This window comes from Mytilus galloprovincialis, chromosome 10, assembly GCF_965363235.1.
Source record: "Mytilus galloprovincialis chromosome 10, xbMytGall1.hap1.1, whole genome shotgun sequence".
NCBI lineage: Eukaryota > Metazoa > Mollusca > Bivalvia > Mytilida > Mytilidae > Mytilus > Mytilus galloprovincialis.
In genome coordinates, this window is record NC_134847.1 from 28712069 (window position 1) to 28784157 (window position 72089).

The 72089-nt window shown below is 31.6% G+C and overlaps 3 protein-coding genes and 1 long non-coding RNA gene across 6 annotated transcripts in view; 2 read left to right on the forward strand and 2 right to left on the reverse strand.

Moving 5' to 3' along the window:
- Positions 1-998, forward strand: part of LOC143047332 (uncharacterized) — a 4053-nt gene extending 3055 nt beyond the window's left edge. The window contains exons 1-2 of the long non-coding RNA XR_012969500.1: positions 1-712; positions 932-998. The exon at positions 1-712 is cut by the window's left edge and continues 3055 nt beyond it. This is a non-coding gene — a long non-coding RNA (uncharacterized LOC143047332). The remainder of the gene's footprint in view (positions 713-931) is intronic.
- Positions 999-15652: 14654 nt separating this feature from the next.
- Positions 15653-24422, reverse strand: LOC143047331 (trafficking protein particle complex subunit 3-like). The gene is made up of 5 exons (XM_076220365.1): positions 24285-24422; positions 21896-21993; positions 20360-20459; positions 17546-17728; positions 15653-16606 (listed from the first exon to the last, which is right to left on the reverse strand). The coding sequence occupies exons 1-5, from the start codon at positions 24324-24326 to the stop codon at positions 16487-16489; spliced, it is 543 nt and encodes a 180-aa protein (XP_076076480.1). The 5' UTR covers positions 24327-24422; the 3' UTR covers positions 15653-16486.
- Positions 24423-24480: 58 nt separating this feature from the next.
- Positions 24481-49109, forward strand: LOC143047330 (RWD domain-containing protein 1-like). The gene is made up of 7 exons (XM_076220364.1): positions 24481-24670; positions 26796-26870; positions 32295-32422; positions 32999-33142; positions 36297-36423; positions 43997-44059; positions 48952-49109. Exons 1-7 carry the CDS (start codon positions 24598-24600, stop codon positions 49059-49061), a joined length of 720 nt encoding a protein of 239 aa, XP_076076479.1. The 5' UTR covers positions 24481-24597; the 3' UTR covers positions 49062-49109.
- Positions 49110-57863: 8754 nt separating this feature from the next.
- LOC143047329 (uncharacterized) lies at positions 57864-63656 on the reverse strand. Of its 3 annotated transcripts, none has more exons than XM_076220363.1 (2): positions 63499-63656; positions 57864-59825 (listed from the first exon to the last, which is right to left on the reverse strand). In XM_076220363.1, exon 2 carries the CDS (start codon positions 59805-59807, stop codon positions 58365-58367), a length of 1443 nt encoding a protein of 480 aa, XP_076076478.1. In that variant the 5' UTR covers positions 59808-59825; positions 63499-63656; the 3' UTR covers positions 57864-58364. The 3 variants fall into 3 exon arrangements, with proteins under 3 accessions (XP_076076478.1, XP_076076476.1, XP_076076477.1); XM_076220361.1 differs by having other exon boundaries at positions 63475-63654; XM_076220362.1 differs by lacking the exon at positions 63499-63656 and adding an exon at positions 60307-60407.
- Between the last annotated feature and the right edge of the window lie 8433 nt (positions 63657-72089).

The following is a 72089-nucleotide window of genomic DNA, read 5'->3' on the forward strand; positions in this document are numbered from 1 at the left end:
AGAATCCGCTAATCTTAACACCAGCTATGTTATTGACACAAAAGACCGATTACATCTTCACTTCAGATCAGCTTGGAGAATTCGACAAACGGGATCTATGTCTAGCCGAATGGAGACGTGTACAGGCTCTGGCCAGTGTTTTCTGGTCCCGTTGGAGGAAAGAGTACCTGCCGTTACTACAACAACGACGAAAATGGACCGAAGATCGCCGTGATGTCATCGAAGGAGACGTCATTCTTCTAAAGGACAAAAACCTTTGCCGTACCCAATGGCCCGTTGGAATTATAGTGAACTCATTTAAAAGTTCAGACGAACATGTCCGAAAAGCAGAAGTGCGAGTAATCGTTAACGGAAAAGCTACAACCTACACACGCCCTATCGTGGACATGATTCTTCTCGTAGAGAACAACCCTGTGTAATTATGTATATATATATATATATATATTGGATTTAGATAGGACATTCACATGTGTTATATTTTATGGAATAGTGATATCAGATAGATTTCAGACGGGGAGTATTCTGTTTCACATTCAATGTTTATTACATGTTTTCATATTTATCCGGAACAAATTGAACTGGACCGATTTCTCAAATCACCGTATTATCGACTACCTTTAATTTCTGTGACACCGTCCGCTTCAATATTTCAACACATGGAAAATGGACGACATTTGAACTTCCTACGGAAATCGAGACATACCACTGTCAAGTACGTTTGATTCAATCATAAACTGTGATAAATTAATCTGTTTTAACTCCGATATTTTTGGATAAGTGATTTATAAATACATACGAACTGTAACTTATCTATTTCCGAGAAATTGACTGTAAATTCTACTTTCGTTTTTGACTCGATTAATAATCTTGTATTTAACATTCACATTTAATTCGTACACATTGTAAAATATTGTATTTTTATTTCTTTCAGTTTACCAATCTACTGACTATTATGTAAACCTTTCTGGTGGAATTTATAATTACAATTTCAAACAAGTTGTGTTCGTTATATCTTCATCGAGATTGCGATTGCAGTCACCTGGTTAAACTAGTTGAGTCCGGCTCAGCATACTAACATTCCAATTTTCAATAACAGTTAACAGTAAATACATTATCACAATAACAGATAACAAAAAAACTAAAAGCCCAATAACACCTAACAATGAATAAGACAATAACAGCTAACAGCAAATATATTTTCAGAATAACAGATAACAAAGAATTAAATTGCCCCATAACAGCATAACAGTTAAACCCCTTGCCCCCCCCCCCCCCCCCCTCATTAAACTTAAAAATGTCCGACCGTCTGTTATATCATTTTTTACATTGACTTTGTAAGTTTCATATATTATTCTATTTAATATATAATTCATATTCTATTAATTTTTTCAACTTTGCCAAATGCGGTCATTATATGTATATCAAATTGAATGTCTAAATGAGCTCTCCAAAAAATGAAAATGTCAAAACCCCTTTTTCATCCCAGCGAGAAGGGTGGGGTCATTTAGTGCTCAGAATTCAAACTTCTCTGGTGGTTAGGTTGTCGCATATCAAATGAAAGTCCATAAAGCGTACATTACAAATATCAAATTGACGTCCCAAAAAAATGGGATGAGTGGGGTCATCGAGTGCAAAAAATAATTTTTCTTTTATGATAAGGTTGTTGTATATCAAATGAAAGGTCTTTACCTGTACATTTTAAATATCAAATTCCTGTCCTGAAGTTATGTTTGTCGTAAATCAAACGAAAGGTCGTAGAAAGAACATTGCGAAATCATCACTTTTACAGGAAATACCTTTCAATTGTTTTACAAACATTTGAGATACTAGTTGGACATGATTTTATGTTATACAGCATCAGTTATTTAATCTTTAATTTAACAGAATAACGATCAATAATTTTAATTTGTTACATAATGTTCTATATATTAAGTATTTGACTTTTTTTCAATAATATTGTGTGGGTATAACGTGTTTACTATTTATTTCAAAGTGCAAGTTTCCTTCCTCTTTGCAAAATCATAAACCGATTGTTCGAATTTTATACACAGTTATTTAGATTATAGTTGTATTCATTTTCTCATTCATTAAACTGTGGTAAGTGTTGCTTCTAATAAAGAGTCAAAATTTGGCTGCATGAAATAGTACAAAAAAATATTACTTTACTTGCAATAAAAGAAAAAAGATCTATGAATATTAATCAATAAGTATATATTTTTTTTCAAATCCAAATATTTACATAAGATGTATGTTTCATTATTACACGTTATCGTGATTGGCTAACATTGTGACAATCTCGGGTCATTCTGAAATCAACCTTCATTTCAAAATCAATTGTGACATGTACATGATGACACACGATCCCACAACAAAGTGCACACTCAAGTAAATTAAAGAAAACTTGATAAAAAAAAATGATAGTTATGTTTTTCATGATCATAGCGAAAAAAATGTAATAATAAGTATTGAATGCTTCTTTTAGTAAATTTCATAGGGTTGTCAACGCGTTGACCGTGCATACATTTTTAGAATGAAGCGGTTACCTATTTTAGAAAATTGTGGATTAAACCTGCTATTTTAGCTAGCTAAATGCTTACTCATATGACAGTCGCATAAAATTAGCAGGTAACGATTTGTAAATAGTATGTATATTATAAGAGGGTAGTAAGGGGGTACCTTCATGACGAATAACGGTACAGATTATTGCCAAATGACGTAAACGGTAATTTTGGGTCATGACGATAAAACGCACACTTTCTTTTAGACGACTGGTTTTGACGGGTCACGTTAATATTTTTCCATAAATGACACTGACGATAATTATTTGAGACCACTGACGAATCACGAAACGGATATTTTGACGATTCACGGTAAAATTTTAACGAATTTGACGCTAACAGTAACCGAAAATGACCGTTTGTCGCCTGACGGTATTCGGCATTACTACCCTCATATAACTTAAATCATGTTCAATATTTACCATACTGAATGTTTATTGAAGTTTTAGGATAATGGCAAATCATTGGAAGGTTTGTGGTATATGTGATTTTCGTCAGATTACTAAACCATCAGTAATATGGTGTTCCGAATGTGACGAAGGCCTATGAGTGCACCGAACATCACAGCATCTCCAAGGCAACCAAGGGACACTGTACATCCCCTGTCAAAGAATACAACAGACTTTCACCAACTATTCTAGAAATAACACAAACTTGCAAAGTCCACAACGAAAAGTTCCAAATATACTGTAACAAGCATGATTGTCCATGTTGTAAAAAATGCATTGTAGAGACCCACAACGAGTGCAAAGAATTTGTTGATATTGACGATGTCGTTAAAGATGCAAAATCTTCAAATGCGTTCGTTGAAGTCGAACACACCTTAGAAGAAATATTTGAAAATATAAAAAGAATTAAAAATGACCGCGAAGAAAATTTGATATCAATCAAGGAAACAAGAGAAGATATCGAGTCTCAAATCAAAATGACGAAACTTAAAATCGTGAACTATCTGGACATACTCCAAGAAGACATATTAAAAGAACTGAGCGACACAGCGGAAGCGGAGAGCAATCAAATACGGAAATTGTTAAAATCAGTACAACAAACAGAAAAAGATGTCACTGAATACCAAAATAACATGACGATCATTAAACAACATGCATCAGATCTTCAGGCATTCTTGTACCTTAAACAAATAGAACAGGATGTAGACGGAAAGGATAAATTGATTCAAACATTAGTCGAGAACAAAAATTTAAATTGTGCCACTCTTTCTTGGAATGTGAGCTCTAATGTGCAGAGTTTCCAGACCTGTATCTCAACGTTTGGAGAAATTGTTATTGAATCCAAATTTTAAGTAGCGTATTTATAGGAAGCAGAAAAAACAAACAAGCTCAAATCACGGTCGACAGTCTGGAACATAAATCAAAGAAGACTGAAAACTTGAGAGGCAGAAACATAACTGATTGTTCTGGTCCTGCATTTAAATGGTAGAATGATTAATCATCTCTACTATTTAACGAGGAGACCTCATTTTGTGTGTCGCTTCTCTTCCTTCCACAATAAATTAATCATCATGCCTCTGTGTCCTATAGGTACCATACATAGTCGCATTTGTCATCCTTGCTTTTGATTATTCCGTATGGGTTATTTTGGGAGGAAAACGAAAAAAAAAAAGGCATCCGGATATTGTTTCCGTCTTTGGACGAAATTCTAAGTCAGACTAGACATTCGGTTTGCGTTTTTCTGTATACTTTGAACACACATTCTATGAATAAAAAAAAGTGTATTTGCTATCTGCTATCATTTTCAAGTTTACTATCCACGGCGGTCACAGAGTTTATCAAATAGAGAGGGTTTGTAAAAAGTGTTAATTATTTCATATCGGTTAAGAATAAGCTTCTCCTATTGGATAAAAAGAGGTCACATGACATTCATTATTCTTCAGTTATACATTCAATCAGTCATTAACAGAACAAAACGGACCAGAAAACCGGTCGTTAACGAACTTTTGACATGATAATGACCGGTGGACGTGGTTTCCGTCTGATAATAACCGTTGGGGCGTGGTTTCTCTGCTAATGACCGGTGGGGCGTGGCGTCTCTGTTTAGGGAGATGTCCATTTTATAAAACATTTTCCTGTTTTCAATATTATATTTAAGTTGTTGAATTGTTTACTATATGTTTTCGTTAATTATAAAATTATAGAGAACTTGATTAAGTATTTATATACTGAAAAATATAGCACTAAAAGAATGGCAGTATTACTACGACTGGTATTCACTCTTGCCATAGAAATCGTATAACTACTCGAGTTTGCTTTAGGCATTTTGAATTTATGAGAATTTTCCAAAACATGGTTTCTCAATGAAATAAACACAAGAGTTCTTGAACAACTGGTCATTATCGTGATACAGGGACTGCCCGTAGGACAGTCCATATATCACGATAATGACCAGTTTTTCAAGAACTCATTATATAAATGTTCATAATACATGTAATATACAGATATGCGCTATAAATATTATTCATGTGTTATTTAAATAAATAGAAAACAAAATAATGGGAATTTTGGAAAAATAGAAGCCACTTTTTAGCCAGGCTAGAAAAATCTGAAATTATCCAGTCATAAAATCTTTTACAAAAATTCATCGGGTCACTAAGTATATTAAATAGAGAGGGGATACATGTATAATATATCAATGACCGCCGTGGATTGAATAATAAACTGAGAGTTGATAGTAAAAAGCAAAAACACAATTTATGTTCATTTTGAAATTTATACAAAACAACAAAAACAACAAAACAATGGGAATTTTGAAAAAAAAAAAGAGAAAAAGGGAAAAGGAGAGACACATCATTTAAACATAGCAGTTGCTTAGAAACATGCATAGGGTTTTTCATACTTTCGTACTATTTTCACCTCTTTCAAAGAAATCTGCCCCCTATCCAATATGACCGAACAATCCGTGAAGAGCCCTTTTATTAGCTATTGAAGTCTTCTACTGAAGAGTAAATTGCATGGGTAGTATGAGGCAAAATACGTTATCCTGTATCATAGGAAAAACACCATGGAGTCCGAACAGCGAAAAAGAATTCCTAAACCTGACATGAGTACATCCTTAAATAAAACTATTTCTGTGCAATAATTAAGTCGTTTGCCTTCTATCATTTTCGAATATAATCAATTTACAGCATTCACAACATAAACTATAAACACTCATAATGGTCAAAAAAAGGATAAATGGGTCAGTTGACGACAAATAGAGCAAAACAAAAAAAAAAAGAACAATCAGAGATACTGCGAGAAAAAATGACAAAATGATACCCCGGAAAAAATACTTAAAGATGCCTAATGATAATTATGGTATTCTATTGATGGATTCTTGAAACGTTCATTTAAGGAGAGACAAAAATAAATCACATGAACAAACAAACTCATCAGTCGAAAATATATTGACAAAATGAATGACATAGCAATTAATAAAAGAAAAGACCATAAGACAAAGAATGGTTTACAAAGCACATTAAGTCAACATAGAAAACTAAAAACTGAGAAAAACCGAACCCCGGAATAAAATAGGGGCCGGGGTGACCTGCAAAGGCTAGCAGTTCTTGCTCCAAATGTGGAATCCGTTGTGTTGATTATGTAGGTACAAACCCGAGGAACAGTTTAATTCTGTATTTGAATTAGGAATGAAGATTTAAGGGAAGATATGAATACACATTTGTACTATATATAGTGTTCAGATATAACTGTATAACGAAGTCCATGACACCATAAATTAAACATCAGAAAATGATTCGAACGAAGGAATAATAAATGAGGTGACAAAACATGTCATTAGTGAAGTACCATATGGAAGTTTCAGAACGGATTAGAGCCAAATGTGGATATAAAAAAGAAAAAACGTTAAGAAAGCTTGGTTAAAAAAAAAAACATACACAAAAAGTCAAATAAAAAAATAGATAATTATGTACTATGCTCTACAATAGTTTGAAAGTTTGTTCGAAACATGTATAGCAAAATTGTTCAATCACTGCTACTATTATATACGGATACTTTATTTAGGATGAAGCCGCTTTGATAAAATTGATGAAATTTGCAGTCAGAATGAACCTGCAATTAAAAATACATCAAACATTTGCCACTGGACATTTAACAAAAAATCTAGCATACATGAATATCCATGGGAATATAAAACTCTGTGTTATAATAGTTTGATTGTCAAAATGTCAATCAGTCTTATATAATTATTTAATTCGTTGTTACTCCTGATCCTGATTATGCATGTTATATTTTTCTAATAAAAGGTTTATCAAAAAGTAATTTGGTGGATGATTGTCTCATTGGCAATCATATCAAATTTCTTGTTTTTATTTCTTTCAATCTTCTGTTTACGAAGCAATGGGATTATAAAAACAGCTAGTGCCAAAAATTTCTGTATGAAAAAAATAATTAGCTCAAAGACAATCGTCTCAAGGTTTTTGTATCTGGAATAACTTTCAAATAAATAAATAAAATATATATTGGTAGAATAGGGAATGGAAGAGGGACGAAAGATACCAAAGGGACAGTCAAACTCATAAATCTAAAACAAACTGACAACGCCATGGCTAAAAATGAAAAAGACAAACAAACAAAAGCACACATGACACAACATAGTAAACTAAAGAATAAACAACACGAACCCCACCAAAAAACTAGGGGTGATCTCAGGTGCTCCGGAAGGGTAAGCAGATCCTGCTCCACATGTGGCACCCGTCGTGTTGCTTATGTGATAACAAATCCGGTAAATAGTCTAATTCGGTAGGTCACATCGAAACGTGGAATCTGTCAAATAGACAACAACATGATCACAGAGTGACTGCGCAATAGTCTTCAACACAGCGAGCATACTCGCATCGGGCGGAGGTTAGAAATTGAAATTGACGCATGCAACACTCCGAAACATACAAACGAACCAAATTTTAAAGAGAAGAGAATTTTTACACACAAAACAAACAAAGGTTACAGGTTCCTGACTTGAGATAGGCGCAAAACTGTGGCGGGTTTAATATAAAATTAGCATGGTTTTGTAGTTAACTTAACTACCCTATTTATATTTTACTAATAAAAAAAGCATTAATACAGAAATGTCTCTGTTTGGTGTCATCCTTTGTAGACCGAAGGAGTTTGACATCAAACTTAGTAGGACTAAACTCGCCGGTTACAGATTTAATTCATTCGGCGGTGGAAGGATTATATACATTATTATACATAGTAGCTTTAGAGAATGATAAATTTGCAAAATAACTTGAGAGAGAGAGAAAAAAGAAGAAAACATAGAAAGAAAATTAAAAAAAGATAACAATAGGGTGCTGATTTATAGAGAATAAAAAATAACATAGATAAAAGGGTTAAACAGGGGCAAGGAATGCAGGAATGAAAAAAGGACGACATCAAAAATATGTTGATAGTCGGTTATTCTTTCTGATACCATTTTCCATATGTTTATACCAACTCCTCTTGAATATTTTAAGACAGCCACCAAACTTATTATGAGTATTTTTTTACTGAAACTTTAAATTTGTATTCGGACTAAATTTCTTTTAAGCAAGTTCTAGAACAATTACGGGTCTGGACTTATTCTGTTGCATGCAATTGATTGAGGTTACATGTACGACGGTGTTTTTATAGAAGCTAAAACCACTTTGATGACAGTTTTTTTTTGGACGGACGGACGGACATAGAGATGAAGTGAGGTGCAGCCTTAGATGACGTATGAAAAGAGAGAGAGACTAGCAAAGGACAATATATATTCATATTTTACTTTGTAAAACCTACTATCATTTTACTTTATTTTATTTTAATAATACATTATAAAGCCCACTAGTCTTTGTTCAATTATTGGAAACTATGAAGTCCCCCTTTTTTCAAAATCTTGTATCTGCATTTGAGTATCGACCGGCTATGAAACAAAACTTAGGACAAAAGAAATTACGTTAATCATGTTAATGTGCAATTTTGTGAATTAAAGGGAGTGAAGATCCTTTTGCGGTGCACTCACGCATGTCAATTGCGAACTGACCCAATATATGTTCTCAGATATCATGATCAGGCTGATACTGACGTCGACATTATAAAGGAGTCCACATCAAAGAAAAATGCACAAATTGCCGATAAATAATTTACACATCCTGTTTCGTGTGTATCACTATCTCCTGTATTTTTTTTATCCGTCAATTTGGGAATCAGAACATGTTTTTAAGAAAAACGCTAGTCCAAATAATTATGACGTCTAGGATATTTTAAATTTTTGCTTTGACACCTTTCTGCGACGAATCAAAGCAAAAAAATACATTTTCCATCTGACTTTATCATTTCATTTTAGACCGAAAACTATATATGTAGGACATTCGTCGTGAACATGCATGAAATATTTACCACAGGACGTTAAGCAACCAACAACCAATCAATATATATACATATTAATAGGATTTGGTACCAAGATGAAAATTATGAAAAAGATTCTTGAATATGCAGTATATCAAAAGAATATTCGTTAAACTTTCACGCGGAGTATAAGTGTATAATGTAACAGTGTAATGCCACAACCCTGTTTTGATCTGTTCTAGCGTGATATCGCTGAATTGTACTTGCCATATTATTTAGCGCTAGACCTTTATTAATTGTTGCATAGTGGCTGAGGACACCTCTATTATCTATTATATATATCATTTATGAATTGACCCTTTTTTATTTGAGATCTTTCATTCAAATGTTATTGTCTGACTGTTTTGTGCATTTATATACATGTATAGATAAGGGCATAGCTCATCTGCTTCAATCTTTCTTTTGTGTAGTGGCGGATGCAAAAGAGGGGGGGTCCCGGGGGTTAGAACCCCTCCTTTTTTGGCCGATCAATGTCTTTGAATGGGAGCATATAGTTGGAACACCCCCTTTTTACTCTGGGTTGGGACCCCTCTTTTTTTAAAATGGTGGATCCGCGCCTGTTGTGTGTGCCTGGTCATCTGTAGTATATTGTATAAATTTGTGTAACAGAACAGAAATTGCAGACCGTATACACCCGTGTTCATTGTTTACCCTAAAAAAATGTTGTTTTCGTTCGAAATTTTAAAACCGTGTGAGGGGGTGTGTAATATCTTATAATGTTTTCGACTTATGGAATAAGGTTTGGATATGTTGATATCGGAAATTTAAAGGGTTTGCAAATTCTATAGGTAAATTAAATGTCTTTTTATGGTAAACAAAATAATCATTCTTTCTCAAAAGTATAGGATACCTTTTTATATTATTTTATTGTTTTGAAGAAAAAAAAAGTCCCCTAAAAAATATTGACCACTCAAAAATTAACAACCAAGAAAAAGAATTTTTCCAGATTTATAATTTAGTATAAATATATGCTATGGGAATTGAGAAATTCGAAAACGAGAAAAGAAAATTTTATTAAATGGTAAATTTTATTAAAATAAGAAACAAAATAAATTAAGTCAAGAAAAAAGTATTTTCAGGTTTTAATTTAGTTCTAATATATGTAACGGGGATTAAGAAATTCAAAAACAAGAAAAGAAAAATTTATTAAATGGAAAAAAATATTGATAAGAAACACATTAGATTAAAAAAACAAGAAAAAGTATTTTTAGATTACAATTTAGTATGATTAAATAATTCGAAAACTAGAAAAGAAATTTTATTAAATAGAAAATTTTATTGATGGACATGGCTTTTTTAAAAATAAGAAACCAAAATTAAATTAAAAAAAACTAGAAAAAGTATTTTAAATTTAGATTTTATTTTAGTTATGATATATGTTAAGGGGATTAAGAAATCCGAAAAAGAGAAAAGAAAATTTTATTGATGTGAAAAAAGGGACATGGCCATATTTTAATAAAGAAACAAAACACTGATGTACAACAATTGATAGATTCTTTTTGAATAATTTATCCCCGCTTTCTGGTGCCTTGAACTACTGCTTCCAAATCATTGGCCTGGTGTCACTGCATGGTTTGAATAATCACAATTATCACAATAATCACAATAATCACAATATATCCAATCTTTAATATGTAACATCGGCCGATAACAATAGAAATTTGGTCAAAATTCTGTTGTTTGTAACTAAGGATGCTCATAGGCGATCTCTAACAAGTAAACAACACGAAAGCTACCGTCGTGTTCCAACTGTTACGAACGCGTTCACAGTTGAAAACTTGTCAATCTCACCTGTAAATAACTATCGCTTAATAGCTCTTACATTCCGTGAAATTCCCTTTAAAATAAAGGGGGCAAATTTCTATCGCATCAACCAATGCCCAACACTATTACTGCAATCTTCACCACATGGCTCCACCATTCCTCTTCCTTCAACATCCATGACCAACAACCAGAAGGAGCGTGTTGTCCAAAAGCAGCTTACGGCGGGAATAATTGTCAAACGTTAACGTTGCTACCTTTATATTTTAAACGCGGACGTGATAGACAGCACCCACGACGGATGTAAACAAAAAATGGCTGATAATTACATTGTGTTTCTGTGTAACTTTTGAATGTTAAAAATTAACAAGTTATAGAACACGGAGTCCATCTTGAGAGTAATATTTGAAGAGACAATCTAAGGATAAACCTTGTATTTCAACAAAATTCAATACACATGCGGTATGTTTTAGCCCTCGCCCGGAAAATGAGCTTTTGAACATACTCAGCCCGATGGGGGTGCCAAACCACGAACGTAAAAATTGTTTAGAGTCTTGATGCAGACTGTGAAAAAAATTGACAAAAAAATAAATGAATAGTAAAAAAATCGGCAAAACAAATAAAGAATAGAAATTAATAGGGTGATATTGTACAAAGAATAACTGATTTTGATGGGTTTTGATGGCAGTGGAAAATATTTAAAAAAACAAAAACAAAAACATAAACGGCTACTTGCTGTACTAGTCCAAATATTTATGACGTCTTGAAAGACTAGTATTATAATTTTTTTTCTTTGACGCCTTACTTCGAAGTAAGGCATCAAAGAAAAAAAAATACAATAAAATTGAGAATGGAAATGGGGAATGTGTCAAAGAGACAACAACCCGACCAAATAAAAAACAACAGCAGAGGGTCACCAACAGGTCTTCAATGTAGCGAGAAATTCCCGCACCCGGAGGCGTCCTTCAGCTGGCCCCTAAACAAATATATACTAGTCCAGTGATAATGAACGCCATACTAATTTCCAAATTGTACACAAGAAACTAAAATTAAAATAATACAAGACTAACAAAGGCCAGAGGCTCCTGACTTGGGACAGGCTCAAAAATGCGGCGGGGTTAAACATGTTTGTGAGATCTCAACCCTCCCCCTATACCTCTAACCAATGTAGTAAAGTAAACGCATAACAATACGCACATTAAAATTCAGTTCAAGAGAAATCCGAGTCTGATGTCAGAAGATGTAACCAAAGAAAATAAACAAAATGACAATAATACATAAATAACAACAGACTACTAGCAGTTAACTGACATGCCAGCTCCAGACTTCAATTAAACTGACTGAAAGATTATGATTTCATCATATGAACATCAGGCACAATCCTTCCCGTTAGGGGTTTAGTATCATACCATCATAACATATATGAGAAGAACATAACCCGTGTCATGCCAACAACTGTTTTTAGAATAAATGTGTTTAGTTCCGATGCAAATAGCCTTTCAAGACGTCATAATTATTTGAACTACTAGCTGTATGTATGTGTTGTTATTTAACTTTTAATGGCAGTAGCTATCTTGCTGGCGTCGGCAAAATAGCAAATATGCTTTTTTCCGAATCTGATTAAAAGCCGGCAAAAAAGAATAATTCTATATCATTACCCCCTTTCTCCTCATCATCGGCTATTTTGCCAGAGCCGTCAATAAAATGACAACAAAAGATTTACTTGAAGTAAAGGCCGCCTACTAAAGAAGTTGACCAAGACTATTGATAATATTCCCCCAAAATGTTTTAATCACGATAGATTAAGAATATGTAATGTGATTCTAGTTCAAAAAAGATTTATTTTTTTATACTTGCTGAATAGGTTCTGGAAGGGGGTTACAGAATAGAGAATTTATATGGGTGAAAAGCTGCCCTAAAAAATTAAGAAAAGAACAAATTAAGCCCCAAAAAAATAGAGAAAAGAGAGAATTGGGCCCAAAAAGATAAAGTCACTATAATTTTGTTTAACATAAGTTTAAATTTGTCCCCAAACTTGGAACTTTCATGGGCTTAAATACTAAGTATTTAGTTGGCAATATTTTTTTTTCAAATAAAATCAATACATATAATAGCATCCTATTTTCATGAGTTTAAAGCAAGATACTAAGCAGAAATGATCAGAAATACATTTTTTTGTCACATGGGTCCTAGTACTCACATAAAAAATGTAAATCATGATAATTCTTGTATCTCATTTCTGAAATTTCTGTTGGATCAACATTTATATACCAAGAGTGCAAATGAACCATTGTTGCCCTTCAGCTGTTGTCTGCTCTGTTGTTGTATCTTTGACACATTCTCCATTTCAATTCTCCATTTCAATTCTCAATTTCAATTCTCAATTTCATTGTTTAGACACTTGAAAATTAGGGTGGGACAAATTCATGTGACCATGACTTTGTGAGAGTCTGAATTTGGAGGGTCAATTTCTGTTTTTGCCATTATTCCTTATGACTTTTCTGTTTTTGTTCAATATCATTTATTCTTTATATTTAAGTATCCTGTGTATCTTCATACATGTATGTTACCATCCTATGTATCTTCATACATGTATGTTACCATCCTATATATATCTTCATACATGTATGTTACCATCATGTATATATCTTCATACATGTATGTTACCATCCTGTATATATCTTCATACATGTATGTTACCATCCTGTATATATCTTCATACATGTATGTTACCATCCTGTATATATCTTCATACATGTATGTTACCATCCTGTATATATCTTCATATATGTATGTTACCATCCTGTATATCTTCATACATGTATGTTACCATCCTGTGTATCTTCATACATGTATGTTACCATCCTGTGTATCTTCATACATGTATGTTACCATCCTGTATATATCTTCATACATGTATGTTACCATCCTGTATATATCTTCATACATGTATTTTACCATCCTGTGTATCTTCATACATGTATGTTACCATCCTGTGTATCTTCATACATGTGTGTTACCTTCCTGTATATCTTCATACATGTATGTTACCATCCTGTGTATCTTCATACATGTATGTTACCATCCTGTGTATCTTCATACATGTATGTTACCATCCTGTATATATCTTCATACATGTATGTTACCATCCTGTTATTCTTCATATTTTAAGCACACTAATTTTTTTATATTTAAGAATCCTGTTTTTCTTCATGTTAGCACCCTGGCTGGTCTTTAATTTTTTTAGTATCATGTTACTATTCATATTTTAGCACCCTGCTATTCTTCATATTTCAGCATCCTGTTATTTTTCATATTTTAGCATCCTTTCATTCCTGTTTTTTAGGCATATTTTTCACCACTCTTTATTTTATTTTGGCATATCATTTTCTCTTCTATCTGTATATAAAAATAGAAGATGTGGTATGATTGCCAATGAGACAACTATCCACAAAAGACCAAAATGATAGACATTAACAACTATAGGTCACCATACGGCCTTCAACAATGAGCAAAGCCCATACCGCATAGTCAGAATAGCCCATCCAGACATTCATTATAACTGATTAACTTGCAGTAAATTATATTGAAAACATTGAAATAACATTTAACCATACCATTTTTTTCTGCAACAAGTGCACATTTCTACAAATACTTTTGTCTTTTAGCAAAGATAGATACCATGCAATGTATTTGTATATTATAATCTATAATAACAATCATCAAAAATTCAAAAACTAGTATTTGTCTATAGCTACTGATGCATGTTCCTGTCCAATTCAAGAGGCATGTAGTCCATTGTTTGTTGTTGTTAATTCAAAAAAGTGGTATGTTTGCCAATAAGACAACTCTCTCAAAGAGACCAAATGACACAAAAATTATCAGCAGCTGCTATAGTTTGCTGCTTGTTTTATGCTTTATTCTGTTCAATTTTGTCTGTGGTAATGTTCATTCACTTTTGCTAAAAGGATTGGTTTTGTCCATTGTTGAGGTCATACAGTAACATAGTAGTTGGTTATGAACTTTTAAATTGTGTTTGTTTGGTGGATAGTTTTCTATTTGAAAATCTTTGAAAATCTCCTTTTTTCATAATATTCATATCTTGTTCAAAATACAGAATAATATATAAAGATTTCCGATGGCTTGATACTGCAACTTAAATCTTAGCAAAGTATTTGCAGATTTTTTCATGAAATGTATAGGATAAAGCAATCACCACACTTTGAATGTCTCTGGTTGGATTCTGACATTATTATTTTAGCCACACTAGGGGCTCTGAGTGTGAAAAGAAAGCAAAATATAAATATTTTAAAACAAACAGAAATAAAAATAAAATTAAAAAATTAACATGCATTTTTTTAAGGGTATTTGAAGTACTGTAAATGTTTAGTAGGAGTGAGATATAAAGATGTGCTTTTAAAAAAAAAGAATACTGTAGAGAAAAAGTAAAATCGCAAAAGTAAAATCGCAAAAATTCAAAGTGAAAAGTCTCTAATCAAATTGCAAAATCAAAGCTCAAAACATGTCCAACAAATGGACAACAACTGTCATATTCCTGTCTTGGTGAATTAAACCAGGTTTAAGAGTTAGCTAAACAGTTTGACAGTTGCATAAAATTTCACATTCATTTTCTTATGTAGAAAATGGTGAATTAAACCAGGTTTAAGAGTTAGCTAAACAGTTTGACAGTTGCATAAAATTTCACATTCATTTTCTTATGTAGAAAATGGTGAATTAAACCAGGTTTAAGAGTTAGCTAAACAGTTTGACAGTTGCATAAAATTTCACATTCATTTTCTTATGTAGAAAATGGTGAATTAAACCAGGTTTAAGAGTTAGCTAAACAGTTTGACAGTTGCATAAAATTTCACATTCAAAATAAAAAAAAAATGAGGGTTCAAATAATTTATCAATTACCTGCTGGAAAACATTTAAAAAAAGTATAAAACAATGTCTATAGTATTGCACTTTATTATCATGGCCACAACAAAAAGAAATAGATGTTATTAATGTTAATTTTATATAAACAAATTAATTATTGTTCAACAGTATTAAGACTATAATAGTAATTAAATGTATTCATTTTAATATAAATACAGACATTTTTTGTAGATTTCAAAAATGGGTCACATATAACATGTATAAACAAAATATATATTTTTTTTATTTATTTATAAGTTGCATTTATACTCATTTACATTAAATTGTTTTTATTTTTGTGCATGAATTAACATGTACAAGTTTATAAACAACACCATCTTAAAATTACAAGATTAATGCGACTTCTATTCAATTTAAAGATTAAGATCAATAAGACTTTTCTTTGTTTTTTGTTAAAAGCTGAACACATACTATGGATTTTTTATTTTTTTGTGGGATTTTGTGGGTACAATGGTACAGGTGAACCACAAATTCAAATGATGAAAAAATAACAAAATTCCTACAGGCTTGTTTGAAGACTTTGCCAAAACCATAAAATTAATCATCCACGAACATGTACATTTTCCTTAATCCACAAAAATTTGTAACCATGAAAATAAATGAATCCACAGTATCTAAAATATTTCCATGTTTCTATATTTACTACTATGAATCCAAAATAAATGAAATTATGTTATGTAAATTTGGTAAATAAAATTATCCATGATATCATCACATAAATTCAATTCATTTACAAAATTCACCATTTGATATTTGACATCAGACACATGTCATAAACTTTGTAAGTGCACACTGGAATGTCCTTTACTAAATTGTCCAATTAAAACATTCTAAAATAATTATTTCTCAATCCTCTCCTACAGGTATAGCATCTTCTAAACGTCTTAAAAATTTAAGTCTTAATTCTGTTATATTATCTCCCTTTAATTGATCTTGAACAAACCGCACATCAACATCCATCTGTACCTGAAATGGAAAATTGCAAAACAAGTTAAAAGATGAATCAAATGTAATGCATTATTTTACATCCAATAATGCCAAAAGTATAAAAGAACCTGAAACTTTTTGCTCATTGTTGAAGGCCGTACGATGACCTATAGTTGTTATTGTCTGTGTCATTTTGGTCTCTTGTGGACAGTTGTCTCATTAGCAATCATAACACATCTTCTTTTTTATAATAATTACCCTCCAAAAAATCAAATAACTTTTAGTATACATGTACATGTATTATAGGATTTTCTGCATTGATACATATTTTTTGTAATGGCCTCATCAAAATTACATTTTTACCAAAACAGGATAAAACCATATGAAAAAAATCTACATGCAAGATAAGTCTATATACTTTAGCCATGTATTCAGATCAAAATTGTACTGCATTCAATAATATTTTTAATAAATGTTCATACATGTACATCAATATGATAAGACATTTCAGACAGTGCATCTGTACAATATGTGCAAGAGATTTTTTTCTTGCAAGCATTTAAATTAATTATAAGAAATGCTGGTTCTTATTCCTATAAACATGTCACAGCAAATGTACGAAAATCTTATAATACATGTCGTACTAAGGGACGACATCAAAAGATCGATGTAGGATAAAAAACTTAAATCAAATAGTTTGGGGGTGGGGGTGGGGGTTAAAATTTTGAAAGTTTTGTATATCTAAAATCAATTTTTACATATATCCCTATTGGTAAATCAATTTTTCCCAAATTAAGTTAAGAGGAGGGTGGGGGGGGGGGGGGGGGGGGTTCAGTGAAAAAACTATGTGAATTAAGTTTTTTATCCTACATTGAACTTTTGATGACGTCCCTAACAGGATAGGTTCCTATAAATGGAGCTATAAAAAGGGACTGCAGAAACTTTTGAAAAGAAAATAATCATGATAAATGAACATACCATTTCTAATGCACCTTTTAATACTCCACACAGAAGATTAGAAAAATTCAAATTATTATGTCCTGGTGGTAATTCTACAAAATCTGCTAATGGATTGTTTTCTATAAGTAAAGAGAACTCATCGCCAGCAGGACTCCAGTTACTGACCACAGGGGTTATACCAAGGTACATCTTAAACCCTACCTGAAATTTATAAAGAAAGTGATATTAGTTTCATACAGTAATAAAGCAAAAGTACAAAAATGTAACTACATCAGTTCTACGATATTATTTTGCAGTGGCAGATCCAGGTGGAAGGTTCCAGAGGTTGGAACCCCCCCTTTTTTTTTAATGATTAATGCATTTGAATAGGAACATATAGTTGGAAACCCCCCCCCCCCCCTTTTTATCCTCGGTTAGGAACCTCCCTTTTTAAAATGGCTGGATACGCCCCTGTTCTGAATATCAATGTTTAATGATATGTTTCTTTTGAATTAGGGCTATTCCATTAAAATGTATGTGGGAGGTCATGAGGGGAAGTTTAATTACTGCATGTGGGTCATGTGTCTTCTTTCAGTATGCATCTATAACAATTATGCAAAATTCTCTAAAAATGGTTCTTGATTGTAGGGATATTTTGATAATCCCTTCCTACCTTCCCACATAAGTAACATGTTGAGAGGAAAACTGGTGATTTTCTTGTTTGACTTTTAATGTAACAGGGAGATAACTTTGTAAAAATCAGAAAATATTTTAATCACATTTAATTAAGCTTCTCAATGATCAAAATCAATGAAATTAGTGCTTGTCAAACTGCTATTTACCAATGAATTTTTTGCCATTAAGTGTGAGGTTTAAGTTTTATGATTTTTTTAAAATATTTTTTTACAAAGGGTGGTAAATATTTTGGCAAAATTTTACGAAAATTGAACAAGTTAAATTAATTTTAGTCAAGGTGTTTGGTACCAAATTGAAACATGTGGTACACAAAATTCTGTTAAAAGATCCTTACTTGTTAGTGATAACAATATTTTATTTTGAAAATTATAATGTAAACATTACAAAATGATAGTTTTATCAGGATTGAAAAACAAGTGAGTGTTCACTTTTACAAATTCCTCTCCCTGAACTAGTTACTGTGGATTCATTATTATTCGTTGGATACCAAATTTCGTGGTTTCTATGGGTACATGTGAACCACGAATTTAAATGTTTAATGAATTACAAATTTTCAATCAGGTTGTATGCAGACTTTGGCAAAAACACAAAATTACATATCCATGAAAAGGCAAGTTTTCCCCAATCCGAAAATTGGTACTTATGAAAAAAAATGAATCCACAGTATTCAAGATTTATCACACAAAAAAAACCTTTTAAGCCTAAACTTGGTAGATAAAAAGATAATTTAGTGTAGAAAGTCAAATTTAGCCCATTTATGAAGGATCTCTAATATTGTCATGTAACATGTGGACAAAGAGCAATAACTCTCACACAAATTATTCCATCCAGAAATTTAAAAAAATAATATCTTTTCAAAAGTGCATCTTTTTGAAGAATTTTTATTCAAACATTAATAAAGATAGCTGGTCATGGTAAAAAGATGGGTTTTTTTTCAGTTTAGGTGAAATAAACTCTGTTATAATGATATGAAGGAAATTATTGAACCAATGCATGCACATTTTTCTATATATATATATCTAATACAAATCCATAAGTTATTTTTGACACAGCAATGTTTATTGATTTTTTTGTTTGTTATATATCTATTATGCATTCAGATTTGATAATATTGATGATTCAGTTCGTTATTAAATGATTAATGGTATCAAATTTTTTTTCAGCATCACTCATTATCTTACCTAGTACATTTCTAGGAATGTGATTGGTTAAAAGCGCCCTTGTGGAGACTGTGTATATTGGATATTAGGTTAGTAGGGAGGCTGGGCTTATCTCATACACGGTTAGAAGTGGTGTTTTACATCCCTTTATATTCCATATAAGGTAGAAGGGAGGCGGGGCTTATTTCATACATGGGTAGTAGAGGTGTTACGTCACTTTATAAAAACAAAACGGTACTGAGAAAAAATTATAAAGGTTTCAACACACGAAGAAATTGATAATTAAGATTGAAATAAATTCATAAAACACATTTAAACCTAACAAGTTGTTATTGTTGGTATCTCTTTTTTTAGGATCAATGGAAGTAGTTTCTTAAAGCTATTCTTAAAGTATTGAAGACTTGCTCATTTTGATAGGTCTAAATTTCACAAGTTAAGATAGTCGGTAAGATAAATTCTTTACATAGTGTGTTAGTGACCTAATACAGTATATATGGGGCCAGTAAATTCCATATATACCATATTAGGTCACTAGCACACTATGTAACTAATAATACTTGCATCACAGTTTTTTTAATTCAAAATCATGATAATTGATATGTGCATTTATCAAATGTCTAAGGACATGGTTAAAGTACCTGCATACTGTAAAAACATTTCAGGAAATTAGTCAGGAAGACAATAATTCAATAGCTGTATTTTTCTGAAGATTTTTATAAAAATAAAGGATATTCTTTTAAAAGAAAGCCTATGTTCATGTGTTTTCAACTTAGCCATTCAAATATACAAAAATATATTCATCTTATTTGTTAATTTTAAAGCATCATATGACTTTAAAGACTAATATAGGTCAAAGCTTTTGGAAATATATTTCAAAATCTGTAACATTACTAATTCATTATTCCTTGATCAATAACATTCTCTTGTGAACCATTGTCTCATTGGCAATCATACCACAGCTTCTTTTTATATATAATTGTAAATTACTTAAACATACTTTTGAAATTATATCTGCAGTTTCTCTGAAATCATTACATCTGCTAGAGTTATTTCTTGCCAAGAAATCTTCTATCAGTCTAACACCAATATTATATCCCCTGAAACATAAAAAAAACCTTGGTCTCATAAAACAATATTACTCAAGAGAAGATTTGAATAAATGTGGGCCAGATATCAAATGCTATCATAATTTTTTGTCTTCTGTATAAATTAGACAAAATTGAAATTGTGAAAAATAATCAGATTGTCTCCCTTTGAGCATGTGAAAATGTTACTTGTTAATGAGTTATTTAAGGAATGACTGTAATATTTTTTCTGTCTATGAAGAAAAAACATAAAAAATGTGGTGCACACTGAATAACGTGTGTAGCGGGTTATTTAACAGTGTGCACCACATTTTTTTATGTTATTTCGAATAGACAGAAAAAATATTACAGTCATTTCTTTTAATTTAATTCTAAATTCCATTTTAAACAGTAGAAAACCATGAAAAAACGTTGAAGATGTCACGGTCACATGACTAAATTATGTCTATGGGCTGATAACAAAATAACGTCAGCCAATCAGAAGACGCGTTACATCCAAAATTAAATTATTAATTAAAGGTAGTGGTTGATGAACTACAATATACTATTGACCAGTGCGCCATTGCACAAGATACATGTATTGACATGATTGATAAATGTAACAATCAAGTTGAATCTTATTTGTGTATTATCCAAGCAGATAACGATTTAGTAATTGTTCCCGTCATACTTTGAAGCACACAATTATTTTATTTATTATTATTACTTTTACTGTTAAGTCTGTTTTTTTCGTTATATCTACTTTCCGTGACTCTGCATTTATGTATGTTGTCATACTTTGAACGACAAAATTCTTTTATGTCTACCTGTGCGAATTTCAAACACGCAATTTTACACCAGTACTGAAAACCTTCCATCCTTTACGGGTAGACTATACATGTGTTTGTTTTGGATAAGATAAGCAAAATGAGGATGTTAAATTTGATGTATGCCTTTTTGTGCTTCTTCGTTACATTTGTTGTATTTATAGTGATTAAGATGATAACACAATGTTGATTGCTGTACCCCTATTTTTGACATTTTTACTCTTTGAGTATGTTTGTTTTGTTGACAATGTAATGGAATTTGATGCGACTGTCATACAAGTGAGAGGTTTAGCTAGCTATAAAACCAGGTTCAATCCACCATTTTCTACATGTACATTAGAAAATGCCTGTACCAAGTCAGGAATATGACAGTTGTTATCCATTCGTTTGATGTGTTTGGACTTTTGATTTTTGCCTTTTGATTTTGGACTTTCCTTTTTGAATTTTCCTCGGAGGTCAGTATTTTTGTGTTTTTACTTTTTAGTTGTAACTTGCAGTGACTTGTGCAACAATTTTTTTTTTTGATACACAAGAAAAATTCTTTTGCTTAACTGAGAGATATTTCAAAATGATCTTGACTTTAAACTATTTATATATCATGATGCATAAACTTTTTAAATTAACAAATGTCATTAATCTTACATTTTTTCCAGTTGTTTATTGACCTCATCGTCATCCTCGTAATCTCTTAATAACTGTGCCACCAGTGCTCCATATGTCAAAGTAAATAGCTCGCCATTCTGAAAAAAAAATAAGAGGTTTTGCTTTCATTAAAATTGTACTTAACGTACATGTAGCATGCATAGAATACAAAAATGAAGGACCACCCCACTCCCATCTAGGCCTTTATAGCAGGCCACATTGACGAACAAATATTTTCAAATTACTGTATTAAAAGGTACATGTACAATGTTAGTGTATATGTATTTACATTTCTATCATTTCTATGCAATTCATTGTCAGTGATTTATACTGAAAAGTTCAAACAAAATATTGCATCACAATTCAAAACCTTTGGCTTCATAATTTCAGTGATTGCTGCATCAGGTCATGGACTCATGATGGTCAGGCAGTGTATCTCAAATTCTCAAAACTCTGTCAAACTGACAAAAACATGCAAAATGTCATTCGGTCAGCATGGTCAGATAGAACTTTTAAGATTTTAAGTTGAACATGTTGAATATTAATAGAAAAGTTCAAATTTTTATTTCGTTCAGACAAACCCTAAAACAGTTTGGCAAAGACTGGTCAGGATGTTATTTGTGGAAGACTAAGGTCAGAGACAATTCTGATTTTGGGATAATTACCCAAAAGTGTAAATCTGTTTACTGAAATTTTAAGCAGGAATCCAGGTCTGTTTACCCAAAATTACGTTTGCTTTCATTCTCATTTGTCTCCTTTCACCATGATCACATTCATATCTAGAAAACATCTATTAATTGTAACAGTAATTGAATAAATTAGGGTGCAAATACACCACAAGGTGAATGCCCCTCACTTTTTGCCTCCTGGGTCTGTTTGCTGTATGCATCCTTAGTAAATTTAACATGTTTATCATGTTTATGGTGAGAACGTTTAGGGTCAGAATGTGTTTTGGGAGCAAACTGTCCTGATACCATTTAGCAGACTTCTATTATTAGCTTGGCGAGTTGACTGGCCAAAATTAAGCAGGATTTATTGTCAGATCATGATATTATATCTTTTCATATGTAAAATGAATTTATACTATGCAGGCCTTTTTTAATAAACATTGTGACATCACAATGCAATTTAAATAGCTTGAAAACCAATATTTTTATTATACTAGGGTAATGCTGCGCACACCTTAAGGGCATACGATACAGTATTGAACCTGTATTTACAAGTTGATGAAAATTTGCATATAGGCTATTTTTTACCTCATTAAATCAAATATGTAATAAAAAATATACCTTCATGTGCTACTTTTTGAGTAAAATGAGTTCGAAATTTTGTATATTTGCCCAAAATTCAGATTTGTGTCCGTATTTTCTTTTTCGAAAGAAAGACATAACTTTTTTGTTTTAAAAGATAAACTCCAAATGGTTTTTGTTAAATAATCGGTAATTTCTGTATTTTATAAGTATCATTAAAAATTATGCAATTTTTATTCCGAAATAACTCTATATTTATCAAATGTTCATGAATAGAGGAAAAAACGTCATTTTTTGCTGCATGTTTATCAAAATTAAAAAAATTGCGCTATTTACAGTTTTATAAAATTTTGGTCACATAATCTCCTTGCAAAATGAAACAAATTGCTGTTTTAAAAAATAGGGGTCCATGCACTCGTTTTCAAATTAAATCAGTTTGAATGATAAAAATCAGTCGAAAAATGCATCTTTTCCCGATATGTCAGAGTTTGACGTCGCGAAAATAACATTTTACGTTAGCAACGTCATTACATTCCCTGTAACTGTATCGTATGCCCTTAATAAGTATTTTTTGATAAGTTGTATATTATTTATAAATATATTATTACATTTGTATTACATGTATTATGAGATGAGAAATCACATTACAAAAATCCAAGATGAGGGACAGTAGAAACCTTTGGATTATGTAAGAGGGGGGATAGGACCTTTATCGGGACTCCAGGATCGGGTGTTTTTAAGCTCGGGATTTCGGGATTGAACATTTCAGGATCCGGGAAATTCTTTTTTCGATTTGGGGACCTCGGGAATTCGTGTTTTTAAGCCCTGGATTTTGGGATCAGGACCCCTCCTACCCCCCCTCATGTAACGACCAGAAGATAAAGGTATAAAGGTATATTTTGGGTGAGAAAGTTTGTAGCGATTAGGCATTGGGTTGAATTGTCATACTTCCTATCATAAATTGCATCAAAAATTTCCTTGACATCAAAATAACCCAAATCTCTTTTTATATGACATTAATGGGGATTATACATATTTATGATGATGATCCTCCCCAAATCTTTTTTTCATAATCATAAATGGCATAATAAAGGTCTCTGTCATGTCTGTTTACTTTTCTATTTGATAAATATTCTTACAACTTTACGAGGATCAACTCCTCGTGTCCCTTGCCGAGACATAGCTTTGAATTTGATAATCAGATCTGGTAAATAGAAGAAGAATATCGTTGCTTCGAATAAATAGATTTTCGGTAAACACCTCTACCGGAAGTAAATTTTATTTGTAAATCACAAGGGCGTTTTAAATAAAAGGAAAATAAGACTCTGATCAAAATCAAAATCTACATTGAATTTACATGTGTTGGAAAAATTTGGGATCGAAAAAAACTGACAACATCTGAAACTACAGCATAAATAAACATTTCTTTTTGAAGATGAATAAACTTCCATAATGACAGATCACAAGGAAGATCAAGTTAATGAAATAGAGGCTCTCGAGTCAATATACCCAGATGAAATTGAAGGTTTATATCATGTTTTTAACTTTTATTGTCTTAAAAAAAAAAGCAAATATTCTTCATCAACATTTTTCAAAAAGAGCTCTGTCATTTGGTCTTAAACTTGCCATCACTTTATGATCGTGGTGTGATTGTGGTAAGAGGATACTATAAATTAATTGATATCGCAGGAGAAACATGGTTATATTGTGTTGCAATCGGATAAATCGTGTTATGTCGTAGTGTGAATGGATTGAGGGTAGAACTTGATAATTGTAGTGAGGTCGCAGAATAACTTTTAAGCATAGTGAGAAAGTGGTATAATCGTAGTGGGATAGTTAAGTTTAATGAGGACAAAAATAAATAATTTGTAGCGAATTCATCATGATCTGAATTCATTTTCTATCGAGATGAATGTGGTGCTATCATGGTCTACTGTAGTCCAAATAATTATGACGTCTGGCAAGGCTATTTTAATTTTTTTCTGGGACGCTTCCTACGACGTCATAACGCTGAAGCCATTTCTTACGTCTGGAGTTTGAGAGCAAATTTTTGGGGGAACTTTAAAATCTAATTTTGACAAGAAATTTTCTTTGCCGGTTAGAAATTTTTACGTAGTTACAAAGTCCTACCTTTTTTGTGCTTATTGATGTAAAATATTTCCAGAAATATCCTAAAATAAGGGTTAAATAACAGTCAGAGCTCAGACATAAACAAGTCTATTTTTGTTTTTGACTTAAAGAAGTCAAAACATGTATTTATCATAAAAATGTGTTTTCAATTTTAGACTTATCTAAGTCATAAATTGACAGACTTGTTTAGGTCTATTTATGTTGATGAAAAAACTTAATTTCACTTGGTGGCCAAACTACACAACCTATGACAGCAAAAACCTGTCTGAGAGTTCACAAGGACTTGAGCTAGCTATATGTAATTGTCTAATTGAACATCCTTACTAAACACAGATGTTTTTCCTCATTAAGTGTAGTTCCAGGTGGTTGCATTGTAAGGTTAATTAACATTATCTCCGATTTTTTAGACTCTTGTTCATATTTTTCTTTAGAAGACAAAGCATTATCTTTCAATGTTTTCATTATTTGATTTAGATGCATGACCTCCTTATAAATATGCGTGGGTCTTGAAGTTAACCAATTTTGATCACTTATCAACTTGTAGGAGTCGATATTTTGCAACTTTTTGATTCTGGTCAATTATTTCTTGTTTAACAATATTTGACTTATGAAAGTCGTAATTTGTCTTGCATTAAAGGGAGACTAATCCTAAAACTTACAAATTTAGACCTCTATATATGAGCCAAAAGCAAATTCAGACTTATTTATGTCTGAGCTCTGACTGAATAAGATACGATTCCATTTGAAGTGGAGAAATATATAAAATTTAAAATATTAAAATCTGTATATTTTAATGGATCTGAATTTCCGGAACGTTCGATTTACATTATTTCCGGAAATTCAGGTCTGTCAAATTTGACCGGATTTTAAATTTTATATTCATCGGAAGTGACGTTTCGTTGGTAATTGTGGGAAATCATTTCCAAACAAAATAAATATTTCCCCACTTCAAATGGAATCGTCTAGACTAGGTCTACTGTGACGGGGGTTTAAACAGTTTAAAATATTTTTTTAGAGTTAGTTCTTGGAAGCAGTAATATATTTGTAGGTGGCCAAATGAACCCAAACCCAATAGATCTTGGAGTCAACATGGTCAATCCCTTTCATGCCTTTTGGGATTCCCAGTCTGAGAAATGTTTTGTTTTGCCATTCAAATAGCTCTTGAATGAAAACTACCCCCAAACAGGCATGGCAGGATTAAAAATTGAAGTTTGATGAACAAAGTTAAATTAATTTATCAATTTTGCAATTTCAGGAAAGAATTGAGGTATGTTATTGAAAGCAACTCGGACGACTATCATCATGATTGATAATCACCTTTCCAATGTCTCACTCGGTAGTCAGGAAAATGGTTTACTACAATGGATCATGTCAGACTAAACTAATTAATTATCATGTTTATTATTGCATGAAAATTGCACTGAAACTGTTCAATTTTCCCTCTTTCAGATAACAATAAATACATGAAATATATATAAAAAATGTTATTTGATCACATTTATTTATTATGATTTTTTCAGTACTGGAAACAGATCCATTTCACATATTTAACGTCATAATCAAACCTACAGAATTTGAAGAAACAGATGAGTCAGGTTAGTGATATGAATTAAGAAAATGTCGAGTTACAAAATGTCACTGCACAATGTATACTGTATAAAATGCTGAAATTACTGCAATATTTTAATGAATGCGAATAATATGACAATGTAAGTAAAAAAAATGTATGTATCACACTAATAAGATATCTTACATGTATATACATATCTGTACACAGATTTTTTTCTAACATCACAAAAATTAATTTTGCATTACAGTCAATTTTTCAAAAATTGAAATAATAAATGCACCCAATAATTTCTGAATTAACAGTATATATACATTTGTACAATGTATGTCATAAGAAAATGTCAAGTTAGTACTTAGTAGTCAATACAGATTGCAACCCTCTCATATAACATGCATAATTATACCCCACGCAACGAAGTTGCGGAGGGTATAATGTTTTTGACCCGTCCGTCCGTCAGTCCTGTTTCTTGTCATCGCAACTCCTCTCAAACCACACAACAGAATTTCACGAAACCTTTTCAGATAATAAGGACATACTATGTAGTTGTGCATATCGACGGGAAATTGCGATTCAATTTTTTTTCTAGGAGTTACGCCCCTTTGAACTTATTTACTTTAATGTACTACTGCAACAGCTTGTCATCGCAACTCCTCTCAAACCACACAACAGAATTTCACGAAACCTTTTCAGATAATAAGGACATACTATGTAGTTGTGTATATCGACGGGAAATTGCGATTCAATTTTTTTTCTAGGAGTTACGCCCCTTTGAACTTATTTACTTTAATGTACTACTGCAACAGTTTGTCATCGCAACTCCTCTCAAACCACACAACAGAATTTCACGAAACCTTTTCAGATAATAAGGACATACTATGTAGTTGTGCATATCGACGGGAAATTGCGATTCAATTTTTTTTCTAGGAGTTACGCCCCTTTGAACTTATTTACTTTAATGTACTACTGCAACAGCTTGTCATCGCAACTCCTCTCAAACCACACAACAGAATTTCACGAAACCTTTTCAGATAATAAGGACATACTATGTAGTTGTGTATATCGACGGGAAATTGCGATTCAATTTTTTTTCTAGGAGTTACGCCCCTTTGAACTTATTTACTTCAATGTACTACTGCAACAGTTTGTCATCGCAACTCCTCTCAAACCACTAAACAGAATTTCACGAAACCTTTTCAGATAATAAGGACATACTATGTAGTTGTGCATATCGACGGGAAATTGCGATTAAATTTTTTTTCTAGGAGTTACGCCCCTTTGAACTTATTTACTTTAATGTACTACTGCAACAGCTTGTCATCGCAACTCCTCTCAAACCACACAACAGAATTTCACGAAACCTTTTCAGATAATAAGGACATACTATGTAGTTGTGCATATCGACAGGAAATTGCGATTCAATTTTTTTCTAGGAGTTACGCCCCTTTGAACTTATTTACTTTAATGTACTACTGCAACAGTTTGTCATCGCAACTCCTCTCAAACCACACAACAGAATTTCACGAAACCTTTTCAGATAATAAGGACATACTATGTAGTTGTGCATATCGACGGGAAATTGCGATTCAATTTTTTTTCTAGGAGTTACGCCCCTTTGAACTTATTTACTTTAATGTACTACTGCAACAGCTTGTCATCGCAACTCCTCTCAAACCACACAACAGAATTTCACGAAACCTTTTCAGATAATAAGGACATACTATGTAGTTGTGTATATCGACGGGAAATTGCGATTCAATTTTTTTTCTAGGAGTTACGCCCCTTTGAACTTATCTACTTTAATGTACTACTGCAACAGTTTGTCATCGCAACTCCTCTCAAACCACACAACAGAATTTCACGAAACCTTTTCAGATAATAAGGACATACTATGTAGTTGTGAATATTGACGGGAAATTGCGATTTAATTTTTTTTCTAGGAGTTACGCCCCTTTGAACTTATTTACTTTAATATACTACTGCAACAGTTTGTCATCACAACTCCTCTCAAACCACACAACAGAATTTCACGAAACCTTTTCAGATAATAAGGACATACTATGTAGTTGTGCATATCGACGGGAAATTGTGATTCAATTTTTTTTCTGGGAGTTACGCCCCTTTGAACTTATTTACTTTAATGTACTACTGCAACAGTTTGTCATCGCAACTCCTCTCAAACCACACAACAGAATTTCACGAAACTTTGTAGATAATAAGGACATACTATGTAGATGTGCATATCAACAGGAAATTACGGTTCAATTTTTTTTCTAGGAGTTAAGCCCCTTTGAACTTATTTGCTTCAATGTACTTCTGCAACAGTTTGTCATCTCAACTACTCTGAAAACAGTTCAAAACACACAACAGAATTTCATGAAATTTTGTAGATAATAAGGACATACTATGTATATTGACAGGAAATTATTATTCAATATTTTTTCTTATACAATTTTTTTTTCTTATACTTATTTAATTTCTCCAATGACAATGTGGGGACGTGGGGTATGTGAGCGTGCTCACTAAGGTTCTTTAATTATTTCACAATGACTTCAAATTATTAGAAATACTTATTTTTTTTGTAAATAATCCCAGCTCTTAAGAACTCTTGTGAAGAACAGTTTAGATACCGTACTAGAAATACTTCATGGAAAGGTGTGAAAAGTTATCAAAATAGAAAGAGAGAATGGCTTCAAGAACAGAAAACAATTGAAAAAATAAAGAAAACAGAATTATTGGGTGCTGAAATATAAAGAATAGATAACAAATGTAAAAGAGGCTAAAAATAATGAGAGCAGAGAATTGTTAAAAAAACTTAGGAATTCAATACAGAGATGAGGGGTCTTATCCATGTTATTCAGACAGTCAACTATAGCTATGTCTTTATGATCAGTCATTATTTGTAAAGCATAAACAAAAAAAGGGATAAAATTTAAAGAGATTTTTCTACAGTGCTATTTATATTTTATGTACATTCCAGACATGTCAGAGTCTAAGCTAGCTAGCTAGAAACTCATTTTTTAGTAAACAGTAATCTGTTGAAACTATACATGTATATACACTGTAAAAGTAGAAATTTTCATGGAGGATTTAATTTTGTTCATTTGTGGAAAGAATTTATCCACAAAATTAGAACTCTCATGAAAATTTAACCTACATATAACATGTAAAATGTCACTTCCATTTATTTGAAACCACGAAATTAAATCCCTATGAAATCTTATATAGAGACGAAACCACGAAATTTTAACCCCACTAAAATTAATCATTGATGTTTTTATACGACCGCAAAAATTTTAATTTTTTAGTCGTATATTGCTATCACGTTGGCGTCGTCGTCCTGCGTCGTCGTCGTCGTTGTCCGAATACTTTTAGTTTTCGCACTCTAACTTTAGTAAAAGTGAATAGAAATCAATGAAATTTTAACACAAGGTTTCTGACCACAAAAGGAAGGTTGGGATTGATTTAGGGAGTTTTGGTTCCAACAGTTTAGGAATTAAGGGCCAAAAAAGGGCCCAAATAAGCATTATTCTTGGTTTTCGCACAATAACTTTAGTATAAGTAAATAGAAATCAATGAAATTTTAACACAAGGTTTATGACCACAAAAGGAAGGTTGGGATTGATTTTGGGAGTTTTGGTCCTAACAGTTTAGGAATGAGGGGCCCAAAGGATCCAAAATTGAACTTTGTGTGATTTCATCAAAAATTGAATAATTGGGGTTCTTTGATATGCCGAATCTAACTATGTATGTAGATTCTTAATTTTTGGTCCCGTTTTCAAATTGGTCTACATTAAGGTCCAAAGGGTCCAAAATTAAACTTAGTTTGATTTTAACAAAAAATGAATCCTTGGGGTTCTTTGATATGCTGAATTTAAAAATGTACTTAGATTTTTAATTATTGGCCTAGTTTTCAAGTTGGTCCAAATGGGGGTCCAAAATTAAACTTTGTTTGATTTCATCAAAAATTGAATAAATGGGTTCTTTGATATGCCAAATCTAACTGTGTATGTAGATTCTTAATTTTTGGTCCAGTTTTCAAATTGGTCTACATTAAGGTCCAAAGGGTCCAAAATTAAACTAAGTTTGATTTTAACAAATATTAAATTCTTGGGCTTATTTGATATGCTTTATCTAAATATGTACTTTGATTTTTGATTATGGGCCCAGTTTTCAAGTTGGTCCAAATCAGGATTCCATATCAAGTATTGTGCAATAGCAAGAAATTTTCAATTGCACAGTATTGCACAATAGCAAGAAATATCTAATTGCACAATATTGTGCAATAGCAATTAATTTTCAATTGGAGTTATCTTTCTTTGTATAGAATAGTAGTTGATAATATATGTTGGAAATTTGCCAGACATGACTATGATGTCATTTTCTATTTTTATTTGCCAATAACTTTATGTAAATAACTTCATTGGAAATTTGCCAATATAAAATGTTGCTGATGAAGCTTTTTTTCCTTATCTTATCTAAAATGTTTTTAGATAATGTATGTTGGACATTTGCCAGACATGACTATGATGTTATTTTCTATTTTTATTTGCCAATAACTTTATGTAAATAACTTCATTGGAAATTTGCCAATATAAAATGTTGCTGATGAAGTTTTTTTTATTGTTTTATACAATAAACAATGTATATTCACTTTTACTACCAACCAATCTTTACCATTCAGTGATAACAAGCACTTTATTTTACATTTTAATATTTTATGATGTATTTAAAGGAGTAGTTATTGTTGCAAACTCCATTAGAAATTTGAATTGATATCAGTTTTGGAAAAAGGGAAACGGGGATGTGAAAAAAAAGGTGGGGGGGTTTAAATTTTTCTCATTTCAGATTTCATAAATAAAAAGAAAATTTCTTCAAACATTTTTTTGAGAGGATTAATATTCAACAGCATAGTGAATTGCTCAAAGGCAAAAAAAAAACTTTTAAGTTCATTAGACCACATTCATTCTGTGTCAGAAACCTATGCTGTGTCAACTATTTAGTTTTAGATTTAAAAAGTTTGAAGAAGAAATCTTTAATTGATTTGTTAAATCTTGACATTTGTTTTGTGTAAAAAAAAACCCATGTAATGTCAAAAATTTGATCACAATCCAAATTCAGAGCTGTATCACGCTTGAATGTTTTGTCCATACTTGCCCCAACTGTTCAGGGTTCGACCGCTGCGGTCGTATAAAGCTGCACCCTGCGGAGCACCTGGTTACAATATATTAAAAGAGAGTCAAAAGATACCAGAGGGACATTCAAACTCATAAGTTGAAAATAAATGGTTAATTAATCATAGATATTGGTTTTTTTTTTTTTTTTAATGTAAAAAAGTTGTCGTTTTTTTTATTCATGGAGCAGTACTGTTATTTACATATACATGATATAAATTACTTTCATTTGAACAATAGATTAAATGTAATATTTTTATCTATCATGTCTATTACAGCAAGTTGTACTGTGAAGTTTCAGTATGTTCAGAATTATCCAGATGAAGCCCCTGTGTTTGAGATCACAGATCTGGAAAACTTGGATGAAGAATATGAAGATATTCTAAATGATTTTATAAATGAACAGGTAAAGTGCATTAAATTTGGTGCAGGAAAGAACCTGCTAAGAAAGTCTGTAGATTATTTGAAAAGATATATATGATCCAGTACAGCCTGGACAGTGTACCTGTAATTCCTTTAAAAAAAGGAGGGTAGCTATAGTCAAAAGGCACTTTAATTAAAATTTGATGGGTGAAGAAAACATTTAAAGGAAATATCAAATTAAAATTTATTCATGGTGGGGTAAAAAAAAAAGTGCCTTCTAACCCCCATACATTTATTTTTGGAACAGCCCTCAGTCAGATGAATCACTGCAGCTTCTCTGACCAAATGTCCCTGTCTTTTTCATCATGTTCATGAAGTCTGCTTGACCAATAAAAGTAACATTCATGACATTAAACATGTATGTCACATAATAATGTGCACTAAAAAGAGAAGATAGTTCCTGTTACAAGATATAAAGTTAATTTAAGAATAGATTTAAATAAAGTTAATTTAAGAATGTATTGAAATAAAGTTAATTTAAGAATGTATTGAAATAAAGTTAATTTAAGAATGGATTAAAATCTTTTAATCTTATACGATATGTATACCATGTATATAGATTTCAGAGAATCTTGGAATGGCAATGGTTTTTACAATTGTATCAGCACTTCAGGAAAAAATAGCTGTGATTATTGAAGATAGAAAGAGACAAGAAGAGGAAGAAAAAGAAAGAGTATTTAGAGAAAAAGAAGAAGCTGAACAGGTAATTTGTATATCTGGATTAATTGATTGTTGGTGTTGTATATCCCTTTATCAGCACCATTTGTTATATCATAAGATTGAGAATAGAAATGGGGAATGTGTCAAAGAGACAACAACCCAACCATAGAGCAGACAACAGCTGAAGGCCACATGCATGTATTGCAGCCTGATTTTATAAGAGAAGGAACACATAGCTCCCTGAGAGAACCACAACTATTGACATGAAAACTGGCAATCCTAGTTAATTTAGAGCAGAGAAAAAAAGCACCTTGCCACAAGCTGGATTTTAAATCCACACCTTTAAAAGGACAAAATTTGAAGTATAATTTTATGTTTTGAAATTTAATAAAAGCAGAAAATTGAAATTGAATTTAGCAGCCAGTTTGGTTAAGTTTTAAAAAAAATCTGCTCAAAAACATGACTGACATACTGATGTATAATTGTCTTGGAAGACTATAAATCAACCTAATTTTGGTCTGTAAGCATGCAACTTTTAATTTGACCCTTAGTTGGTTATGAGTTGCACATGTTCTCAGCTTGTTCAGTATTTGAAAGAAAAAAATGAATCATTCTGATGACTGTATCAATCCATAAACATGATAAAAGATTACCAAGTATTCGTATACAGATAGAAAATATAAATTAGAAAAACAATGGATATGGAGTATCCATCCATGACACAAAATCAGTATGTGCACAGCAATAAAACCCAAAGAAACAGTGCTTTTATTGCTGTTTTTCATCTTAAAGTCACAATAAGATTTTTTACAAGTTTAAACAAATGTACACACATCATCTTTATAGTGCCTGGTCGTACTGTTGCAACAAATGGAAGTTTTTAACGACCTTGACTGGCTATACAGCCCTTGCACGGTCGGTAATACTGTTGCATGTGTTTGTCTGCCTATTTATATTAATGCTTATTTTTATGTTGGGTCACATGACCATAGGCTGTCTTCGGAGGTTACTCAATGGTTATTGTGAAAGTCTTTAGTCCAGTCCTAAGATGGGCAGGAAACGCTGATACTTTATAACGATCCCATGTATTGTTTATCACCTTCTATGGAACTTTTATAATTCTTGCAAATAATTTAGTATGTTCTTAATCAAAATAAGAGTTTGAGTCAAATCAGTGGTAATGTATTTGACAGCTTATTCCTTATGTTCCTCTTTTAGGGAGCTACCATTTGATTTTTATTTATGAAAAATTTTGTCCTGCATTGTTTTTTAGTTGCAATCTCTGTCCTGCCTTTTTTTAGCTCACCTGTCCCGAAGGGACAAGTGAGCTTATGCCATCACTTGGCGTCCGTCGTCGTCTGTCGTCTGTCGTCTGTCGTCGTCTGTCGTCGTCGTAAACTATTTCAAGAATCTTCTCCTCTGAAACTACTGGGCCAAATACTTTCAAACTTTAACTGAATGTTCCTTAGGGTATCTAATTTATAAATTGTATCCGAAGTTTTGATCTATCAACAAACATGGTCGCCATTGCTAAAAATAGAACATAGGGGTCAAATGCAGTTTTTGGCTTATAACTCAAAAACCAAAGCATTTAGAGCAAATCTGACATGGGGTAATATTGTTTATCAGGTCAAGATCTATCTACGCTGAAATTTTCAGATGAATCAGACAACCCGTTGTTGGGTTGCTGCCCCTGAATTGGTAATTTTAAGGAAATTTTGCTGTTTTTGGTTATTATCTTGAATATTATTATAGATAGAGATAAACTGTAAACAGGAATAATGTTCAGCAAAGTAAGATTTACAAATAAGTCAACATGACGGAAATGGTCGGTTGACCCCTTTAGGAGTTATTGCCCTTTATAGTCAATTTTTAACCATTTTTCGTCAATCTTAGTAATCTTTTACAAAAATCTTCTCCTCTGAAACTACTGGGCCAAATACTTCCAAACTTTAATTGAATGTTCCTTAGGGTATCTAGTTTGTAAATTGTATCTGAAGTTATGATCTATCAACAAACATGGTCGCCATTGCTAAAAATAGAACATAGGGGTCAAATGCAGTTTTTGGCTTATAACTCAAAAACCAAAGCATTTAGAGCAAATCTGACGTTGGGTAATATTGTTTATCAGGTCAATTTCTATTTGCCCTGAAATTTTCAGATGAATCAGACAACCTGTTGTTGGGTTGCTGCCTCTGAATTGATAATTTTAAGGAAATTTTGCTGTTTTTGTTTATTATCTTGAATATAATTATAGATAGAAATAAACTGTAAACAGCAATAATGTTCAGCAAAGTAAGATCTTCAATTTAGTCAATTTGACCAAAATTGTCCATTGACCCCTTATAAAGGAGTTATTGCCCTTTAAAGACTTTTTTCACAATTTGTTCATCATTTTGACTTACTTTAAAAAATCTTCTCCTTTGAAACTGCTGTATCAATTTCAGCCAAACTTAGGCTAAATGAGTTTCAGAGTATCTAGTATAAATTTTATATTTTATTTCCTTCTATGTCAAGAAACATAGCTCCTATGGCTAAAATAGAACATAGGAGAAAATGATTATTTTTTTTGGCTTTTGAAGAAAATAGGACGATCCAAAAAACATTTAAATAAATTGAAAAGCCAAAATAATCATTGATGAGAGATTTAACCAAAAGAATTAAGGTGAGCGATTCAGGCTCTTGAGGGCCTCTTGTTTTAGTTTCTCCTGACTTTTTTTTACCTAAATTGTCATCCTGACCTTTTTTTTGCAAGTGTCTCATCCTGCCTTTTTTTTTAACTCAAAACTTCTGTCCTGCCTATTTTTTTCAAATTTCATCCTAGCCCCATCCCCCAACCACACCCCCATCATAAATATAACATGGTAGCTCCCTTATTGTGTTTAAGATATTTTAATGATCTTAAATCTTTAATCTGGTAATTTCAATGATGATTTTGAATGAAACATTTTTACTTCATTGTTTAAAGGAAATAGTTATGTACTGCTATATATGAAACATTTCATTATGGACTACAAAAATGTATTTAACACAATCAACTTTCTTCCCCAAACTTGTAAATGATCATTTGATGATGTCATGACCAATCAGAACATCCAAATAAGATTTTCCCATTATACACCATGAAAAATCACCATGTCTTGAATATGGTCCATTGTAATCTGTATATACTTTAACTGTTATTTTTCTACTTTCAGAAAAAGTTTGAAGGCACAAAAGTTTCTGTTGAAACATTTTTAGCATGGAAGTTGAAGTTTGAAGCTGAGGTCAATGAACTGAAAGCACAGCGATTAAAAGATAACCCAGAACCAAAAGGATTATCTGGTAATTTTATTCTAGATAGTATATACATGAAATTAAAGTCAAACCTGAATATAAAAGTCACCCTCAGGAGAAGAGAAAAATTACCATTATGAATGAGGTGGCATGGAGTTAGGTTCAAAATGATAAGGTATTACCACAGTGAGACAGAGAGAGGTTGCCCTTGCTAGACAGTCCTTAGCTTAATTGAGGCTTAGGTTACCTTAATTGCAAGTTTGACAACATGAATTAAATAATGTTATATCGATATAGCAATATGATGAAACTTTTACGTGTTTAAAAAAAAATGAAATTTGTATTAAATCGCAAAAGATCTATTTATTTCATTTTATGCAGAACTTTAAAATATGTTATTCTTTTGACATAAATATTACCTTATATTTTAATATCTATCTTCAACAGGTTGCTTTTGCTTTTTGTCAAAACACAAAAAAAAGGAATTACCAATGTGTGTTAAAGCATAAGGCTTTTACTTTTATTTACTACAGTGTGACAAGGGAGACAAATCTTTTTCGACAAATTGAGTTTTTCAAAAGTGAATAAAATTTTGGAAAGATTCCTGAATAAATCTTTCAAATACATTATTGTTATTGTTTTAAAAAAACTACAGGTGATTTACTTGATATAATTATCATCTAATATTGTATATATTTATTAATATTTAAATTTTAATGCCCATCTACGATAGTAGAGGGACATTATGTTTTCTGGTCTCTGCGTCTGTTCGTTGTCCGTCTGTCCCACTTATGGTTAAAGTTTTTGGTCAAGGTAGTTTTTGATGAAGTTGTAGTCCAATCAACTTGAAACTTAGTACACATGTTCCCTATAATATGATCTTTCTAATTTTAATGCCAAATTAGAGTTTTTACCCCAATTTCAAAGTTCACTGAACATAGCAAATGATAGTGCAAATTTCAGGTTAAAGTTTTTGGTCAAGGTAGTTTTTGATGAAGTTGAAGTCCAATCAACTTTAAACTTAGTATACATGTTCCCTATGATATGATCTTTTTAATTTAAATGCCAAATTAGAGATTTTATCCTAATTTCACTGTCTACTAAACATAGAAAATGATAGTGTGAGTGGGGCATCCGTGTACTATGGACACATTCTTGTTACAAATGTTTTAAAATAGAAACATGAAAGAAGATGCATATTATTTTCAATTTTTCAAACCTATCATGTATTGCCATGCAAAACTCCTCTAAATGCTTTATTTAACAAACAAAAAAAATACATGATGAACAAGGACTTAAAAGTCATACAATAGATTGACAACTTAGGGTTAAATTGGTTTTTTTTAACCAAAGGGAGACAACTGAAGGTTAAACTGGTATTTTTTAACCAAAGGGAGACAACTAAAGAAATTGGTATTTTTTAAGCAAAGGGAGACAACATAAGCTTAAATTGGTATTTTGAACTAAAGGGAGACAACTTTAAGGATAAATAGGTATTTTTTAACCAAAGGGAGATAATTAGGTAGAAATAATTAGAAGGTGAAGATTAACCCTTATCCTTTAGAAGAAATTGGTTCTCTCGATGACCATTTCGATGTTTGTTTAAAAATCAAGACATAGCAATCCTACATTTCGCAGTAAGCAGTGACATCCACAAATATTCTTATAAATGGACTTAGTTTTCCACCAGTTAACAAAATAATAACATTACATTCACTCTGACTCTGTGGTTAAAGTTATTGAAATTTTAATAACTTTCTTAAACTATCCAGAATTTCTACCAAACTTGGACAGAAGCTTGTTTAATTATGATCATAAGATAGTATACAGAAATAAATTTTGCAAAAAAAGAAATCCTGTCTATCTGTATTTTACTTATAAATGGACTCAGTTTTCCACCAGTTAACATTGCATTCACTCTGTGGTTAAAGTTTTTGAAATTTGAATAACTTTCTTAAAATATCCTGGATTTCTACCAAACTAGGACAGAAGCTTGTTTATGATTATATGATAGTATTCAGAAATAAATTTTGTGAAAAAAGAAATCCTGTTTATCCATATTTTACTTATAAATGGACTTAGTTTTCTGCCAGTTAACATTACATTCACTCTGTGGTTGAAGTTTTTGTAATTTTAATAACGCAGTTTTCCACCATTTAACATTGCATTCACTCTGTGGTTAAAGTTTTTGAAATTTGAATAACTTTCTTAAAATATCCTGGATTTCTACCGAACTAGGACAGAAGCTTGTTTATGATTATATGATAGTATTCAGAAATAAATTTTGTGAAAAAAGAAATCCTGTTTATCCATATTTTACTTATAAATGGACTTAGTTTTCTGCCAGTTAACATTACATTCACTCTGTGGTTGAAGTTTTTGTAATTTTAATAACTCAGTTTTCCACCAGTTAACATTGCATTCACTCTGTGGTTAAAGTTTTTGAAATTTGAATAACTTTCTTAAAATATCCTGGATTTCTTCCAAGCTTGGACAGATGCTTGGTTATGATCAAAAGCTGGTCCCATACAGAAAAAATGATCACTAGGCCAACTGCATTGCTCAACTGGCCGCCAGTTGAGCTAACAGTTGAGGGCCAGTTGAGGGCTAGCTGGCCATCAGTTGAGCAAATAGTTGAGGGCCAGTTGAGGGCTAGCTGGATTTTTGCCATGCAAATTAGGTAGCCCTCAACTATCAATGCTCAACTTTATGCAAATTAGTTGAGCAATGTTGAGAAAATATCATAGTTGAGGGCTAGGTGTCCAACAGTTGAGCAATTAGAGTTGAGGGCTACCTGGCCAACAGTTGAGCACAAGGTCATTAAAAGTTGAGGGCTAGGTGGCCAATAGATGAGGGCCAGGTCATTAAAAGTTGAGGGCTAGGTCTTAAAAAGTTGAGCATTATGTGGTAATTGAAAACTGATGACTACACATTGTAGAAAAAATAAATTTAAATTGTGTATTTTTATAGCCAAAATACTGCTGAAAGATCTTAACTCACAACATACTACATGAATGTTTTATCCTTGCTTTTAAGAAGTTATCTAGCAAATAAGAATAGATCTCTAGTTTTATACCAAATTCATTGATATTAGAATATTCTTATTTTAAACAAATTGTCTTAATAATAAAATAAACATGTCTCCTGTCTTACACATTTTGAGAATATATAAATTAATGCATAAATATATTGTCTCATTTTTTCTCTTCACTCTTTAAAGTTTATAAAGAAAACACTTTAAATATCACTATTTTGAACTAAAAGAGCATAATTATACACTTATTCAAAATGGTGGAAATCAAATCTAATCCAATGTCCTTACCAAAAGATGTTTCCAGAAATATGTGTTAAACACCAATCTTCCTAAATCCAAGAGTCATGTCATCAGGAGAATACACTGCACTTTTCAATGTCAATACAGTTATTTGTAACTTTTTTTATCTACATTCATTGTAAAATTCATATTTTATTCATGATAGCTAGAAGACATCTTTACTTGCCATGTGCATGCTCAAACCCAGTTCAAATTTTAAATGTTTGAGGTTCTTTTGGGTATTGTGACAGTGTGATCACTTTGAGATTTGCCCCTAATAATAACTGTTAATTACCTAAATCTTGAATATTTGATATACATGTATCTTATAATAAAAGAAATACTGTTTATTTTTTATCTTTATGTCAATGATTTAGTTAAGTTAAAATACAGAAAAATGTATAAAATTGAAAACATGTGCTTCCCTTAATTTTACCTCAAACTTTGTGTACATTTATAATAATACTTCCTGTCCATTTGCACTGAAGACAGATAAAACAGATGGCACATAACATTTATATCACTAGGTCATTTTCTAATTGCTCAACTTTTGCTCAGCTATTAAAAAAAATCAAAGTCTGAACGCTCAACTTTTCCTCAACTACAAAAATTTCAAAGTCTGAATGCTCAACTTTTCCTCAACTACAAAAATTTCAAAGTCTGAATGCTCAACTTTTGCTCAACTACAAAAATTTCAAAGTCTGAAAGCTCAACTTTTGCTCAACTATATGAAAATCAAAAGATCAATTGCTCAACTTTTCCTCAACTTATTGGCCAGGTTCAGTTGAGGGCCAGTTGAGCGACATCTATCCAACATACACTGCTTGGCCAGGTTCGAGTTGAGCTAAGATGCTCAACACCTAGCCCTCAACTATTTTGCTTAAAACAGCTAGCCCTCAACTGTCCGCCACATGGCCATTAACTGGCCCTCAACTTTTTAGCTCACCTGGCCCGAAGGGCCAAGTGAGCTTTTCCCATCACTTTGCGTCCGGCGTCCGTCGTCTGTCGTCCGTCGTCGTTAACTTTTACAAAAATCTTCTCCTCTGAAACTACTGGGCCAAATTGAACCAAACTTGGCCACAATCATCATTGGGGTATCTAGTTTAAAAAATGTGTGGCGTGACCCGGTCAATCAACCAAAATGGCCGCCACGGCTAAAAATAGAACATAGGGGTAAAATGCAGTTTTTGGCTTATAACTCAAAAACCAAAGCATTTAGAGGAAATCTGACAGGGTAAAATATGTTTATCAGGTCAAGATCTATCTGCCCTGAAATTTTCAGATGAATCGGTCAACCCGTTGTTGGGTTGCTGCCCCTGAATTGGTCATTTTGAGGAAATTTTGCTGTTTTTGGTTATTATCTTGAATATTATTATAGATAGAGATAAACTGTAAACAGCAATAATGTTCGGCAAAGTTAGATTTACAAATAAGTCAACATGACTGAAATGGTCAGTTGACCCGTTTAGGAGTTATTGCCCTTTATAGTCAATTTTTTACCATTTTTCATAAATCTAAGTAATCTTTTACAAAAATCTTCTCCTCTGAAACTACTGGGCCAAATTAATCCAAACTTGGCCACAATCATCTTTGGGGTATTTAGTTTAAAAAATGTGTGGCGTGACCCGGTCAACCAACCAAGATGGCCGCCACGGCTAAAAATAGAACATAGGGGTAAAATGCAGTTTTTGGCTTATAACTCAAAAACCAAAGCATTTAGAGGAAATCTGATGTGGGGTAAAAATGTTTATCAGGTCAAGATCTATCTGCCCTGAAATTTTCAGATGAATCGGTCAACCTGTTGTTGGGTTGCTGCCCCTGAATTGGTAATTTTGAGGAAATTTTGCCGTTTTTGGTTATTATCTTGAATATTATTATAGATAGAGATAAACTGTAAACAGCAATAATGTTCAGCAAAGTTAGATTTACAAATAAGTCAACATGACCGAAATGGTCAGTTGACCCCTTAAGGAGTTATTGCCCTTTATAGTCAATTTTTAACCATTTTTCATAAATCTAAGTTATCTTTTACAAAAATCTTCATCTCTGAAACTAATGGGCCAAACTAATCCAAAGTTGGCCACAATCATCTTTGGGGTATCTAGTTTAAAAAATGTGTGGCGTGACCCGGTCAACCAACCAAGATGGCCGCCACGGCTAAAAATAGAACATAGGGGTAAAATGCAGTTTTTGGCTTATAACTCAAAAACCAAAACATTTAGAGGAAATCTGACGGAGTAAAAATGTTTATCAGGTCAAGATCTATCTGCCCTGAAATTTTCAGATGAATCGGTCAACCTGTTGTTGGGTTGCTGCCCCTGAATTGGTAATTTTGAGGAAATTTTGCTGTTTTTGGTTATTATCTTGAATATTATTATAGATAGAGATAAACTGTAAACAGCAATAATGTTCATCAAAGTAAGGTAGCACTCCACAGTTAGAAAATAAAATTAAAAATGAGCCACAAAATGTTTTATCATCTCCTATTTCTGGATTTCTAAAACATAAACCTAACTGTTTGTGTTGTACATGTGCATATGTATGTAATCAGTATATTCCATAGATTTGATTTTCAAAAGTTAAAAGAGTGAAAATTAATTCCTTTGATGTGTATCCATGGCAACATTCTGCATTTATTTACCATAAAATATTGCAAAAAGGGGGGTGGACATGTCACATATCCCCCCAAAATTTGGATCAAACTAGAATTTCAATGCCTTTGAGTGATACCTTTTTAGAAACTGTTTTCATAAATCTTCCTAATGATCAAATAAAAAATGGGTGTCTTTCGCCTCATTTTTTCGTAAAATCCAATCACAAAGTTCGTGCGATAAAAAGTTGGAAAAAAACATTACAATAATTGCCGGACCAATGTATGGTAGGGACATGCAAATACGGACTGTCATACAGAAAACAGCCTATATTACATACATTACATAATCTTGATGTTCATATAAACCCAATACAAAGGCTATTTTAGTACTCAGCTATCCAAAAATGAATTTTATTGCACACTAGCTCTCATTTTTAAAAAATCCACAGGGGCCAAAATGCGAAACTACACACCTAACTGTGGAGTGCTACCTAAGATTTACAAATAAGTCATCATAACCGAAATGGTCAGTTGACCCCTTTAGGAGTTATTGCCCTTTATAGTCAATTTTTAACCATTTTTCATAAATCTTAGTTATCTTTTACAAAAATCTTCTCCTCTGAAACTACTGGGCCAAATTAATTCAAACTTGGCCACAATCATCTTTGAGGTACCTTGTTTGAAAAATGTGTCCGATGACCTGGTCATCCAACCAAGATGGCCACCACGGCTAAAAATAGAACAGGGGTAAAATGTAGTTTTTTGCTTATAACTCTGAAACCAAATCATTTAGAGGAAATCTGACAAGGAGTTAAATTGTTAATCAAGTCAATATATATCTGCCCTGAAATATTCAAATGAATTGGACAACCGGTTGTTGGGTTGCTGCCCTCCAATTGGTAATTTTTAAAGAAATTTTGCTGTTTTTGGTTATTATCTTGAATACTATTATAGATAGCGATAAACTGTAAACAGCGATAATGTTCATCAAAGTAAGATCTACAAATAAGTCCACATGACCTAAATGGTCAATTGACCCCTTAAGGAGTTATTGCCCTTTATAGTCAATTTTTAACAATTTTCATTAATTTGGTAAATTTATGTAAATTTTTACCAAATATTTTTCTCTGTTACTAATGGGCAAAGTTCATTATAGATATAATTGTAAGAAGCAAGAATGTTCAGTAAAGTAAGAACTTCAAACACATCACACCATCACCAAAATACAATTTTGTCATGAATCCATTTGTGTCCTTTGTTTAATATGCACATAGACCAAGGTGAGCGACACAGGCTCTTTAGAGCCTCTAGTTTTTCTGTAGGGGGTATCTAGAAGGAAATTTTTTGAAAATATATTTCCTACTTTTCCGTATGTTACTTATATATTGAAGTAGTTTTTCTTCCAGTTAATATTACATACAATCTGCAGTTAAAGTTCTTAAAACATTTATTAGCTTCATAAAGTAGGCGAGACACTGGGTTCTGCGGAACCGTTACAAATATTTTTAGAATAACAGTGACACATATATATGTGAAGTATTTTTTGTCAGAAGAGAGCAGAAAAGGTACTGTCATATGTGTGTCACTCCTTGAAATTGTTCAAACAAAACACATATTACTATAAGTCATAACGAATAAAAGATTGGCAAAAAGGGGTAACATTTTCTAATTAGGAGTTCAGTTTATTGAAGTAAAATTATTTTTTTTGTATGCAGGCAAAGAAATGTTCATGCAGGATGACAAGTTGGATGAATCAGATATGATATTTTTACAGTCAGGTATGTTCACCTATCAAATTTCTTTATTATGTCGTGCTATAGTGGAGGGGGTTTTAAATTTTTCCCTTCTTTGTCTGTACATATGTCCTAAAACTAGGTTCCGTTCTCTAATTTAGTTTCCCTCAACCAAATGTTATGAAACTTGTTATTCACAATGCTTATTTCCACAAAACTAGGATCAACTTTTATAGTTCTTGAGTTATGTCCTTACATAACATTTATCTTACCTCCTATAGATTTATAGGGATATGATTGGTTAAAGGACTACACATGGTGACTATGTTTAATTGATATTGGGTGTCCTTAAAAATATAGGGTTAGTTACCATAAATGGTTAGTTACCATATAGGGAAAGTAAGAAGTTACTTCCCTTTGAAAACAAAAACGATGGCATGACCCTTTATAAAAACAACACAGTGTTGAGGAAAAATCTGAAAGGTCTCAACTGACGAAGAATTTTATATTAAATTTATAATTTAAAAGATCAGCTAAGCGCTTGAGCGAGATAAGACCAAATACCGGAGAGAATATCCAATTATGTAAACCCATCAGGTAAGTGTAACTCCGTTCACAAAATTCAAATTTGTGAACCAAATTATATAAATTGTTAATAAAAGATTGAATTAAATTCCTCAAACATAATAAAAGCTAACAATTTGTTATTGTTGGCATTAAGGAGCCAGAGGCGTAGCCAGAATGAAACGATGTGCAAGTAACTACTGCGGATCGAGGCAAAATAAATTTGGTATCCTTTTTTGCCAAAAAATTTTTTTTTTTCAATTTTTGGTCATAGGACGGTTAAAAGAGGAGCTATATGAAGATAGGACTTATAAAAAATTTATGAACGTAAAACTATTAATAAATCTTCTGAATAGAGTAATACATAAAGTACACATATTTGTGATACAGAATTTACTAAAAAATTGTCCAAAATCTGCTCTTCGGGTCTAGGCAGAAATAAACTTCTCTATTACTTTGTCAATATTCACACTGAAATCCCGATGAATATGCAGTTATGCTAGTAACTGTCGTTGGTCATTGTTGATCATACATTTGTTTTCAACATACGTAGTAAACTGATAGATATCCATGGTAGCACTCGCGAGATGTTATAAATCAGCGTACGAGTTCGGCATCGAGCGACCTCCCAATTGAATTTGTCAAAATTACATGACAGGTCAGTTTTGTATGTCTGATATTGTTTGCCTTAAATAAGTAGAGAATAAAGGCTTTTTTACCAGGAGAAGAATCCCAATTTGAAAAAAAAATGGCTTAAAATTATTCCCAAAAAGACAACTTCTTTCCCAAACGGTGCAGTCTTAGTAGTAATTGTGCATGAATACAAACTTAAAGAGACTAATTTATACATTTGTCATGCCTAAAATTACTATATGTGCAAATTTGAGAGTCTATTTATGTACCATCACTGGCAAAATGGGGTCTTATTTCAAAGCAGGCTTTGACTCTTGAAAGGGGGTCTGTAAATTGAAGTTGCAGTCAAATTCATGGTTTATTCTAAATTTCCCAATTTGATGAAAATTGCGCATATTTTCCCAATAAAAAAGGGTAGAGATGGTTTTGAAAAAAGCTAACAATATCACTGTATGTCCCAGACAATGTCATGTTGAGATTTGTTTGTTTGTGATATTTCCTACAACACGATGAGACAGATACAGCGCAAAGAAGCCATTTTCTGATAATACTAGATGCGACTGCACTCTCCAGTTCCCTTATCATATCGGCCTAGCCAAGATCAGATGTGCATTTTGTGTTTCACATGAAGTCAAAAATGAGTATCACCTCAGGGAAAAACTCTTTTGATATTTTGGTTCAAAAATGGTTTAAATTATGAAAAATTGCCATCGTTAGGCTAACACTGTAAGCATTTATATAATTACATGCAGTTTTTGGAAGAAATATTTAATATTTTTATTAAATAAATGGTGTTTAAAAACTGTATAATTTTCATTAATGGTTAGCTTCAAAACATGGTCACCAGTGTCAGATTTTTGAACAATGACAAAGACAACAAAATATATTTAGAATTATTGAATATCAAACTTTTTAATTGAAAAAAAAATGACAAGAACATGTTTAACTCACAGTTATTTAAAACAACAGTAGCTTTCTTTGATCATTAATCTTATGTGATAAAACTGTATCTAAAATTATCTATAAATAACAAAACTTCAAAAAAAAAAACCTTTCTTTTGGTGTATAGAACATTAAAATAACTTGATGCATATTCTTACAATAAACAATCAAACTTAGCAATACAATTGATATGTTTTGTCTACGGACAAGACATTGTATTCATATTTAATGAAATGTATTATTAAAACCTAATTTTGATATAGCTGAAAGTGTTCTCTTGAAAAAAAAACATACATTTTATCAGGTTTATCTATCAAATAATGCTTAACTTCGAGGAAAATGGAAACAAATACATTTTGATAATGTCTACGGACAAGACATTTTATTGATATTCAATGAAATGCTTTCAAAGATGATTGTTAAAGTTAGTATTAAAAGTTACTAATTAAATTTTAAGCTGTGTTTTTTAAATTTTGGAAAATATAAAAATGTACCCATAATTCTTTACATATCTCAATAATTTATTGATTAAGCCAAAATGAAGACACATTCTTTTAACTGAAATCCATATATCTGACTGTTTAAAACAATCAAACTATTATTAAAACCCAATTTTGACATATTTGAATGTGTTCTCTTAAAAAAATAACATACATTTTACCCATCAAATTAGGCTGAACTCAAGGAAATTGGATACAAATATATTGTGGTAATGTCTACGGACAAGACAATTTCAGTTAAAAAAAAAATCTGTTAGAATTAATTGTGACTATATTCATGTTGAAAATACTGAGTTTTAATTTGAATAGATAACTTTCATCACCTATAAATAAGATTTAAGTTCCATAGCAGACAAATAATCGAATTTAATACTTGTTATGTACAAGTGTCTTGTCCGTAGACACTTCCTCATCTGCTGTTAATACTGAAATGCAAAAGATAAAGTTAGAGAGAGAGAAATACTTTTTCTTCATTTGATTTAGTTAATCTTTTAAAGTAAGCATCATCTGGAATAAACAATATTGAAGTAAAATAAGGTATGCTTTTTATGACTGATAATCTGACACTTTTTAAAATCCACTCCTGTAAAGTAATTTTACAAAAATTGAGAACACTTAAATTACCATTTATTTATTAAAAATAAGATATTTCTAAGTTTAAACAACACATAGGACTAATTAAGACCCATAAAGCCAAGCAATATTGATAAAAAGACATGTCTACGGACAAGACATGTGTCTACGGACAAGACATTCTGACATATTTTTGAATTTTTTCCTCTATTAATAGATGGTAAAAAAAAATGTTAGTAGTGTTTTCATATCTACAAAAGAACAGGAACTTAGCAATGCAACATTAATGTAATTATGCTTCCAGTTTACTAGGGAATGCATGTCTAGGACAAGACATTTTTTCACTTTATTTGTATATCCAACTTTGATGGCATATATCTCCAGCTAGGGTACTGCAAATTTGATAAATGAGGTAGTTTTTGATAATGTATATACTAGAAGAGAAAACAAAACACATAATAGCATACATTTGATTTATTTTTCTCTTTTATCACTACACTGAGCAAGCTAAAAACAAAAGTACAAAATTTCATAACAAGCGCATAGTATTCAACTTTTTATCATAACTTTGTAACCACTGAAGATTTTTTGTTGCAACAACCAGTTAAAGAAAGAAGAATAAATTGTCTATAACAGTGAACCAATAATGTAGTTCAAATTAAGTTCACTTATTAACTATCAATTGATAAAAACAGGTAAATTTTAAATGAAACAACATAACGTGAAATTTTGCCCATTTTCAGCGTGTATTTTAGTGTTTTTTTCAAAACGGTAACACCTATAGATACATGATATTTGATATTCATTGTGAAACCCTACATTCTCTTCTTCAGTTCAAAGATGTATGACTTATGTAAAGTTTATCTCCTTGTCTTTACAAGCCTATAACATAGACCCAATATGAAATGCACATCTGATCTTGGCTAGGCCGTATGGTCTATGAACGCAAAAAATAATGAGACTTTCCAATACTGTTTTGGCGTGTTTGCAGGGTGATTGGCTCCGGTAGTCTGTCAACCACATCGCCTTGGACATATTTTCAACAATATTGAAGGGTTCTGATAATTCTAATGCCGATTGGTACATCTCATTCCAAACTGATGAACCGTCCACTGTAAAATGTGCTCCAAAACTACATGTCTTAGACTGAGTATTACAAATTCAAATCTTGTAAAAGATACAAGTTACTGTCCTATTTTGTCATGATCTCCAATAAAACTTTTATTTTGAAACCAAATGCCGTTATTTAATGATATTTCATCTATTAAAAAAGTGACAACATAGGTGTTTCCTTTAACATTTAATTGATAAATATTTATTTTGCCTTTTTTTTTGCATGCCAAATCGATGTGCATGGCAACTGCGTGTTAGCATATAGGGAGCTACGCGCCTGGGAGCAATTTCCCTTTCAAAACAAAAAAGACATCTGAAAGGTTTCAACCCACAAAGAAATTGATACATGTAATGAACGATTGAAATAAATAAATAAACCAGATTTAAAGCTAAAAAGTTTTTATTGTGGGTATTTGTTTTCTGTATAGACAAATGGAAGTAGGATCTTTATACTAAGTATTGATGACTTAATCCCTTTGATAGGCTGTTATATGTCAAATTCAAGACATGCAAGACTTTACTTTATTCCCAAAATTTTGAAAAATTCTTTTATTAATGATTGAGAATTTGAATTATAATTTAAAATTAAATGATTTTTTTTTGTGTTCACAGAGGATGCAGATGTGGAAGTTGATGAGTCACTGTTTCAAGATATGGAAGACCTTGACATTGAAGATGATGAAGGCCTTGACCTTGATGATAGTGATGGTGCTGTGGATTAACAAATAAAAACAAATTAGTTTAATAAATTATATATATGTAAATAATAATTTTGAATTTATAATTCATACATCACTAGCAGTATACTGTTTTCAAGTGATTATCTATACAGTGTGATGTGTTTTCAGATTCATCACTCAACAACTTACTGTTTACCAAACACTTGCATCATTTTGGACATGAGTAGCCAAGCGGAAAATTTTCGTCACATTTTTCTCAGGAACTACAATACAAGGATTTTAAAAATTTGGTTTCAGGGTTTATAAAAGTCAGTGTTACCCTGTTACAGGCTTTCAGATTCATCACTCAACAATTTCCTTTTTACAGTAATATTTGGGCGGGGTCTCATCAGTTTCACTTAAATACAAAACTAATATCAGTAATAAAATTTTATTATGAAAGGAAATTTGTAAAATGATTAGCAAGACATTTACCAGATAATTAGTTGATAAATTTTTTACTGTTTTTGTATGTGGATAAAATCCATCTAGAGACAAAGTGAAAACAGAAAAAAAATATCAGCAATACAAGATCAAGAAAGAAGAGATATTAGTCTGAAACTATTGTTTATTCTATTATGTTATACTTATTTTCATGGTTCAGTAACTTTTTCAAAAAATGTTAAGTATTTTTGTCATGCTAATTTCTCATTTATAAATAATAAGAAAAGTATATTTGGTATATAGGTTCCTTACAAGGTCTACTTGTCTGTCAGACTGATCTCAATTTATCTTTGATTTGATTACTGATAAATTGAGGATGTACAACATTTGTACAACAGGCATACAGGAGTTGAGCTGCCAAACTGTGCGTGCATGTACTCATAAACTGTGTAATTGAAACTTTTAACATTTTCAGTATTTTGTTACAGATGACAAAGTGGAGGTCAAGCTCAATATTGATGATTGTCACTGTTCAGGAGTTATGGTCCTTGTGATATTGAAAAATGCCAGGAGTCGAATAATTGTTCAAAATCCAGTTTGCTGTCTGTCTGATATCCTCTTCTTCTCAGATACTTTAAGCAGTAGGTCAACTATATGTGGTGTATAGAATAATTGTGGGGTCATTGGGGGTGTATATGTCTGTCTGATGTTTCACAGTTCATCAGTCAATGCTAAGTTTTCCTCGTTAAGTATGATACATAAATATATACTTTTAGCAATAGGTCAATTATAGTTGGTGCACATATTGATTGTTAAGTGTATTATGTACCATTTGACCTTAACCTCATTTTCTTGGTTGTCCGTTAATTGTTCAACGTTAAGTTTTCATAGTTTGGTTTGTTATTTCATTGTATTTAAAGCAATATGCAAAGTGTGTTTCGTTGATTGAATGCTTTTAAGGTGAACATGTATGTGTGGCTTTTCATGGATCATTGATATGTGAAACTTGTAGTTAAACTTTTAAATAAAGCAGGCAAAGAACTGCTGACCCTTCCTGAAAGAAATTATTATATAAGACTACATATGATTTGGAAATCAAGAAAATATATGCCAAAAACTCTGTGTACTGTTATTTCTATGAGAAGATATAGAGGAGCCAAAAATTTAGTCAAAATTAGGAGCAACTGTATCAAGTTTACTTTCAATCTAAGAAATCTGATAGAGAAACAAAATAGTGATCTTAGTTACAAGCTTCACCACTACAGCACATAAAATATATTTCAGTGACATGCAAAAATGGGGAAAAGAGGAGGGGGTGAATATCAAAAGAAAACAGCAAAAAACACAAACACTCAGTAAGAACCAAAGATTAAGATGGCTTGACAAATGTGAGGGTATAGAAGAAAGTTCCTTCATTTCTTTTTTTTTTAATTTTTTGGATCATTTTCTCTGATCTTCATTTCTTTATCATATTTGTCTATTTTTCTCTCTTCTTTATCATATTTGTCTCTTTTTCTCTCTTCTTTATCATATTTGTCTCTTTTTCTCTCTTCTTTATCATATTTGTCTATTTTTCTCTCTTTATCATATTTGTCTATTTTTCTCTCTTCTTTATCATATTTGTCTCTTTTTCTCTCTTCTTTATCATATTTGTCTATTTTTCTCTCTTTATCATATTTGTCTATTTTTCTCTCTTCTTTATCATATTTGTCTCTTTTTCTCTCTTCTTTATCATATTTGTCTATTTTTCTCTCTTTATCATATTTGTCTATTTTTCTCTCTTTATCATATTTGTCTCTTTTTCTCTCTTCTTTATCATATTTGTCTATTTTTCTCTCTTTATCATATTTGTCTATTTTTCTCTCTTCTTTATCATATTTGTCTATTTTTCTCTCTTTATCATATTTGTCTATTTTTCTCTCTTCTTTATCATATTTGTCTATTTTTCTCTCTTTATCATATTTGTCTATTTTTCTCTCTTTATCATATTTGTCTATTTTTCTCTCTTTATCATATTTGTCTATTTTTCTCTCTTCATCATATTTGTCTATTTTTCTCTCTTTATCATATTTGTCTATTTTTCTCTCTTCTTTATCATATTTGTCTATTTTTCTCTCTTTATCATATTTGTCTATTTTTCTCTCTTCTTTATCATATTTGTCTATTTTTCTCTCTTTATCATATTTGTCTATTTTTCTCTCTTCATCATATTTGTCTATTTTTCTCTCTTTATCATATTTGTCTCTTTTTCTCTCTTCTTTATCATATTTGTCTATTTTTCTCTCTTTATCATATTTGTCTATTTTTCTCTCTTCTTTATCATATTTGTCTATTTTTCTCTCTTTATCATATTTGTCTATTTTTCTCTCTTTATCATATTTGTCTATTTTTCTCTCTTCATCATATTTGTCTATTTTTCTCTCTTTATCATATTTGTCTATTTTTCTCTCTTCTTTATCATATTTGTCTATTTTTCTCTCTTTATCATATTTGTCTATTTTTCTCTCTTCATCATATTTGTCTATTTTTCTCTCTATCATATTTGTCTATTTTTCTCTCTTTATCATATTTGTCTATTTTTCTCTCTTTATCATATTTGTCTATTTTTCTCTCTTCTTTATCATATTTGTCTATTTTTCTCTCTTTATCATATTTGTCTATTTTTCTCTCTTCTTTATCATATTTGTCTATTTTTCTCTCTTTATCATATTTGTCTATTTTTCTCTCTTTATCATATTTGTCTATTTTTCTCTCTTCATCATATTTGTCTATTTTTCTCTCTTTATCATATTTGTCTATTTTTCTCTCTTCTTTATCATATTTGTCTATTTTTCTCTCTTTATCATATTTGTCTATTTTTCTCTCTTCTTTATCATATTTGTCTATTTTTCTCTCTTTATCATATTTGTCTATTTTTCTCTCTTCATCATATTTGTCTATTTTTCTCTCTTTATCATATTTGTCTATTTTTCTCTCTTTATCATATTTGTCTCTCTTTCTCTCTTTTTTTATTTTTTGCCATTATGCTCTACTATTTTCCATTATTCTCTATTCTTTATGATATATTTGTCAATTTTTCTCTATTCTTTATTTTTTGCCATTTATTCTGTACTATTTTCCATTATTCTTATTCTCAAATGATTTTATAAACCCCATTAAGACCCTAATATGTGATACAGACACGTTTATTTTGAAGACAAAACAATTGATATACAACTTTGTACTCTGTTTCTGGCTTGCTGTCTAATTGATATTTAAATAACGAAACCATTGTTTCTCAATACCAGTCCAATTAAACTGCAAGGTAATCGTTATTATATTTGAATATTGTATAAATAAGGATATAATTCTAGTATTTGATATTTATATATAACTGTAGAATCAGAAATTTTTGTTACAAGTTTTTATTGTTGTGAATATTGGGACAGAAAGGCTTCCAAAAACTATAAGAAACTTGCATTGATAGAAATGTTTGTATACAACATTTCCAAAAGTTGTTATAATTAATTCATTGCTTTTGCTAAACAATTGATGAACTTCAGCTGTTTTCTACTTTGTCCAGTTTTTGTCTCTGACACATTCCCCAATTCCATTCTCAGTTTCAATTGTTGTAATAAATGCAGGTACACATTTCTGACAAAAGACGCAATGAAACTATAGTAAAAGGAGTAAAAGGGACCTCCTATAAATGACTATACAGAATGTATTTTTATCTCATTGTTGAAGACCTTTTGGTCACCTTTAATTACTTATATGCACTTCATTTGAAATCTATAGGATAGTTTTCTCATTATGCTCATTGGCAATAATACCCCATCTGATATCTATACTATTAAACGAGGAGACCTCATTTTGTGTGTCGCTTCTCTTCCTTCCACGATAAATTAATCATCATGCCTCTGTGTTCTATAAGTAACATGCATATTCGCATTTGTCATCCATTCTTATGATTATTCAGATTGAGTTATTTTTGGAGAAAAACGACAAAAAAGGAGTCCGGATATTGATTCTGTCATCAGACTGACTTTTAGTCATAGATAAGACTTTTGGTTAGAAACATGCACAAGTACAACCAATCGTATGATAGATAATAAAAATGAAAAATAAATAGGCCAATCAGAGCGTTATCCATATCATGGTGTTTAGGTCGCAAGAACCATGACTATTATACCTCCTTATAGTGGACAATTATTTTTCGCTTTTATCTACATGTAAATACGATTATACTACTTTCATATATATAGAGACTCTCTGTATTTTGTCTACTGTTTTCTTTGAAATGTTTACTATTTAAGGGGTCATACCAGTTGCATATATGTTAAAATAAGTAAAACATGTGGAAAAAAGAATGTGTCCATAGCACACGGATGCCACATCGTCACTATATTTACTAAGTTTCCAGTTGATTGGATTTCAACTTCATCAAAAACTACCTCAACCAAAAACTGAAGTGGGACAGACGGACAGATGAACGAACCAAAGCACGGATGCACAGACTAGAAAACAATGCCCATAAATGGGGTATAAAAATTTATTGTTGAAAGTGAAAGTAGTGATTTGGCAAAAATGAAAGTATGGTAGAGATTAGAGCGAGGCAGGACTTTTTTTCGGGACGTCAGGGTCAGGTGTTTTTAAGCTCGGGATTTGGGGATTGGTCCTTACGGGATGCGGGAATATACTTTTCGATTTCGGGATATGAATTTCTTTAAATTCTGCATCTCGGGATTTCATTTTTTTTAAGCCCAGGATTTCGGGATCAGGACCCCTCCGACTACCCCTCAAATTAGCCTTAGTCGGTCTAAGTCATTTATACAAAATTCAAATCCTACCATTGGCATGTAACAATGTTAATAAGGCTTTCAAAAGAAAAGGCACTGGTGGATTGTCCTAGAATTTTTAACTTCATTTGACTTTTACCAAAAGATGCATTGTAGCAAAGGAGAAGAATAATTGTGGTCTAAGGCCAAAAACGCGAAAATAATTGAATTTAACAGAAAGGAAACAAATATCGGACTTTGGGAAAAGGGAGGGGTTTTTGATACCTTTTATGAAATTTCCATACATAATATCTTTTAAAAAAAATCATCCTACAACAATTTACAAGCTGTATATTGTAAACCAACTTTTTTTCGCGAGCGATTTATTTTCGCGACGTTCACGAGTAGAAAAAAAACGCGAATATAAATCGTCGCGAAGAAATTAAATCTTTATTAAACTACATTAATTAAATGAGAAACTCGCGAATTAAAAAAGCCGCGAAATGGACTTGATTTGGTATAACGCGAAATAAAGTATCCGCGAAAATAAGTTGGTTTACAGTATGCCCGCGATTTCGCGGATGTGTTCTAGTTTTTTATAAAGAAGCATACTTCAGTTCAGAGATCGTCTGTTTTCCTGTTACTGATATCATTTTACTTACATCTGTCATGAGATAATGTCAGAATCATAATTAATGATACTAGTATACAAATTATAGCTTTTATTATCTTAATTTATCTTTAACGTAACAATACAGAAACACATGCATGTATCACCAGAAAAATAAGAACATTTGATTATTTGTGAAAAAATAAAAAATCCACAATTTTAAATACAATGTAGGAGAAAACTATTTTAATTATTACAAGACAGTCATGTTCAAGTGACTGTCAGTCAAGGGGCATAATAATTTTACAAGACATATTAATTTACTTTAAGATTGTAAGTAGCTATATATATAGTAATGTACAATGTATTAGTAATTTTGCAAGATTTTTATTTATTTTCAAGGTTTGAATTATCTCCCCTTAATATCCTACTAACTTTACAAGTAAATGTTATTAAATTCTCTAGTTTTTGGGAGGTCAAGATATGTCTGACAGAATGTTTCTGGTTTGCTCATAAAGTTTCAATTAGAGCTAAACATTTATTTCAAGAAATAAGCAAAGAAATCTATGATGCAAAGATTTTAAGTAGCTGTGCAAGACCTTCAAAAATTGTTCCCTGGAGGCTGGTAAATAAGCATTATTTTGATTATAACTGACAAATGTGATTTTCATTGTCCATTAAACAGTCAGAAGTACTACTTAAACAAGTGATTTCAAAATCACTTCCTTGTGTGATATTGGCTGTGAAATATTTAAAATTTTCACTCAGACTTTTCAAAATCACTGAAACAAGTAATTTGAGAAGTTAAAATGTAATCACTTCAATAAGTGTTTAAAATTTTGGGGAAATTTTCCCCACAAGCTTTTTTATGATTTTTTTATTGGTAAAAAGACCAAAATTCCATTGAAAAAACAACTATGTACATGCAGAAATTGTCATTTGCTTAATAAGACTCAGTTTTTAGTTTATTTGAATATGCAAAAACTAGAATAAATTGTAGATCAGGACATAACCTTAAAATAAATCATTTTAATTCTAAAGAAAACCAATCAGGTCACCTAATTATTGACCTTTGTCAGATAGTAATACAAATGTAATAGTAGTTAATGAATATTTGATTACAGAACAATTCCCAAGGGTACTTTTAAAAGCTTTAAATAGCGTCTGCCCAAGAGCATTGGTGAAATTGATATCTAAAGATAAAGGGATAATTGATTTATGTAGGAAAATTATAGAAAAGTTTGTAAAAATATATAAGATCAAAGGAAACACCGAAATCACTTAAATAGGTGATAACTGAATTTAAAAATTCATTGAAATAGGTGATAATGAAATCACTTGTTTAAGGAGCACCCCTGACTGTTAAATTATGGTATTATGAATAGGTAATTATATATAAGACAATAATATTAAAGACACACAATTAAACACTGTGGTCAGGAGAAATTCAAGAAAGGAACAAACTAAGACTTTTACTGACATAAGTAAACAAAATCTGAATATTTAAGGGTCATAACTCTACCCTAAAAATAATTCACCAGTACATGTACCAGTAAAAATTTCTGCAAATCTGTTAAAACTGTTGAAGTAAAAGTTTGAAAAAAATAATATCATTTAACTCTACTACCATGACTACACATACATGTATAAAACAAATAATATAATAAACATGATAAATAAAATATCAGAAAAAAGAGCAAAAATAGAGATTCACTTTAATTTGACTAGATTTAGATTGCACTAGATTGTAAATACATAATTATATTATGCATTAAAAATCAATGAACATATTACATGTATTATGTTACATAAAATAATTACTGTGCTTATCCAGTGACCTTTGGGGTATCACAATAGCAATGGCTCAAACAGTTTACCAAATTGCAGTTAGATTTCTTCTCCAACTAACTGATCAACTGGTAAAATATTTTAGCAGATTGCTCAGTGAATTGTTGTTAGTATGAAGTGAGTGCTGTAAAATCAAAAGTAATACTTTCCATCCAGATCCAGTTAGTTGATATCTTTGTCATTTGTTTCAAACACAAAAATGACTTACTATAATATGAGTCACTGAATAAGAAGGTCTAATTTTGACATGGAAACTTCTATCATAAATAGATTTTATAAATAAATAGTTGAAAACATTGTTTTGTAAGTCTATAATTAATAGCTCCGTTTTCCAACAACAAGTTAGTGCATAATTGTAATTTGGATTTTTTTTCTAAAGCAATTACTTATCTGCTACCATTAAAGGGAAATAATTTACATTACTGAAAATCAGCAAAATGTTGTCACAATTTTTGTCTGACAAATATCAACTTTCCTCATTTAATTTGTTTGTAACATTACTTTTATGATTATTAAACTTTTATCCTCTGTTTTGAAAAGAAACAATGAAATTTATTTTTAAGATGATTAAAATTTTGAAAAAAATTGTAGGCAAAATCAGAAGCCAGGTATCATTGATTAATTTTTTAATAACTCAATAAAAATTATTTCCCTTTAATGCCAGCAGATCAGTAATTTGTATAGAAAATATTATACGAATCATAATTACACAATAACTTTGTCTTAGAAGACAAAGCTATAAAATATACATCTACAAAACAATGGTTTGAACTATTTATTTATAAAATCTATTTATGATAGAAGTTTCCATGTCAAAATTAGACCTTCTTATTCAGTGACTCATACTATAGTAAGTCATTTTTGTGTTTGAAACAAATGACAAACATGACAAAGATATCAACTAACTGGATCTGGATGGTAAGTATTACTTTTGTTTTCACAGCACTCACTTCATACTAACAACATTTCACTTGAGCAATCTGCTAAAATACTTTACCAGTTGATCAGTTAGTTGGAGAAGAAATCTAACTGCAATTTGGTAAACTGTTTTGGCCATTGCTCTTGTGATACCCCAAAGGTCACTGGATAAGCACTGTAATACAAAAAACACAATACTGACAATAAAAAAAACAAATGTTTTTTTGTTGTTGGACATATGACAATATAAAAAAATTATTCAAGAGAGTTTTATAAACTTTAACCATTGGCAACAACAAGTTAAACATTGTTAAAGAAATATATAATTTCATCATATTCTTTTGAGGGTTATTTTTGTGTCCAGTTTCATTATGGCTCATAACCATGATAATAAAACAGGAATAGAGTATCAGATATTGCATGTCCATTTTCATAATTATGACTATACAAAATTAAAGAACTTAAAGTTTGATTTAAAATTAATCCAATATTTCATACATTTTGTACTTTGTGTAAAATGAGTATTAACTCCCCAATTCAAGCAGCCATAATGTTAAATCTAAGCTTTAATATTGACAAAAAGAAAAACAACATTTTCATCATCACAATAAAAATGATAAACATGATCATTGATTATAATACAATGTATAAAGACAATGCAAAGTAAAACAGAATACTTGTTTTGAAAAAAGCAGGTTATCCTCCTTCATCGTTGTACATGTAGCATTTAACAATATACCGGTAATTGCACCTACATGTATCCAGCACTTTTCTATCAATATTGACGTTTTAACGTGGATCACTATCATATATGTCTGCCGCACGTTCATAGTTTGTAGAACAACAGTTTGTTGTTTGAAGCTGAATGTCTTCATCTTCAATGTTGTCTCGAATTTTACTTGGTTCAACAAACACAATCCAGTCAAAGTATAGGGCGTTCAAACTAACCAAAGCAGAATTTTCAAAGACCTTTGATTTATTTTCCATCCTAATTCCATGGAGATAAGCATTTGGTGATGGCGCTTTCACTTTTCGTATGCTCCCTCTCTCCTCACCGTAAGGTCCATACTGTGTTCCAAAGTTGGATATGAACTTCAAACTCCTGACTCGTACAGCTGTCTTACAAAAATGGACCTCCACAATCACCTCATTTTCTCTTAGGAAGAAGTCTTGGTCTGAGGTCACCACTGGGACATTTTTACGACTTCCATAGGTCTTCTCTTCTCCGATCATGTAAGAAACTGATATTCCTGCTAGCTGTGATGGTGTGTAACCAAACCAAATACGAATCTTTCTGATTCTATCATTTACAGATAAATTATCAAAATAACTGTAGCCTTTTCGCAGACTATTGTTGGAAAATACCCTTTTACACATGGAGGAAAATTTCCTACAAATTTGATTGAAAAGTTGTGGTTCACCTTCTTGTTTGAACTCTCCGCTCAAATAATTTTTAACAAGAAACTGTTCAACTAAAGTTTGCACATCAATCCCATTGAGCTTTTTCTTCCATAATTCAAACATGTCAAATGCATCAAACTGAGTGATCTCTGAAAAATTCACCACCTGAAGTAAAGTTTTTACCTCTTCTGGTTGTAATTCGCAAAATTCAGAGTAAAGTCTTATCAAATTCAGTATATGGACCTCTGGTTTCTCAGCTGGTATGCCACACTCCAAAACAGTCAAATCCACACATTTCAATAAGTATAATAAGTCATCATAAGGGATGCTCAGCAATACATTGTCTCGTAAAGTGAAACTAAGAAAATTCTCTGAAACATAGTGGCACACACTTGAAAACAACTTCGGCAAATTATGTTGTATTGAAAAAGATAATAGGCAGACAACATTTTCAGATGTTAAGTGTTCTGAAATATACTCTTCACATTTAATACTGATAAAAAGAATCTGAAGAAAATTAGATGCAACTAGCAAATCCTGAACATTATCATCGGTGATTTCTACATCTCCAGTGTAAGCGTATTCCACAATGGCTTCTAGACATTCTTCTGTGACAACATTAGGATCTAATTTGCACGTCTGACAAACATCATCAGAATATTTGAACAAGCTTGTGAAATAGTCTGACACTGATGTCAAAATAAGTTTGTGAGCCCTTAAAGATGTGTTTCCAGAGGTCAAGGTGATGTCACAATAAAGTCCTTCATGTCGGGCTCTGTTGATTTTGGAAATTATATTCCCATGGCGGTTTTGATCAGAATATTTCACCATTTTCTTAAAACTTTTGATCTGAAAAAAGAAAAGAAAAAGGATATTAGAAAAGAACATTTCATTTAAATCATTTGTTAAACAATGGTACCGGTAAATTGATTTTTAGAAGTTAATATTTGATTTTGAATTATCCCTTTGCTGCCATTGGATAATTGGTGGTAAAACTGGATGTTCTACAAATTAAAATATCTGGTAAATGTACATGTGCATTATCCCATATATATATATTAATGAAAGTGTAGAGAAAAACAACCTTACTTGTTATTTAAGAATTGAATGCTTCTTTTTGTAACTTTATCGGGGTGTCAAAGCGTTGACCGAAGTACATTTTGTATGAAGCACAGAAGCCCTTCATTCTAAAAATGTGCGCACGGTCAACGCTTTTACAACCCTATGAACAAATGATGAAGTTGCAAAAAGAAGCATTCAATACTTATAATTACATTTTTTAGTTAGGATCATGAAAACACAATTTACATCAAGTTTTTATTTAATTTACCTGTGCACTTTTTTATGGAACCTCCTGTCATCATGAATGATAAGTTTTATTGTGTAATGCAATTGCTAAAGGAATAATATGTGATATGCAGTTATATTTAGCCAATCAGAACAACGTATTATAATGAAAAATACATCTAATGTAATTATATATTACGGATTACAAATGTGTCGAGGTTTGTGATTGGATAACAACACAGAGATGTCAGTATATATTCAGGAAACTGCCGGGGTATATACGACGTTTTTATCCCCAATTGGAACCTCAAAAACGTCATCATAACACCGGTTACTATGTGACGTAGTCAAAAGCTATCAGACTGTCAGAGGCTCACAGAGGGAAAATAATGACGTGCTTCAGTCAATAATACATTTTTGATACAAAATCACGCATTTTACACTTTTAATACTTAAATTTAATGTTAAAAGTGTTATTATAAATTATTACATACACGATAAAATTATGTTCACAGCAAATTAGAAAATCCTTCACGTATGCCGAACATATCAGGTTGGGTTTTTCAATATATATGTGTTGTCAACAAATACCTGCACTGGAAAATAACATTAAGTCAGGGGTAATCCGTAATATATGTGTAATTCAGGTCTTAGAAAGGGTATATACTGTGACATTCCCGGCTTAGGGCTTATATCCCCTTCGCCTTCGGCTCAGGGGATATAAACTCTAAGCCGGGAATGTCACAGTATATACCCTATATATGAGGTATTTTTCCTTGGCAATAATTTTGAATAGTTTTATATAAATAAATCTATATTTTCTTTATTACTTTAAGGTTGAATTAAAGTGTTTGAATATGAACATGTCAAAACTAAGTAAAGGCTAAATTTATGCAAATAATTCACATTTCAAAGAGAATATAATTAGACTGTCTTTCTTAATTCTGGATTAGGGATTAAGGTAAACTTGAGGTAAAGCTATTAGCACCTTCAAAATATTACAATAAGACTGTAATTACAAATGAATTAGCTATTTCCTATTTAAGATAAGATACAATAGAAGTGTTATATTCTAGTTACATAATTTTATACTTTAACTAAGATTGTAATTGATAAAAAGATATCTAAGGGACCATATGTTGAATAGTAAGGATAAATATAATTACCCTCCCCTTTTCGGGAGTTATGTATTTTGATTGGTCAAGTAACTTGGATATACATTAAATGATTATTGAGATTTGGGGGAGATGAGTTTTAGAAAGGGACTTGGATATATTAACTTTGTGTAATTTAGAGGATTGGATTAATTTTAGGCTTTGTCACATCATGGTGACTTAGTCCCATATTCGTATACATGTATGACTTGTGTTGTAAATATAAATGCTTATCTACTCGAGAATAATCAATATACAATCATCGAACTTAGTGTTTTATTGACTTCTTGTGCGTTATATAAAGAAAACCAGACAATGCGTTACCTATGCTCTACCATCACTATACAGAGTTAGTTCCCTACAAAATAATATGATCAGAACTGGGTCGCAGAATGTCAGCTAGTTCCCCCACTTATTGACATGCGATCCAGTCCGGTCATAATATACAAGGCTTACAAAAAATAAAAATTGTTCAGAAAACAAAAACAAAAAGTCCATCAGTCATTGTCAGTAGATAGTAACGATAGTAATTTAATTATATATTTTGTATACTTTTTAGAATATTTATATTCCTGGTTTAGGTATCATGGTTACATTTGCAAAATCATGATTGTTCAGTGGTTGTAATTTGTTGATTATCTTCATAAGTGTTTCTTGTATTTTATACATATTTGACAGTTGATTTCATGTTTGAATTGTTTTATACTAGCTAGTCATTCTGTCTTTGGTCATGTTTATTGCTTGCTGTTCCTTGTGAGCCAAGGCTCCTTGTTGAAAGCTCTTCTTCAATCTATAATCACAATAATAGATTTCTACTTTTTACACATTGTGATTTGAATATAGAGTTGTCTCATTGGCAATCATATATAAAAGGCCTGATATGACAAGGTAAAACAATTCAAAAGAGAAAACTAACAGCCTTATTTGTGTAAAAAATGAATACCACATCTTCTTATTTTGGTTGAGAAAAGTACATTGTACTTATAAATTCACAGTATATAGCTTTTAGAGACCAAGACATGCAAGAGGTGAGCTCCACTTTTACAAGATAAAAAGAATCTTACAGAAAAATAATCATCAACCAGTTGATCATGTTGATGTGCATCTGTTTATTTAAACATGTTAAAGAAGAAAATCAATATTTGAACTCAATTTGGGGTTACTTATTACTTAATACATACAATGTACATTTGTACAATTATAAAAATAAGAAGATATAGTATGATTGTCAATGTTTTTTTTGCACATGTATTTCCTGTTTGGTTTATATAACATTGACCTTATTTTCTTGGTTTATGTACATGTATATATACATTTTGTACATGTGATAGTTGTTAAGTAAAGCTTTATTTAGGACTATCTCTCCACCAAAAACCACATGACATAGAAGTTAACAATTATCTATTGGTCACTGTTCATGCTGTATGGCCTTAAAAAATGAAGAAAAACCTATACTGCATAGACTGCTTTAAACATTGTGAAAACTGAAAAGTCCCTGAACCACGGAAATTACAAATGTAAAACAATTCACACGGTATACAATGGTATAACTACATTTACATGAACTATCTTATATGACAAATGAACAAAACAAAGAACAAATAATTAACATGAAAACAAACTATACATATGATATGCAGCAGCAAAAGACATTAAACTACTGAATGACAGGCTACTGACATTGGACAGGCACTTAAGTCAAACATCATAACGTTAACCCTCCCAATACAAAAAGTACAACATCAACGTTAACAGTTTTATGTAATGAAAGAAGGTGAAGAACAATATGTGTGTCATGTCATACAATTTTTGTCATATGAACAACCTTTAAAAAATCAGTTGAAAAGGGCTTAACTCATGAGATCGAAACAAAGCAGAAAAACGTTACAAAAATAATCACTGGACGTGGCAGGGTAGGTTTATATGTACAATGATGCATGTAACTGTAAATTATTGCAAATAATAAAATATTGAGCTATCAACAGATCAAGCGACGAAACCCAGCCTATTCTCAGATAAATATAAAGTGACACGATATATCATTATTAAACACATACTGTAAACAATTAAACTGTTTTTACATTCGTCTGTCTGACAGTTTACTCATCATTATACAAGAAATCCATCAATTTCTATTGTTTTGAAGATTTTCTCAGTTCATATATCTGGTTTCCATGCTAATAACGTATACGAAGGGAAATCAGTAAATAAATTATCTGAATCCAGTTTTTCTGTCAATAATATCTAGGTGTTTGACGGACCAATTTCCCGTGTTTTTAATTTTAAGCGACGAATATAATTTACCGACAAGGCTTCTATCATTTTATAACGAAAAAGAATTCAATATTTAATAAAAAAATAAAATAAAAAAAAAATATCTATATGTAAGACTCAAATCGACGTCCAAATCTGACGTCACAATAGAAAATCCATTCTAAAAATCCACGGCCAACTTTAGACCCCCCCCCCCCATTTTAGGCCTATCTAATTAATCGACGTCCATTTTGGGCTTCTCTAAGCTATAGTCGACGTCCAATTTTTAGCTTCTCTAATCAACGTCCGTTTTGACAGAGTCAGAATACAAAATTGAACTGAACCGATAGCAGTTGAAACCTGTAGACCTTTACAGCCAATTACATAGTGTGTGTAGGCAAAGGTAATATCTGGGCGTTTTTTCAATAAAAACGTACTTTCTCAGCGTCCCGGCAGCCACTTTAAAAAAATGTGTTTGATCTTTGCAAGTACTTTTTGTATAGTCAGTACATTGAATTAGATTTAACATTTTTAAGCAAAGAAACAGTTTATTTTTAGAAGGATTGATACTGAGATATTGATTCCTGAATGGTCCAACACAACCAAAATGGCATGTTCCTAGACCGCCTGTTCAACATTCAAACTTTAAAATATCGTAAAATAATCATGATAATGTAGAAATTCAAAAGAATGTTTAGAGCCACATATTTTAATAAACAGCTTTTAACATAGGATTTTTAATTTCAGAAGGTATATTCCTGACCAAATGTCCACTACGAAAAGAAGTCACTAAAATTTGCTAATAAACAGTTTTATAAAATCAATGTAATTTTTGTTTGCAAGAGATATAAACATTGGGGTCTTACAAAAGAAGTGATGCTTTTATAACGGCAATTAAATTGTTAGTAAGAAAAATTGAGCGCATCAAAGGGACCCGCAGAGTGATACCGTATTTTTTTTAATGTCCACTACGAAACAGGTCAAATCTCCTTCAGTATCTGGTTTTAAAATTATGAAAAAAATATCAGTGTACAGCTTAACACATGCTTTGATGAATACAATCAGTCTTGTAACTATTGCAATATAGGGATTGTGGGGGAAAAATAAAACATGTGAATATGTCCCCTATGAAACGGTCCCCTACGAAACAAGTATGGGAGAAAAACGTTTCGTAGTGGACACCACCACTACCATGCAGTTTTTTTTTTTACTCTTTTTTTAATTATATTCGTGAAAAACAAATAACAAGGGTTAGTTTCATGTAATTTTTATTATGTTTTTATTAACATAGAATAGGGTTGATGTCAACTACGAAACTTTTTGTCAACTACGAAACGCATAAAAATGTCCACTACATAACATGAGTTGTACCTTCATATGTGAAGTACTGTCTAATCTGTATCGATAAAAAATGGTTCTCTAATGCAGAAAAAAATGAGATTTTTTAGTATATAAAATGTAAACAAACTTGAATGTCTGAAGGGAACATTTAAAATTGCAAGGATATGTGTGTTTAGAAGCAGTTTCGTTTTTGTCCCCTACGAAACAGTAAACAAATTACGAAAATAATATCATTTTAAAGAGTATTTAAGATTGCACTTTTTGTTTACAAACAGGTCTATATAATAGAGGTATTCCAAATAACTCTTGAAATTAAATTAAAGACAAGTTGATTTTCCCTTTTTTTAAGGTCTGAAAGTAAAAATACGCTTTTATTGAAAAACGCCCATCTTTGATTAGCTTGCTTGCTAGCTGAACCGTGAAGTCAATATTAGGTATGGTAAACTATGATCCCCCTTTCGAAGTAGCCTAGTCCTACAGACAGATAGATTAGTTATCTGTCGGACTAGTCTACTCTTAGAAGGATAGTTTACATAATAACGACTTCACGGTTCAGCTAGCAACAAACTAACCAAAGATACAGTATTGCCTTTGCCTACACACTGAATGATATCGGCTGTAAAAATATTGTATGACAAATTAGATCTATTTAAAAAAAATACTCAACTATTAGACGTATGGAAATAGGTTGTGATATTATTTTTTTTAAATTTTAGAGATTACATAAAGATAAGGAGATGTGGTATGATTTCCAAAGGGACAACTATCCATCAGAGTTCAAATAAAGTTAATGTTAGCAATTAAAGGCAACCGAACGACTTTCAACAATGATAAACACCCATACCGCAAAGGCTGCGACAATGAATAATCCAATAATGTAAATATTCAAATTAGAAAATTGACGGTCTAATTTATATAAAAAAAAAATCCGAAAAACAAAAAAGAGTGGCATGCTACATCGTAGTTTGATTAGATTGACTCTTTAACAAGATGAACATTAATGTATATGTTACATATTGCGGGTTGAAAAAGGTTTAAATGGAAAGTCTGTATAAATGTTTGAAATTTTAGTTGTCATAAAACCCTTCAAAGCATATACTTGTATATGTCACGGTTAGTCGAGTTGATATTGGACATCGATTAGAAAAGACTTAGTCTACATTAAATCGGATTTTGTTTTTGGAAATACATTACGTGACCAGTGACGTCGATTAGAGTATCAAAATATCGGACGTCGATTTGAGGAACGGACGTCGATCTGAGTCTAACATATATATATATACTAATAGCTGACTATGTGGTATGGGCTTTGCTCATTGTTGAAGGCCGTACGATGATCTATAGTTGTTAATGTATGTGTCATTTTGGTCTCTTGTGGACAGTTGTCTCATTGGCAATCATATGCATACCACATCTTCTTTTTTTATAGTATAAGGTATACGATGTGACAGGTAATTTGACTTATCATCGGTCTGTAAGACAAAAGAAATAGTCCAATATATCGACAAACAATTATCTCACGCAGCCAACCTGTGAGTACATGTACTGTGATCTCTGAGACTGTGATACAGTTATAATTTCTCGCATAGTCAGTGGTGGTACATTATTAACCATTGATTATTAAAAAAAAAATATCATTAAAGAACTTTTGTATAATTGTAATAATAAATCTGGATCTTTCTCTGCAATTAGTTCTATCAGGAACATATATATTATTAGATATACTGTTCTCAGGTTCTATCAACACTTTTGATTTTTCAACCTTGTATATACATACATTTTTATCGTTTTTATACAGAATAGACCATTGGTTTTCCCGTTTGAATCACTAGTAATTCAGTTTTGGAGCTCTTTATAGCTTGCAGCTGTTTGGTGTGAAACAAGGCTCCGTGTTGAAGAGGGGGGTAATGATGCCTCAGGGGATCTAAACACGGAAGCACGTTAAATAAAAATCGCAAAAAGTTGCACGAACAAAAAAATCGGGGGAAAACGAGGCACGAGATGTTAAATCGTTGATATTAAAGATGGAAAAATCACAAGATATATAAAAAAAGAAGATGTGGTATGATTGCCAATGAGACAACTATCCACAAAAGACCAAAATGACACAGACATTAACAACTATAGGTCACCGTACGGCCTTCAACAATGAGCAAAGCCCATACCGCATAGTCAGCTATAAAAGGCCCGATAAGACAATGTAAAACAATTCAAACGAGAAAACTAACGGCGTTATTTATGTAAAAAAAAATGAACGAAAAACAAATATGTAACACATAAACAAACGACAACCACTGAATTACAAGTTATTACTCAGCCGTTCTTGGAGATAGTTATTATAAATGACCGGCACAATGACCCTGCGGTCACCTTTTAGTGTCCGCGTCCGATTTACAAAATGAATATTAATCATAGTAATTTGAAAGCAATTTATATTTTAAAGCCCATTTTCAGGATACGGATATGGAAAGTAAACTGCACATTTGATGGAACACAGAAATGTTGCTGCCAAGTTAAAAGCGTTACTAATGTAATACAAATCAAGAAATACGAACCCAAATTTGATATGTTTTTTAACAAAATTGTGTTATCTGCTAACCGTGTCTCTGTGGTCAAAATATGCCACTTAAATATTAACTTAAATTAAAATCTTGTATTGCAATCGGTTATGTTCTTATCAAGTTGATAATTGTTGTTGTTTCCTCACTGTCAAAAAAAAAAAAAAGAAAAAAGAAAAAAGGAAAAATCGTCCTACAAATTCAAAAGATTTTAAACATTTTGGTCATGTTAATTTTTATCAAAATACAGCTTATCCAATTGTTTTGATTTTCCTGATATTGCGGATTCACTTATTTTCGTGGATTGAACAAGTCCTGCATTTTCGCGGGTATTTAATGTCGTGGTTTTGCCAATCTCTCCACACAAAGCCTATATAGAAAAAGTGTAATTCGTTGAAACATTTTAATTCGTGGTTCACCTGTATCCACGGAAATCACGAAAATTGGTATCCGACGAATAATAACGAATCCACAGTAATATAATAAAAAAATTAAAAAAAAAAAAAAAAGACTTTAGGTAAAACTTAACCGTAAGGCCAATAACCCTATAAGGACCAATAACCTCTATAGGGGTCAATACTCCCTATAAGGTGTCAAATGACAATGATTATAGTCAAACAGGCAGGACTTACTCCACAACTTAAGAACACAAACAGCCAAAAGTTTACTTTTTTGGTAGATCTTATCTTAATTTTTATTTCTTTTATATTCACTCTATTATTTTAAGGGGCGACATCAAAAGATCAATGATAAAAAAAACTTAATTAAAATAGTTTGGGGGTGGGGTGGCGGGGGGTAAAAATTTCTGCAAGTTTTGTTTATTTGACATCGATGTTAGATGTATCCATATTTGTCAATCAATTTTTCCCAAATTAAGTTAAGAAAAAGGGGGGGGGGGGTCAGAGAAAAACTATGTGAATTAAGTTTTTTTTTATCCTACATTGAACTTTTGATTTCGTCCCTTAATCATTTATACATTTTTTTAAATGTAAAAACCAAAATAAAATCCTGGACTAAAATGACAAAAATGTGGCTGAGGTGATACTTTTATACACAAGATACAGAAGCAATAATGAATTAACACATTAAAAATACCTTTGTTTTTTAAATTCTATCTTTCATAAATTTCTTTTTATGAAGAAATGCATGATCATGAGTAAGTCTTTCATATGATACAGTGGGCATGCTTTATCAATCAAATATGGATCAAAGGGCAGCATTCCTTTTGAGAAATTGCAATTTTCAGGTTGATCATTTGCACCAAATATTATGTTTCAATGTCTCGCAAATTTTCAGAATTCCTTTGCGCCAAAACACCTGTATTGCAAGGGATAGTTCATGCCATTAGTAAGTAAGAGTCTGTGTCGTGACCATCAGGGACTGCCATTAGAAATTGATGGTTACTGGATAGACTCCGTCGCTAGTTTATAAGTTCAAGGCGCTACTTGATATGACATCCTTTTAATTTTTTATAATGTACTTAAGTTAAGAATTTTATGTTATTCTTTGCAAACAATACTTAAAATGAGCTACCGAATGGTGAACTGAAATTGTTAATTTATATGTTATTTTGGTCTCTTATGGAGAGTTCTCACATTGGTATTCGTACCACATCTTCTTTTTATTTATACAAACGTCTTTACAGTGAACATACTGAGTAAAATTTTCCTTCCCATGCAAATTTCCGTCTTGTTATCGATAACTACATCATTCGAAGTAATTACAGCCGGTCCATTTTCCTAGCAATCCCATGGTATTCGGTTTGGGATTTGTCTTTTGGTTGTTCATAGGTTAGTGACACTTCATCATTAATCCTTTTGAGCTGCAGTGTACATGGATATATATACATTGTAGTTCGTTTATATAAGAGAATATATAGCACATAAGTTAGCTAGTCTACATTCAAAACTGTTCATCTTTAAAATATCAAAGGCAATGCTTACATGAATTATGACCTGCCTTTTTTTTTTGCAAAGTTGCTAACATTTAAAAAAAACTACAAATTTCATCCTAGCCACCTCATAAAAATCTAATGGTAGCTCCCTAAATTTGAATTTAACAAAAACAATTTTTCAACTATTTAGATTCAATTCTGCATTCGTCCTCACCATGCATGAAATATACTGGACATTGCACAAACATCAACCATTCAATCAATTCAGCATACATATTAAATTAAAAAGGAAAATTACTGCAGAAGTCCATCTGCATTAAATATTACTTTTTTCATTTCCCTCAAAGAATACAAAACCCTAGTTGTTGGCCACTTTCAGCAACCATGGCTATATGTGGCAGTTAGTATATAATAGATAGAGGAATAAGGAACAAGTTCCTGGAGAGAACCACCAATCTTCAACAAAAAAACTCAAGTCAATCCTATCTAATCAAGATCGCAATAACCAAGTTTCAGATCTGCATCAAAGTCGAAAGGCTACTTGGTGGGGCCAACTAATTTCCATGAAAATGAGATGTGCCAGTGCTGACACAACTGCATACCAAATATCATTTACCCATAACTAGTGGTTCCCCATAAACTAACACAATAACAACTAATATATTGTTGAAGACACCAGAAATAGCCTGCCCATGTATTGGTTTTCGACTCCATTCAGGCCGACAAAAACCTTCTCATTGTGTTAACCATGACTGAGAGTCCAGGCGTAATTTTTAAAGAAATCTCATTTGTATAATTATGCTTATTATAATAAGCATAATACCAACTCATTTTCAAATGGTCCTGATAATTTTACCCATCAAACTAGGAAAACATGTGTTTCCATGGACCAGGGATATAAAGGGGGAAAAGGGGTTGAACATAATAAAACGGATTCAAATCACATGTATATTATACATATTTTTTAAGGGGCCAGCTGAAGGACGCCTACGGGTGTGGGAGTTTCTCGCTACATTGAAGACCCACTGGTGGCCTTCGGCTGTTGTCTGCTCCATGGTCGGGTTGTTGTTGCTTTGACACATTCTCCATTTCCTTTCTCAATTTTATTTAATGATGTAAATGTTTACCAAATATCATGGACTTACAATATACTGTTAAAATTATCAATCACCCGTCTTAAACACATTACTAATTAAAAACAAGAGTGCACACGCTGAAATGTCTCGCTTTCTTTACTAACTATTGATATTATGTTGATAGTCATCAATACAATTGAAAGCTTTACTACAACTATCACATAAACTTAACATGATCCAAGAAAGTTGACCTATCGCTTCTAGTTTGAGAAAAAAAAAGACCAAAACACAAAAACCATGAATACGAGGTCAATGTCAGATGACACCTGCCCGTTGGACATGTACACCTTACAATCCTTCAATACACCAAATATACTAGACCTATTACTTATAACATCTGAGATATGGACTTGACCACCAAAAACTAACCTTCTTCACTGATCCATGAAATAAGTTCGAGGTCAAATGAAAACTGTCTGACGGGTATGAGGATCTTGCAAGGTACGCACATACCAATTATAGTTATCCTATTACTCATAATAAGAGATAAATTAGTATTACAAAAATCTTTTCAAGTAGTCACTGAACCATGAAAATGAGGTCAAGGACATGTGACAGACAGAAACTTCGTAACTTAAGGCATATATATACAAAGTATGAAGCATCCAGATCTTCCACCTTCTAAAATATAAAGCTTCAAGAAGTTAGCTAATGCCGCCACTGCCACCGGATCACTATCCATATGTCGAGCTTCTTGCGACAAAAGTCGCAGGCTGGACAAACATGAGTCTATACACACGACTAAGGATGGCAGGGCTCAAATAAAACTGCAAGCGTTGTAATGTTAAACACAAGAATCTCAATTTTATAACAAACGAATAACAAGAGAGCACACACTGAAATGTCTTCCCTTGCACAGCTTGTTCCCAAGTCCATAAGTGTTTGTAGTCTGTATTCTATCACAGAAAATTAAATTCTAGAGTTGTGTTTTGTGACGGAGTCTCTTTCTCTGAAAAATGGTGTTCTGTGTGATGATTTCCATCCTTCATTTTCACATTTCCCAAAAAAAAAAAATTCCTGAAATTGAACAATACATTTCAATGGAATGATAAATTCTATCACAAGGTTCTTAAATATGAAAAGGAGAAACAGTTTTCTTTTTCGCAACAATTATTCTTCATAATCAGGTTAATCATTGACAGTCTTAATTATGTTTTGCTGCTTATTGCAGACATGTTCCTGATTTTTATACCATTTGGTGTCCAACATTGAACAATCACAATGCAAGGCAGGTGGCAAATATTTTGTTTTAAGAATACAAAATGTTTCAAAGGGTAAAACTTAGCCATTCTGTGGTTCTTGGATAACAAAAAAGTTAAACCCGACAGCAAGATCAGGATCTTATTTCAGCCCTATTAGCAGATCTCATTTGATGATGGTATATTTTGTATAAATTAATCCTGAAAATATAAATCCCAAAAAATTGTCTCCCTTGAAATAAATATTTTCAGTAATGCATTTTCTCCATTTTTATCAGTATGATTGTGTGA

What these genes read in the sequence shown, in the direction of transcription:
- LOC143047329 (XM_076220363.1), bottom strand. Translation starts at nt 59,807, where the DNA reads ATGGTGAAATATTCTGATCAAAACCGCCATGGGAATATAATTTCCAAA.
- LOC143047331 (XM_076220365.1), bottom strand. Translation starts at nt 24,326, where the DNA reads ATGTCTCGGCAAGGGACACGAGGAGTTGATCCTCGTAAAGTT. An exon ending in AATAAACAACTGGAAAAAAT is followed by an intron (nt 20,460 to 21,895) that starts GTAAGATTAATG and finishes TTTATGTTTCAG; the next exon opens with GGGATATAATATTGGTGTTA. An exon ending in TAAAAGGTGCATTAGAAATG is followed by an intron (nt 16,607 to 17,545) that starts GTATGTTCATTT and finishes TTTCCATTTCAG; the next exon opens with GTACAGATGGATGTTGATGT.
- LOC143047330 (XM_076220364.1), top strand. Translation starts at nt 24,598, where the DNA reads ATGACAGATCACAAGGAAGATCAAGTTAATGAAATAGAGGCTCTCGAG. An exon ending in AGAACCAAAAGGATTATCTG is followed by an intron (nt 36,424 to 43,996) that starts GTAATTTTATTC and finishes TTTTGTATGCAG; the next exon opens with GCAAAGAAATGTTCATGCAG. An exon ending in TATGATATTTTTACAGTCAG is followed by an intron (nt 44,060 to 48,951) that starts GTATGTTCACCT and finishes TTGTGTTCACAG; the next exon opens with AGGATGCAGATGTGGAAGTT.